This window comes from Arctopsyche grandis, chromosome 10, assembly GCF_051622035.1.
Source record: "Arctopsyche grandis isolate Sample6627 chromosome 10, ASM5162203v2, whole genome shotgun sequence".
Classification (NCBI taxonomy): Eukaryota; Metazoa; Arthropoda; class Insecta; order Trichoptera; family Hydropsychidae; genus Arctopsyche; species Arctopsyche grandis.
In genome coordinates, this window is record NC_135364.1 from 8525380 (window position 1) to 8597468 (window position 72089).

Genomic DNA, 72089 nt, shown 5'->3' on the forward strand with positions numbered 1-72089 from the left:
TTGTGCAGGTTTATTCGATTTCCATTTTCTCTGTGATATTTTAGAAGCAGAAACGATATACTCTACATTTCCCCACACACCATTTGTATTTTTTTTTTTTTTGGTGTCATTGTATATTTTTCGTCGGCGATATCATAACAAATCATTTAAGGCACACCACCAGGCACTCACTATCCTGCATTTTTACGAGAATTGCTTTTCTTCTCAATCCATCATCTTCACGCGTTTTCCGCGAGAAAATTCATCATACTCACGCGCTTCATGATTTTCCTAATGGGTTTCATATTTTTCACCTCTTTGCAACGCACTCAAATCGTGTAGGTACGATTCTTCGAATTTTTTCATCATACACACCATGAGAAACACAATTATTTTTGTGACAAGAGTTTATGACACACTTTGAGTTTATGACACTATTTTAAGTTTTTTCATGAAATTTGCAAAAATCATTATATGTAAAAGGAATCATTGTAAATTATTTCAACGAAGAAATATAGGCCGAAGATATTTGCCAGTGTCCTGTGTATTACATTCGAAATGAACATTTCTCTTTGATTCCCCAAAGGACCATACGATTTTTGCTATTACAGATCATTTTAAAAATTATTTAAAAAGAATAGTATTTGAAAAAAAAAATTTAATTTCCAGTCACATTTAAACGTTTTCATTACAATTTAAATGAATGTTTAAATGACTTCCAAAATCAATTTCATAAAACTTAATTATACAGCGCGCTTTCGAATTTATCTACCTCTTATCGAGCAGTAATGCTAGCTTTCCAATGTAATCCTTGCAATTTTATTCATCACACGCGATTTGGAACGTTAATAAGACATTACGAACCTGGGCACGCCCTACGACCGTTCGTTTTCTAGGGAAACTTTCTTGTGTTCAATGGTAAAGTATTAACTTAAAGGCCTTGATAAAACGTTTTATCGGATACCCATTTTAAATTTGTACAAAGTACCCTCAGGGAAAGGTCAATAACAATCAACCGAAAAGAATAAAATGCTTTAATTTTTTAACGAAAAGTAATTCGCGATGTCTTAATAGTGATTTTAAAACAGGAATCTTAAATATATAAGTAATTTTAAACAAAATTATCCCATTTATCGACTGACATTTGAATTAATTTGTCAGAGCAAATTCGTTTCATATAAAACAGCTTGCAATCGTAAAATATACATATGTATGAGAAAACAACTTATATAATAGATAACAGATATTTAAAAATAACGTTTTTATAACCATAGCTACCAGAAACAATAGCCGAGTGGAATAATTGAAAAGAAAATTAATGCTTTGTTCTTTTGAGACGGCGTGAGAGGAGTGAATTGGACCAGACTTTTGTTTAGCACTCGAAATTTCACGTATTATTATCACTAATGTTTTGCGATAAATAACTCAAGAGCGTTATTAAAATTTCCATTTATCTTTCGAGTGGTTGAAGTGCCATAATTACTGAATAACAAAATGGCGCACAGAGAGAGGGAACGAAAATCGGCAAGAATATCGATGCGTGCTAATTATTATAAAATCATTGAACTCATTGAATTATTGACTTATTCTTTATTATACTAAAATCATTGAATTATTATAAAATCATTGAATAATTTGGCTGGAATTTTTAAATTCCTTGCAATCTCAGTGGAAATTCATTTAAGCTGAAGTGTTTTACATTGTCAGATTTTCCAGGAAAATACGTTTATTTTCGATTCGCACAGCGTTTGATTCTTGTGTTCGTTGTTTGTATGTTTCAATAATTCAGGGGTCGATTTGATCCACATTTGAATGAAGCGTTCACAAATGTTCTAATTTACGCGTACACATTGAGATATTTACCTGCTACCGAAAATTATGAATCGTTACATAAATTATAGCTGGATAACAACGCACAAATGAACGCCCCAGTGTGCACTAATGAACATTGCACCAAACGGATTTGCATTTCAAATCATCCATTGTTCTATGTATTATATGTAGGCTTTAAAAATATGTTTCAACATCTTTCATTTTCATGACTTTTTGCGGCAAAAGTAAATTGGTCCTTGAGAAGGGGCTAAGTTTTGCATTTTCGAAGCTCAATAATCGAAGAATGGGTTCTCACAGATTATTATTACAAGTAGGAAAGTTTTGGGTTTGGGGATGGGACGCCATTCAAACAGTTACCGTGGTCAAGATATTGTACCATTTGTGGGCTGATCCCTATTCTAGAACCGAATCTATACTTAACGATTATAACAAATTATTTAAAATGCAATAATGTTTTAGATAGTGCACTGAGCAACAAAAAAATCATTTTTTTAATAAAGCAATTAAATCAATATTTAACGGCGACTAATCAAGTGTGCCTCGTTTAATTCCAATATGACAATGATTTTTGTTGCTTCTATTCATTTATAAGATATGAGCGATTAAAAAAAAGCACAATTTTTTACGGATGTTTGGCTTTTGCCGTAAAAAATCTAGAATTTCTGTGCCAATAGTGAGTATTGGAATCAATAGTCAGGTGTTTTTTTGCTATTGATTGATATTTTTTATTCCGATATAATTATTTATTTAGCGAATTTTATAAGTCAAATATATGTATATATATTTTACAATATATAACACTTTTTTTCCAGACTTATTTTGGTTTTATAAGTATATTAAAGTAATAAAAAATCACAATAAATAGAAAAAAATCCGATTATTGATAAAAATTCTCAAAATTTGCTACAGAAACACTAGGTTTTGAATTAAAGACTGCGAATGTCAAAAATCTGTAAAAATTGCGCATCTTTTAAACGCTAACATCGCAAAAACGACAAAAATCATTGTCTTATTCGAATTCAAAATGTCAAATTTAGTAAAGATTGAGTAGTCTCCGCCCCGTTAGGTTTTTTTTGTTACAATTATTGAATGTAACTTTAAAAGCTTAACTTCTTTAAATTACACTTTTGTCTGCATTCTTTTTGGAGAATGCTTAAGATGTGTCATCTTTGTGTTACAAAGCTTTGAGAGCTACATATATAAGAATTATATCATATACTTTGATTGAAACTGAGCCCAATTTTTTTTTTTAAATAATTCTATTTTATATTCATATATACATTGTTTTAAGAAAGAACTTGATCTTAAATTTATTCATAGAAATTTTAACGTAATGACACGTCTGAAAGGTTGTCTGCATGCGAATTTTGATAAACACGACGAGGCCAACTTGAGCACTTCGTCTGATTTGTTTAGGGTACTTTTTTTCGTCTGCAAATTTATCATCAGAAATGTAATATATGTAGAGTCGAAACGCACCGAAGATTGGGTGCCAATGGTCAAATCTTTCGGGTCTCGGCAGTTATTATGGGAGCCCATTGCAAATAATGTGGGTCTATATTGCGCGAAGTGCTGAAAGGAGATAGGGGCATTACGACATGCGAAGGGAATGTGGGCTATCATCCTCGGGTGAGCTTAGAAAATATGAAGAACTTGGACATAATCTAGACAACCATATCAGACTGTACTATATTTCGAACATAAAACCCCAAAATATTGAGTCCGCATCAAGAATCGATACTTTACTTACACGGTGTTGTGCATACATACACACGAGCACGTGTAAAATACATCGCATGACTACGAAAAAAAAAGCAAATACTCGTAAGCTCCGATAAAGTTAAAATTACACACATTCGTCGAGCTAAATACGTATTTACGATCGGTTAAAGTAGAATTAACTTAAAGCGTAATTCGTGATTTCAGCTGCGATTAAAGCATGTTCAATAAATTAGTATGAACTACTACAGACACACAACAATAAAAACATGTATATTATTCGAGCTTTAGAATGTTTACTTTTAAATAAAAAATTCAAGTCAGTGTTATTTTAAAAATAAATCAATTAATTTGGTTTGCTACAAATCGCTGCAAACTACGCGTCTTTTGTATATGCAAACTAAGCATATACAAAAGACGAGATATTCATTGGGTCGCGCAGATGACATTTCGATGTGCATTGATGATTGGCAATTATTAAAATTGAGTGAGATATTTCTGGCAAGTTTAAAAAGGCAAAAGTCGAGACAAAAGTATCAGAATCACAATAGATTGGGAATCTGACATAGAGTTCGCATAAGTGCGAGCAGTAATCGCGGCAAAATATATGCTTGCGAAAGAGACATCCATACGGTCGACATCGATACAAGTTTGAGTGAACATGCGGTCAAAAACTAGTGAATTTCGTCGAGACGAAAAATACCGAAATCGAAATGAGCATGCAGCCGCGTGTTTTGCAGCGATTTGTAGCGGAGCACAATTAATTGTATGACGTCGTGCGCTAGTTTCGTTTAGACGAAGTTGGGTGCTTGAAACAATTTAAATATGAGATTATTCAACATACAAAATCTGCATATGAAACATGATGTTTAGGGGCGAAATTACGATTTACGTGTTTAAAATTCATAATTTTATAATCTAAAGACGGTGTGCTGTTTTTAGGTACAAGCCGAGCTATCTCATCAAATGTTATAAACAAAAGGTGAAAGATGTGAGGTGAATCACAAAAAGTGACGACGAGAATGTACGCCGAATTTAGATTAGTTTATCGTGAGTTTTAATTCAAAGTGTAAATGTGTCACGGAGGAGTTGATATGCCGACAGTTATTATAAATTGCAACGAAATTATGTGAAGGAGTATAAAATTAATGCGAAACGTGAATGAAAATAAGTCTCAAGTTAATTAAAAAATATATAAAAAAAAGTTAAAGTTAATCGGCAGTGCGTGACCCGAAGTCAAGAATGAAATACAGTTTTTGGTGAAACTATGGGAAATGCGGAAAAAGGCTACGTGCTTTTGCTGAGTATTGTTTTTTCGATGATACAGCACATGGAGATGTTGGCAAGCACCGAAGCTCCGATATTAGGTATGAAATTTATTATATTACGATTTATTTGCATTCATTGTATCGTTGATATGCACGAATGAATGAACGAATGAATTTTTCCGCGCTCAAATGTTCGCTCTCGAAATTTTCACGTGATTTCCTCCGAGTCGGACCGAAAATTCAGACTGTAATTAAATTCAGCTCGTCGTCGTGCAAATATCGTCGAATTTATATTTTAATTCGAAAATTGTTTATTAAAGCCTAGGCATGCGCATTTAGAAAATGTAATACGATTTGAATTAAATTTCAATTCTCAACGCTTAGATTTTCGCCTATTGGAAATTGTCTTCTTGAGAGTAGTGAAGAGTGATTAACTTAAGGTGTGTTTGATATTTCACGTTAAATAAATATTCTTTGTTCGGCAGTTTGAAATTTCCCAGCAAATATTCAAAATTGTATTTAATCATTGACATTTTCTCGATTTAAAGAGAAGTTTCATAATATCCTTCCTTTTTAACAAAGTTTCCCCAGTGGGCACAGTTCAACTTTCAAATTAATTCATTTCAAACATTTTCATCGAATTTCAAGTATAAATTATTGTAGCAAAGTTGACACAATGAATAAATTAGAAATTTTGAAGTGCCTTAATTTTAATTCTAGTAAATAATATTCGCATTGAAATTCGATCGGTTTAATTAATAAAGATATATTTTCGTTTTCGAAAAGAAATCTTTATTTTAAAACGAAAATTTTTATTCATAATTAAAAGTATGTATGTCTTATGAAACACGGACCTGCTTTGAAAGATCCACTTTTATAAGTAGGACATGCGCAATTTTGAGCATTCTCAAAGGAATGTATGTATGTGAGTAAAGAGAGCATACAGAGACAGGATCCCTTGGGATGTAAATATTTTATTTGAAGTTGAATAACTCGATGCTTGCGAGTTGAAAAGTCGTTGCTGATTATATCCGTGCAACATTTGCTTATAAAATTTTAATGATTCAAAGTTTGTGTCATCTTATTTCAATCCCAATACATTTTTTTTTTTCAATACAATATCTAATGGATGATTTGTGAATGTGTTTCCGATTGGATATTCAGATCGTGATTATTGGTACGCGGAAGCACAAAGGGATCTGACAAAAAGATTGCAACACTATACGGGGAGGAAGCCGAAAGCGAGGTTCGTACGCGTTTTATTTAACTATATTATATGTTTTTGGGGCAGTTTGAGGATCACCGATGCGTATTTGTTGTTTATTGTTAATTGGGTTTTGCCACAACGTCAGTGTGTATATGTAATGAATTAATTTCAGGAACGTGATAATGTTTATCGGGGACGGCATGAGTCTGGCTACGGTAACGGCCGCCCGAGAACTTTGGATACAAAGGACCAAATTGGATTCTGGGTTTGGATCGACAATCGCATCAAGAACAAGAAGTGGTGAAGCCGCTGGACTAATATGGGACCATTTTCCGGCGGTCGCACTAGCCCAGGTAATAATTTCAATTTTGATAACTCTGTTTTCAAGTATTTCTTATCTATGTAACTATACTATGTCTATATTCATATAGTATGCATAATCTGTTTATGGAAGTTAGCGTTACGGAAGTAATAAACAAACTATGTGTCTTTAGTCTGTTAGTTTTCATTACGAAAGGGTTCACAGATGTTTATTTATTTGGAGAATATACTAAATTGCCAATGAAAATCATTAATTATAGTAAATTTTTTCAAAATACCTTAGCAATGATGTCTGCGTTCAAAAAAAATGAAACACAACTAAAAACATATTTGTCGTTTGTTTAATTGTTTAATTCAATTTTGAAAAAAAATATGTACGTGAAATATTATTTTTCATATAATTTTAATTAAAGAAAGCCATTGACATGAAATCTAATCAAAAATAAAAATGTAATTTAACCAAATAATTGAAATGTAATATAGTGTTTTTTTTAGGTAAAAACCCACTCATTCTATTGCATAGTAAACGTGTTCTATCTTTCTGTACTTTCCTACGTTCACTTTAATGTATGTACATAATAGTTTTTCATCTTTACTATCATGCGTCATCATTGGCAAATTTAATCATTCGTTTAAACATTTCCCATGCCAATTCAACTACATATACATATATAAGTTTTCCTTACAATACAATTAATACGATTCGTAATAATTTTTGTTTTAAATATAATTCAATACGGCCTGTATTTAAATACAGAACTTGGACAGTATTTTCATTTGATAGTGTCAGTAAATATATGATCAGTAAGTTGCGTATATTATGTAACTAGTTGTTTTACCCAGCTTCGCTCAGTATTTGTAATCTAATAGTAAATATTCATTTGTTTTTTTATTAAATTTATTTGAATCGAAAAAAATATAATATTCAACCAATTGAATTGTCGTAATAGAAACTTCGTTTTGTTTACGAAGTTCCCAACCAAAGATACTTACATACATACATACAAAGTCCCTTTCGAAATTATATATTAGATATACTGGCTACTGATTGCTTGACTATTGTGTTTGTCTAAAAATACTTACAAAATAAACAATAATAAATTTACTGACCGTTCATTTTAATTGACGTACATATGTATGTATATAGAACATTATTATCTCAAAATTTTCATAAGAATTACTGACCGTTTGAATTGTTACGATAAACTGTTCGACCAATAAAAACTATTATAATAATGTCCACTACATATGATAAGCTTTCAACATTTCGATGCTTTTTAAACTTTTATCATGGGAGATATTATTTATTTAAATCTAAATATTAGATAAAATTCTAGAATGGAATCTTAAATTAAAAATCAATTCCATTGCATTTTCAGACAAAGCTATTTTATTAATGCAGTCATTTGGCAAACAAAATTCACTTTTAAGTTTAATTTTATTTGAATTTATTTTTAAATTTAACCTAATTTGTTTTATTCAGTCGACGTTTTATTAGTCAGCGTTTTATATAGTAGTTTTATTAGTCGATTTGTTTTATTAGTCAGCAACAAGCGACGACAACATCAAATTAGTACGTGCCCTAGGAGAAGGGAACAAACTGCGGCATCTAATGTATTTGAGTTGGCTGGGAGCATTGAAGCTCAATTCTGCCAGAATTTAATGATTGCTCACCAAACCAACCAGTAATTTATAAAATTGTTTCACCGAATACATATACTCGAGGGAATTACATATAACCTAGTGCTCCAAGTATGTACGCACTTTGCTAAAGCCAAGGATATCGAACGTAAACCACCATGTCGGTATATCTGAGAAACCTTCTTTGTACTCTCTCGATTCCCAAACAATGGACCCTATCACCAGGGCTCCATATCATAGAAAAAAACTCAAGAATGCTTCGTACTAGCGAATTATATACCAAGGCACTCTGGAATGGTTTATAAAAAAAGATATAAAAACATATATAACTAAATGCAATATTTATTTTTATATGCTTTTATAATCCCTTAAAATAATTTATAGCACACCCATGTAAGTATACTAACCTGAAAAAACTACATGCCATAAATAATATTCCTTTAGTCACAGACATTACCATCAAACTAATCAGTAGATTCTATGACAGAATCACTAATAAACATATGTACTAACACACCTGTAAAGAGTCTCGGTGATTACAACAAAATGTATATACCCTTCAGGTATTTTTTTGATTTTTAAATGCTTTTTATTATTACGAAATTATGTTCACAATACATCTTATATCTATTTTAATAGCTACTGTTCTACTGATCATTTTCTATTTTACAATTTTAATTTAATTTGGTTAGTAATTACAGTATTATATTATTCTAATGTTAATCTAAAGCATAATAGGAAAAAGAGCTCAAAAACCTATTTACAATCCTTATAAATGTTCATAATACATCTAATACATAATATTAATTAAAGACTATCTAAAGTCGATGACCTAAAGCAGATTGTGTTTAGGTAATCTGTGTTTATACCTGAAGGGTATAGACATTTTGTTGTAATCACCGAGACTCTTCACAAGTGTGTTAGTATGGTTATTAGTGATTCTTTCATAGAATCTACTGGTTAGTTTGTTAGTAATGTCTGTAACAAACGGAATATTATATATAGCATGCAGTTTTTTCAGGTTAGTATATATGGGTGTATTATAAATTATTTTAAGGGATTTATTTTGTATTACTTGGAGCTTGGAAAGGTTAGTATTCGAGGCGTTATTCCATACAGGTGAAGCATAGGTTAATAATGGTAATATGAGCGCGCGATATAATTTTATTTTATTTAGCGTTGATAAAGAACTATGGCGATTAAATATTGGATATATTGAGGATATACCCCGCATCGCCTTGCATTTCGCTGCCTCAATGTGAGGTGCCCATTTCATTCTTTTATCAAACGTTACTCCTAAATATTTTATTACTGACTGCCATTTCAGACTTTCTCCAGAGGGGATTTTCAGATCTGAACTTGGCTTATGTTTTCTAACACTAAAGAATATGGCGTCTGTTTTGGTTTGATTAATTTGAATTTTCCACTTAGTGAAGTGTTCAGTCATTGTTTTAATTGCAAATTCAAGATTTTTAAGAATAGTGTCTGGTTTTTTGCTACTTGTGAAGCAAGCTGTATCATCTGCATATAGGGCTATGTGACAGTTTTTTGGAATAGGTATGTCATTTATATATATGGAGAACAAGAGTGGGCCAAGCAAGCTCCCCTGCGGAACGCCAGCTGCGATTATTTTTGGAGACGATAATTCATTATTTACGCTAACCACTAGCTTTCTACGAGTTAAGTACGATTTGATGATGAGAATTAGGTAGTTTGGTATTTTGTTAATAAGGAGCTTATGAATGAGTCCATCGTGCCAAACCGTGTCGAAGGCCTTTTCTATGTCGAGACATACCATTCCGGTACTTCTCTTCATATTAAAGTTCTTCGTCACGTGTTCAGTTAGTCTTGTTAGTTGTTGGGTCGTGGAATGTCCAGTGCGAAATCCAAATTGTTCATTTATTAATTTCTTATTTACGACTTTAAGTAAACGTGTGTAGATTATTTTTTCCAGAATTTTTGAAAGCGTGCAAAGTAAGCTAATGGGTCGATAATTGGCCGGGTTTTTTGAGCTTTTATCGGGCTTAAGTATGGGAATTACGTTGGCTGTTTTCCAGTATTCTGGGAAATACCCGGTGAGTAAACATGCGTTGAATATTTTAGATAGTGAGACTAAAGCTTTAAATGGAAGTTGTTTGATTGTGATGTTATCTATTGAATCTCGCCCAGGTGCCTTTTTATTTTTTAAATTACGTATTATATTTTGGATTTCACACGGATGCACCAATTTTATATTTTTAGTACTGTTAGTGGGAGTTTTTGTGATGATTTTAATGGACCGGTTGACTTTATTATGCGTTGGTATGTGATTGTAATGTTGTGTGAGTGTGTGATGTTTTTGGAAGGATTTTGATAATAGTTCTGCTTTGTCGCAATCACGCGTCACTGAGATTCCTGCATCATCTAATGGAGGAATCGAGTTTTTTGTCCTGCGAATCGCTTTAGCTAATTTCCATAGAGAGCCATCAACTGAGCTCAATTTTTCTAATTTTTTAGACCAAGCTTCATTTTTGATTTCTTTGATTCTAATTTTAATTTGATATGTGAGCTTATTAATTAATGTTTTCAATGCTGGATTTTTTGATGTTTGCCAAATTTTACGGAGTTTATTTTTACTTTTAATTAGATTTGCAACAAAGTCAGTTATCTCTAATTTGTGTTCAATGTATTGTGTCTTAGGTATGTGAAGGTGTTTGGATCGAGTTATTGATTCCGTTAGGTGTATTATGGAGCTGTCGATTTCGGTTTTGTTTGTGAGTGTGGTAGAAGTTAGAATGGTTTGGTCATTTATGTATGACTTGAACTCTCGCCAGTTAGCTCTCCCGTAATCCCAACTATGCTTGATGATTTCCTCGGGTTTCCCGTCGATTGAGAAGATTATCGGGAGATGATCAGACGACAGGGTTTGAAGGGCATTTGGTGTCGATATTTTTGGGCAGTTCTTGACGAGGACAAGATCTAGTGTGGATGGTTGTGAGTTATTTGTGGGATAGTGTGTGTATGTATCCGGATGAAGTAAGATTGTATCTGTTAGTTGAATGTATTTATAAAGAGTTGTGCCTTGTAGGTCAGTGTTTACGCAACTCCATAACGGATGTTTGGCATTAAAGTCACCAGCTACCACTACCGAACTACCAATGTTAAATATTTTGTTAAGATCGGATGCCAATAATCGTTTTTGGGGAGGATTGTAAGCGGATGCTACTATGTGATGGGTGTTGTTAATTGTTAGTTCGATGGCGGTTAGTTCTAAATTTTTTAGTGGCGGAGTTATTACGCGACAATGTTTAATTGACGATTTTATAAAAATGGCAACTCCCCCTCCATGCTGTTCTCGGTCTTCGCGATAGCAGTTAAAGTTAGGTAGGTTAATACGGATATGAGGTTTTAAGAAGGTCTCGGAGATTAAAACTATGTCAACACAGTACTCACCGATCGCCGACTCTAGTTCGTCAATCTTATTCTTAAGTCCACGAGCATTCCAAGCTAGAATGTTCAGGCGCCTCCCGTTAATCAAAGACATCGAGATATTCGACAAGCATGAGTGCCAGCTCTAGTTTGTCGGTGCAACCGCTGGCCTTGGCACGAATCTCCTGGAGGATCTTCAACATCTTCGTCATAGACGCCATGGAAGTTAGGTCTGTTGTTGGTTGAATGTTGGGATTGGTTGGTTGGTGGGGTTTTTTAGGGATATTTGGGATATTTGGTGAAGGAGTTTTAATGGTCGGTAGCTTTGGGAAGTTATGATCGTTAACGACCGGGATATTTTGTGGCTGCGCCACTGGGAGTTTCCAAGGGTTGGCTTTGACAATTGATGCTCGATTCTTCCTCGATTCCAGCATTTTCAGATAGCTCTGTCTTTTTGGACAGTCTTTGAAGTTAGCGGGGTGAGATCCTGAACAGCCTGAGCAGACAGCAGGGGTAACTATTCCTTGATTGCATTGTGCGGTGAGGTGAGTGCCGGCACATTTGACGCACTTGGCCTGCCGATTGCAGTTTTTCGCAGCGTGTCCATATTCTTGGCATCTGAAACATTGAGTAATATTTTGTGATTTACTAGTATATTTAACGACACTGACCTTTGTGTAACAGATGTACCGGATTTCTTTAATCTTCTTTGCCGATACCGATGGCTCGAAGAACACCAAGTATAGCTCGGTGGCGTTGCTCCTAGGCTCCTTCGTCTTCATCTGTATGACTTTGGTTACAGGGAATCCCTGTCTGATGATGTCATCTTTAATATCAGCTTCCGGCAATTTCGGCAAGCCACGTACGACACTTTTTATTTCCTTTTCCTCCTTCCTGGAAAAGGTATGGAATTGTCGGTCTGGTGTCAATCCATCCCGAAGTTTTTTAAAGTCTTCAAGACTTTTACATTGTATCTTGACATTATTTTGACCAATGTAAGTCATTGTGAAGTCTTTTATAAACTTCTTGATCGACTCGATCATGCTGCCGTGAGTGCCAGTAGCTGTCATGATGATGGGCGGGATTCTTCCACCGCTTCTGGGGACATCGGAAACTTCCAAGAGCCCTTCAAATTTGTTTTTCTCCTGAATTTTAAATTCAGGAGCAACATCTTTCACGTTCTTTGCCGTATGTTTTGGAAACTGCCACTCGGTCTCCATCTGAGCGGTCTGAGAGCAGCCTGGTTGAGGAGCTTCGGTTGTAGTTATCAGTGTGTTCTTAATTCGCTTTTTCAGGTTGGATCCTCGCATGGTGCCAACATGTGTTCGTTTGGTGTTCGTTTTGTGGGGGGTGTTTGTTTTGTATGTTAAAAGGTGTGGGTTTTTTGACGGTATGGCGTATCGCTGTAATATGAGCGCTCGCACAGAGAGTACGTCTTCGGCACGTCCGTTCTCACGGAGCGTCGAGTGACGAGTGATACCCTTCAGGTATAAAAACGGATTACCTAAACACAATCTGCTTTAGATCATCGACTTTGGAGAGTCTTTCGTTAATATTATGTACATATAAGATGTATTATGAGCATTCATAAGAATTGAAAATAGGTTTTTGAGCTCTTTTTCCTATTATGTTGTACATTAACATTAGAATAATATAATACTTTAATTACAAAAATAAAATAAAATTGTAAAATAGAAATGATCGATAGATCAGTAGCTATTAAAATGATCAGTAGATCAGTAGCTATAAAATGAGATGCATTGTGAACATAATTTAGTATTTAAAATTATAATAGTAGTAGCATTTAAAATCAAAAAATATATATATAAATTTCATTGTTTATAAATTATGTTTAAAATAAATCTTAGGTATATTCTAATAGCAACTGATCTATGTAGTTATCCATATCTATTTCACACATTATTTTTCATGTTTTTATTTGGATGCGGTGCATCCGCTCTAAAATCGCCAGACAAATTGAACGACAGATTAACGGACGGCTGCTTTAAATGCAATTCTCATCTTCTCGAATGATAGATTGCACATCAGATGACGGGCAAACTTTCGATGTGCACAGATGCAATTATTAAAATGGTAATTATTAAAATTAAGTTGGATCTTTCAGGCGAGTTTAATAAGGCAAGATTCGATAAGTTCCGAATCTTGCCTTATTAAACTCGCCAGAAAGATCCAACTCAATTTCAATAATTGCATCTGTGCACATCGAAAGGTTACTCGTCATCTGATGTGCAATCTATCATTCGAGAAAACGAGAATTACGTTTAAAGCTGCCGTTCTGTTAATCTGGCGATTTTAGAGCGGATGCACCAAACCCTGTTATTTATATATAGTATGTATTATCTCATTTTAATGTTTGTGCAAAATATAATAAAATGGTCAAAAATCTATTTACAATTCTTATAAAATTTCAAAATACATTTAATACTTATTTTTAACTCAATACTCTTTAAATCGTGTTACTGTTACTTGTATTTATACCTTGTTGTATGTAAATCACAGAGATTTTTCACAATTTTATTTAGTTTGGATATTACTGATTATGTCATAGAATTTCCTGGTTTGTTATATAAAAAAGATTTTTAGATAGTATACAATGAAAATGTGTCCAAGTTAGGATTAGTTTACGAAAAAGAGTTTTTTTTTTAATTTGAATTTTTTACGGGAAAGGGATTCAAGGGTGAATGACATGGCGAAAATGTTCAGTAGTAGAGCTGTCGAACAACGTGTCCTACATTTGATCGGGTATCTGGGGCTTTATCGCCCCCATCTCATCGGCTCGACATTGAAAAGTGCTACGTCATCAGCTCAAGGATTACTTTTTTGTTCAGACGTACAATCTGAATGCCCAGACTGGAGAGTCATCGGCTTGCGCGACCGCCCTTTTGTGCGGCGTTAAGACCAACTATGAGACTTTGGGCCTCGACGGAAGGGCTCGCTTCGACAACTGCTCCTCGTCCTTCAACGCGAGAGTGTCCTCGATCCTAGAGTGGGCCCAGCAAGCCGGTAATAATAACCCTCTACCCGCTCAATAAAGAATACTCGTTATCAGCAAGATTTTCCGTCCCTTGTTTAATTTAATTTTTTTTTTGCTTCGACAGGGAAATCGACAGGATTCGTGACGACGACCAGAGTGACGCACGCTACCCCTGCAGCCCTCTTTGCCCATTCCCCATCCCGATATTGGGAGGACGACAGCAAAGTCCCTCCTGCCAGTCGGAAATCTTGTAAAGACATTGCGCTTCAACTTGTCGACAACGAGCCTGGGAAAAATATCAATGTCAGTAACTTTTTAAATCGTTTAGAGTTTAATTAAATTTTATAATAGGTACCTTTCGATACATCTCAAAATTATATATCTTTACACAGTAGCCTGAAATGTTTGGTTATACCACCACAGCTCAAGTCGGCAACTGCACGTAAGTAGCAGTTTGAAAAATATTCATAAGTATCTACATTATACATATAGCTATATGGACACGTTCATATTTTCCGTAATATGTACGTGGTGTATCCGTTAAAGCAGTAACCGCCACGATCTATTCAACCAGCAGAATTGACTAGTACTTCGCATATAATCCTTTGAACAAAGTATTAGTTAGCATATAATGCTTTCAACAAAATAGTAGTTAGCATATAATGCTTTGAAAAGTCACGAGTTCAAATCCTACGGGTTTCCGTTGGCCAGACCTTGGACTTGTGACTCCAAGTCGATCGTTTCCTATCAAAATTTGTCAATTTATCTGATTTTCATTGAAACGGTTCCAACAAATTGGCAACCTTACCCATTTTCTCGCAAAATCTCGAGTTTTCAGCAGTCTCGAATTTCGTTGAATTGTACAAAAGCCTGCAAATTTACAAAAAAATTACCATAAATGTCTCTGTGGATGTTAATTGATATGTATTTATTGAATTTCGCTGAATTGTTTAAAAATGCTGCAAATTTACAAATTTGACCGTAGATTTCTCTGTTTATATTAATTGATATACATATATTTACCTTGTATAATACTGATAATATGTACTTGTATCAAATGTACAATGTTTTTGACCAGGAAGACGCATTGAGGTTAGCTGTTAGACCTTTCTGGTATAAATTAAAAATTAATAAATGATAAAAATATTATTATACAGCAGTACATGTCACATATCAAGCAGAATTTTTGGCCTCTTTGGAAATATGTATCCATGCATTGTATCGTCATAAAAGCAAGTGGACCCGTACTAATGAAATTGCTGTCATGTGCATGTGAATATTTTCGGAATCGACACTTATAGTCAAACATTGTACATATTATTCAAGGCGAATACGAAAACAATTACCACTCAAAGATACATCTATGGACAGATTTGCATCATTTATACAAATCAGTGAAAATCGAGATGCTGAATAACTCCAATTTTTGCGAGAGGGTTAGGACAGGGTTGCCAATTTGTTCAATGAAATCAGTCAAATTGGCACACTCTGATAGGGAACATATCCAGCAGCACACACCAGGGATAAAACACGTGACCACACAATTGAAAGCATCACATTGATCTATGCTGCTGGTTATATAATATATGTATATAGAAAGAAAATGGTTATTTGCAAAATACTTGATTGAATAAACATATTTCAATATAATGTGTTACATGTATTTAACAGTTCAAATTTAATTGGAAAACAAAGCACTTGAATATAAATATAAAATGTATGGATAATTTATAAATTGCATATAAAAAAATACTTTAAATGTATTGTATTATTTTCATGCTGTAAATGGAGTGAAAATTCGTTTAAAATAACTGTCATGAACAATATGCATATTCGTGTACCTTGGTATACGTAAGTGACAGGTAGCTAATGAGTTTTGCTTGTTACTATTGCCAATAAATACCCATAATATAATACGCTTTGGCATAATTCAAGGTCGGTATCAAAATTTTGTGTATTTACATTTGTTACAACACGTGTATCCGATACGTTATGGTCGAAATTATTTATGATTATATGAAATTATATTATGCGATATAATAAAAAGGCCACGCACAGATAGCGATGAAAAAAATGTCCTATGGGCTAATTACGTCAACACACAAAAAAGGTTATTACCTCGACGAAAAATATGATTATTACAGGTGGGAGCTTTCGTGTCGTAAAAAAAGCTCATACGTCAAAAATACGTAATTTTATATTACTGACAGTTATAAAACCGTAATAAATTTATGGTGAATTCCATTTACGATTGATATTTGTTTGTATTACATAAAATATAACCAAATCTGTGTGAAAGTTTATTGTTTTTATTTGATACAATGTATGGTCCCTTATACCAACTAAACGTTAACGACAGTGCGAAAAATATTTTTCAGTACATACATACATATATATTCATAGACAAGTTCCTTAATGGGCCAGTGACATGCTGTAATGCAGTAAGCGACAGTATCTATTCATATCATACAGCAGTACATGTAACGGAAAGATAAATAGCAGAATTGTTTTTTTTGGCCATTGTGGAAATATTCACGTATGCCATACTACAAAATATACGTTTTGAAGCTATCATTTTCTAGCAAAAGATATGAAAATTCAATTACATAGATATGAATGTTATATAAAGCACACAATTGAGACATTTTACTATACATCTATAACGTAACAAAATTTGTTTTCAGGTGGAATTTGATTTAAAAGGAACTGTTCTATTCAATTTCCCGCTTTTTTCACTTATGCATCAAGGGACCGATGTAATGAATCACTTTTTATAGGTCATTTTGGGTGGCGGTAGAAGACACTGGCTGCCCACAGTGGCTCGAGATCCAGAACAACCCTCTCTCGAGGGGAGGAGATTGGACGGAAGAAATTTGATAGACGATTGGTTGAGAGACAAGAAGCGTCGAAAGCTCAGAGGAGAATACGTATGGAACAAAGAGCAATTCGACGCCGTCGATCCGGACAAAGTCGACTATTTACTCGGTGAGTTACTTGTTTTCTCAAACGTGCATTCTTTGTTATTACCGGCGAGCATTTTTTTTTATCTAACTCGATAGGATTATAGAGGACATAAAGAGGGGGAGGGAAAAAAAAACAAAAATACATAGAGAAGACGTTCAATCTTTTGCGGATGAAATGTACGACACGGATGAATGGCGAACATTGTGTGACAGTGATAAATTAAAACTGTGCCCACACATGACGAAACGATGTAAGGGGGTGGTGGAAAAGAAGTTGTGTTGGTGGATAAATTACTCGTAATTTATCACAGGACATATCAATTCAATAATAATATTATAAGAAGTCATGGGATCCCTCTCGTTTTTCTGAGGACACCTCAAAGAAAGCGTGATAAATTGTTAAAACAGACTGTAAAGAAATTCACTATCATTTTTCATACATCGATATTATTATAGATGGCAGTGAAGGAAAAAACCTATATTTCATAGACGTTTTCATTACAATAACATATTAAGTGTATTAATCAACCGAACATATAATCAAATTCATATAATTACTGTCTGGGAACTACATATGTATGTATCAATATTCCCAAGGTATTTATTATTCAGTGAAGCTGAACTGTCCGAATTAAAATATAAACGTTTATATTTTAATGCGCAGTTTCAATATTGCTTCATCATTGTAAATATCTTTGACAATATCATTTTTGATCGATATTATAGATTGTTAAAATGAAGTTTGTATTTAGTTTTATATTAAGAACTGGAAGCAAAGTTTACAAGTTTTAGAAGGAATGAAATTCTAGCACACTATATAACCAAATTAAGCTCAAATACACTTTAAAAATACCTATAATAGCTAGATGTGCTGTCGGTTTTTGCAAATGAGCAATAGCTATCTATTTTCAAGGCGAACTTCAGATGAAGTAAAAATCTTCACAAAAATTTGACATTTTCTCTCAACCCTAATATGTATATTTTAGATAACAAACTTTAATAAAAATGATGTAAATTTGACTTTTATTCCCGAGCCCTGTGCTTGCTTATCTATTGCAGCTTAAACTAAAAATTAATTGACAGACCCAGACCCCATATTCAAATTCAATGGGTCGAATTTAGTAAAGATCGATTAGTTTTCGCTACGGGAAATAAAAAACTTTACGCTCAGTGTTATCGTATAAAAACATGTTTCAAAAAAGTTTCAAATTTTATTCCATGACTATTATACGACTATCCACGAAAACTCGAGATTTTCACAAACTTTAATACAAATACTGAATGTTCATTTATTGATATGGTAACCAAGTAAACAAATACCATTTATCCAACATAAAGTGGGTTAAAAATTGATTGTAAGAATCCTGTTCCACTAGTGCCTTTGTCTTAGGAGCTACGGAATTCAACTCCTTGGAAAAGCGGAGATATTTTTCTTGGAAAGCACTTTATTAAAATATTAAATTAAATGGCGAAATGTATAATCCCTCATCTCAAAGGAATTAATTATTTTGGGTCGTGAGCTTTTTCTGTTTTTTAAGCTTAGAGCAAACAAATACCCGTAAGCTCACCTCTTCTAAGAACTGACTTCACAGTAAACTGCCTCTATATTTACTCTGATGCAAATATTGATGAAACAAATCTTAAAACATTCATAATATGTATGCATATACGAGTACATACATATTTTAATATGTCTTATGATTTCTTTAAAACGATTTTTTACTAAATAAATATCGATGTTACGTAATTTTTTTAAGTTGACAGAAAGTGGCACCTCCCCTAATACGAAGGTGTCCTCTTTTTTTGGATTTAATTATCTCCTAAGCGATTCATAGGATAAGACTAAAACTTTGTTAGATGTATTAGGTATGATATTACAAAAGCTCATACAAAATATTTTTACCTCAAATGGAAGTAGTACTTTAACTCTAAAGTCTAGACCAGTGGTTCTCAGGCGAAATTTTACCGTGGCCGCACAGGTGATAATAGTGGTCCCATGGAAATGTCTGGTGGCCGCATCAAATTTAATAAAATAAATTAAAGTTACAAAAAAAGTGGACCAATTTATTCATAAAATAAAATAAATTTTAACATTTTGGTATCTATTTATTTAATAATAATGCAAATGGAAATTGCTCAATACTCCTTTCTTCCAATGCAAGCCACATTGCTGCTTCTAAGTTTGCGTCTGTCAGCTGGTTTCTAAATTTGCTTTTAATAAAGTGCATTACACTGAATGATCTTTCGCAATATACGGTAGTGGGAAAAATAGACAATATTAATAAAGCAATTATTGCCAAATCTTTATATTGGTTTGTTTCATTGTCAACGTATATTTCCGACCAACATTTTTGAACCGAAATATTATTAAAATGGTTATTAAGTACTTGATAATGACTTATTTCTAATAATTCATATTTTACATTAGCCCAGTGAATTAATCTCAATACTGAAAATGATTTTAATCTATTTTGTAGTACTATGAAATTTTCATTTGTCATCATAATAAAAGGCTTCCCCTTTTATTATGATGACAAAAGAAACAGGTTTAAAAAAATTCAATTCTTTGAACCTTTTATCAAGTTCCAGATTCAGAGATTTAAGACATTCTATTATTTTAAGTTTTAATTTTAATTTTGAAGCTGTGTCTGTCATCTTATCTATCAAATAACTAACAGAAGATAAAATTGAAAAATTGTCATTTTCAACTTCTGTCACAAGGCTTTTCGCTATATTATTTAGTTTGTCAATGATGAGCATGGTTTCTATTATTGTTAAGTTACTTTTTTGTAGTTTTTAAAATATATTTAATTTGTTTTAAATATTAGTATTATTTACTTTTAAGTCGCTGGTGGCCGCAGTAAAATCCACTAGTGGCCGCACTTGAGAACCACTGGTCTAGACAGTCAAGGTTTTTCTCCGAAATATTTTATTTTATTGAACTGAAATTTAATATTTAGAGGTTTTAGCATAATATCAAGTAACAGAAAATTATTGAAGATCGTTGATAGTAGCAGTTTACTCTTTTTCGATTTTTACTTTATCTACATTGTGCGTAGTAGTTTTGTTTTACATGTTAATATGTATTTAATCACAGTAAGGTTTTTTTTAAATATATAATATAGTTAAAGAGTCAAATATAAATTCATTTATGACTGTGTGTTTCGCATTGCTAATAAAACACATCGCTAAAAAACATCGAAAAAAATAACGACAGTCGCTCGCATGGCAGCATCGTGCACCGAGCGCGAGCTCCTTTTGTTTTTATTTAGAACATAAATAATTTTTATGGAGTTAATCAGTGAAGAGAAAAACCCTGAGCTGGAGTTGATAGCATAATCAAATATGTATGCCATCCATTTTAATCAAGAAGGCAATGCGAACGAGACAGACATCCGCTCAGAGGGAAAAAGACGGACTTCTAGGGGAGGGTTAGGACTTGGGAACGAAAACAAAAATAGGTCCACGGGAGCAAGATTGGCCCGCGGTATTTACTGCCGACGATGGGGTGGCACCAACGTAATCCCACAGGCCCAGTAATGGAATAAAGAAAGGACCCCTTCGCGTAAGAAAACGCGATTTTTTATTCCGAGTGTTTCCCCGTTCAAATCCCGCACCGGGATCTCACGGATTGGAGGTCGCATACCCAACGAGATCGCGATCGCTCTCAAAATCCGAATTAACCATTCTCCACGGTTGTTTAAGGCCTTTTGTGCCATCTTAAACATTTGACGCACAGGTACGTGTGCTAAAAATCGGCCTTGGCATTTGACTGATATTCGCGTGCTGTGTGTCCCGAACACGTGTCTAAAGACATATAGTTCTTTACGAGTGCCAGAACTATTCCGAGCACGCTTGAATTGCGATGATATATATACGTAGTTACGTCTCTTACGCGTATGGAATAATAATATATTTTTTCGAATTTTTTTCCGCGTTTGGAAAATACAACGCCAATTATTGCACGAAAATTGTTGTGTAATAAAAGGAGTCGTAATATTATTTATACTGAAATAAAAATGCAAGCGCTCCTAGTACAAAAAACCGTAAGCTGTCTTCAATATATGTACATATGTATGTCATTCAATAAAATAAAATATAAGAGCCGTTACATTTAAAAGTGGCGGAAGTCCAATTTTCAGTAACAAAAACACTATTTCTGTTTGAATTAATTTAAAAATCCCTTCATTTAATTCGATATGTCCAGAATCTCGGAAAAGGAGAATATATTATATGTATTTCAGGCCACTAATATTTTTAAATATTGTTAAACGCAAATCATGTTTAGTGAGATTATTATTACTTTTTTTTATTGTTTTACGCAAAGATAGATTTGAAAAAGTTTTAAGAAAAATTTACGTATTTTTTTTTTGACCAAAAGCAAAGTTTGCTGAGAGCAATGATAATTATTTATATGATATACACACTATCCTCGAATTTTTGTCATTTAGTATACACATGTACATATACATGTAATATAATGTACAGAAACAAACGACGTAAGAAAATAAAAGTATCTCCATTGAAACTAGAGAACTGTATAAAGAATATCAATTTGTATTATTTTTCAAAACTTTCAACTTCCATAATGAATTCACAATTGGTTTTTTTTATGAATTCTATTTTATTTATTAGTTTTCGAGACAATGTTAAAAGATTTATATGTATCTCTGTGAGTGACCTAGTTTAAGACTGTATATTTTCAATTTCAAATATCGAAGCATCAATTCCTGAGCTTAATTTCTAAGCCAACTAAGCTCTGTACCATAAATTATGTGGGTTTGGTGCATCCGCTCTAAAATCGCCAGACAAACGAACGACAGATTAACAGAACCGCAGCTTTAAACGTAATTCTCGTTTTCTCGAATGATAGATTGCACATCAGATGACGAGTAACCTTTCGATGTGCACAGATGCAATTATTAAAATTGAGTTGGATCTTTCAGGCGAGTTTAATAAGGCAAGATTCGGAACTTATCGAAATATACACGTTGAACTGAAATGATCCCAAAATACTGAAATATACATACATACATACATATGTATGTATGTACCAATTTCAGTAAATCTTTTTTCAGAACAATTTTAACGTTACAAACATCCAGAAGCATTTTCATATCTTTGCCATCCAATTTTTTTAAAAGGTCGGCTTGAATTCCGTCTTTTCCATGTGAACTGTAACACTGTTCGACAAATGACGACTTTTTTTTGGTTCAGAGACGAGATATGGCTTTTCTTGTAAATATATGCCCAGTGAACACGAGATTTGAATGCTGAAAAGTACTACAAATGAAAGATAAAATACCCGACTATAGATTCCAATATTCATTTTGAACAGGAAATTCACAGATTTTGAGATATCGACCGAACAACACCAAGATATAGAAAAATCACGCGATTTAAAAACACATATCTCCGAATCTCGAGCCAATTCACATTTTTTATTACCAGATTCGTGTTTACTGAGTATAGATCTATAAGAAAAGTCATATCTCGTCTCTGAACCATGTTTCGTGTCGAACAGTGTAATCTTTCATCTTTCTGATGGAATTCTGTACTTCTTGAAAGACTATTCATCTGGGTTCAGAACTCTGTATTTTCTGTGAGCCTTCATGCTGTCATCTTTGAGCATAATGCACGGTATAATCTGTTAATTTCCATCTGTTAATTACCTTATCAAACTCATTTACCGTACCCCTGTCATCATCGATGGTCAATGTTTTAGGGTGATTTTTGGGTCTTTTTTGAGAGAATTTTTACTTTATTGAATAAATCTCGAGTATGATTGGTGTAAGCATGAAACTGCAATAGATTACTATTTACTGTTTATTTTTTTAAACAAATATTATACTTTAAAAATCAAAACTATTCTAGAAAAATATATACATATGTATGTATGTAGAGGTTAATGAAAAAAACCCATTTTTTCAAAATTCTCGTCGAGAATGAGAGATAATGAGAGCCTATAATGCAAATTTTATAAAATATAGAGTGAAAAAAGAAAATGTTATAGGCGTTTAAACAATTAAAATCTGACATAGCGAGATGGTGGCGAAAAGGGAAAAAACGATCGAACAGTGTGGATAAATTCGGCAAATAGACGTCACCGAGAATGATAATGGAGTATTTTCAAACGTGTCTATTACGATTATTTTTCACCATCGTAATGGCAGATTTGATTTCCACATATATTAATAACCAAACCGAGCAAAATGGCAAAGTTTGAAAACGATCGGAAAAGTATCGGAAAAGTACGGTAAGAAGAGGCTCGTAATTATAAAATATATAGTGAAAAAAGAAAAAATTTTAAACAATTGAAATCTGACATGGCGAAAAGTGAGAATAGTATAAACAAACGCTGGATAAACGACAAGCACTTTTTCGTGGGAGCGTTTTCAAACGCGTCTTACACGATATTTTTGCACCATCGTAATGGCGGAGGATCCATTTACTTATATTGATGACCAAAATGAGCAATATGGCAAAGCATGAAAACGATCGGATAAGAGGCAATTTTTTTCCTGAATTGTAATCGTAAGTGAAACGTAAAAGAGGTTTGTAATAAAAATCAATTGGTTTAAGTCACAGAACATTGTTTAAAATCGACAATAGTTTTCCATTAGGTTAATTGATGAAAATCCAAAATTCGCGTTTTTCACATGTATGTACATATGTAACATAGATTACATTACAGTGATTAAAAAAAAACTCCAGTTAACCGTCAATTCCACGAATCTCATGATTTTTTATGAACTGATCCAGACAGTCAATTTTTTTCGATGTGAAAAGAAAATACGGCAAAACACGACACACATTCGACGAAACAGACACAGCTTTTGGCGTATGTTTCAGGTTTTGTTCGTAGAGGTGTGTCTCGACATGTCACCGAGCTGGAAAGGAACCAATTTCCCTCACAGGCACAATGGCTTCTTTTGTAGTGTGCCACTGTCGACAATAAAAGTCACCGCCCCGCGATATATTCATTTACACTGGGTGTTTGTCTACCTCGTATCTTTGTTGTTTTCCGGACAGCGCTTTTACCTCCATTTGTTCCCGTCCGAAGCTGTGTGGTTTTTATCTCAACCGATGCCTGTATGATAAATCTTTTTGTTGAAATTTCATTCGCATTTTCCGCCTCTACATATATCCACGATGTCCAGGTCTCTTCATGACACGAGCTGCTAAACGGCGTTCCATGAGCCCCGGGATCCATAGATGGCTTCCATGGAACCCATGATAACCGAATTCGTGCCAATTCTCGAAAATTTTAAATTTTTCTAGTAAAGGAAAGTCGTAATTTCGATTTAACAATTCTCAAGAACAAATTAAATTAAGAATCATCAACTCGTGTAATTTCAATCGGCTTGTTTCAGTTGTATTATTGATCAGAATTTGTGTGTGCTCTTCGTAAGATTTTAGACTGTGCATTTTGAATTGGTATTTATTATAATGTAGTAATAAGTGTATAATTATAATGTATTATAATATAAAGTTTCGATAGATATGGAGTTAAAATTTCATTTTGGAATGTAATTAGTTATCCAACATTTACTACATAGTACTTAACATCGAAAAGTTTTGAATACGCAACCTTCCACAAATTTCATTCGGTAAGATATGTTCTATATAAATATAACTTATAATTTCTTGTACGTACGAGTTTATACAAAGCCTCTTCAACTCTTTCTGCCTCTCCAATTCTCTTCCACTCGTCTCTGTTTTTTTCCCACACATTTTTCTAATTTCGTCTACCCATTTTCTCTGCGGTCTTCCTTTGATCCTTTTGCATTCTATCGGGTACCATTCTAGCACTTATTTTTTTCACCTCTCGTCCATTATTCTAGCCACGCGAACCACCCATTGTCATTTCAATCTCTTCACTTTATCCACTATATCCACTAAGGGCCGGGCCGCACCGCTCAACTCGCGAACAACTTGGTTGAGGGCGACCAGACCAATGCATGCAAGTAGATGGGACATGCCACACTCGTCAACTTGTTTGTCGCACACATTTCCATACATTTTTTCGTGTCACGCAACAAGTCGGCCGACAAAGTTGCACGGTGCGGCCTGGCCCTAACTAAACTTGTCATACTTCTCATCCACGTTTCGTGATCCTACTTTGCTCGTAATGCCAAGCATACAACGTTCCATACCTCTTTGAGTACATTGGACTATGTCTCGCAACTTGGTTTTCAATGTCCAAGTTTCACATCCATACGTCATCACTGGTAAAACTAAATTTAAAATTTAAAATAAAATTTCTCAAAATTGTAAAAGAGTTTTTTTTATATACATGTGTATGTAATACAGAAACATTTGAATTTTTTAAGTCAACACGAATTTAATGCTCTGCACGGTTTTTAATCGGTCTCAATTTCTAATCATCGAAAAAATCAAAGCATTGTTTTAAATGTGTGTATATTTATGTATATCACATTTTTACATATGCGAAAAAAATAAGGTAAATATTGAGAAGCTTCTTTGAAATACTTATCATAAAAAATGCTTATATTATACAGAGAAACTCAAAGCGGAACTCGAAGGGACCGTGGAAACTTTCCGGTACTTAGGAGTTTCCGTTTTTGGGAATAAATTAAAAAAAATGATGCAGAACGAAAATAAAATTTTTTAAGTAAATTTTCGACTTACTTTAATTTCAACGTTTTGATGAATTTCGCCGTACTTAGAAATGATTCTCTTACATATTCACGACCCTACATACCAATATATAATTTTCTGTAAAATCGTTTTAAATTATTAAGTGTGTATGAATAAATATGAGTAAGATTGACTCGTAAATTTGTTAATTTCAATAATGTTCAAAATATTACTAGTAATAATGAAATACGTTGCATGCTACAGACATACATAGATCTACATTTTCAGTCACGGGTCGTAATTTTCTATTTCACAAAGTGGGATTTGGTCGAAAATAGGTCTAGAACTTCAGCTCGATATATTTGTTTGCTTTATTTATTATTTCTGTCTTGCAGGTCTGTTCGACTATTCCCACATGAGCTTTGCGGCGGATCAGCCTCCCGGCATGGCCGGTGACCCTTCACTCCTCGATATGACAATGACAGCTCTTTCCATTCTGGAAAAGAATCCCAAGGGGTTCTTTCTGATGGTCGAAGGTATTTATAGATCTCACATATATTTTTAGATCTGTGTACGTACATATATTTAGTCTTAATATTGTTTCTATATTTGTATTTGTATTCAGGTGGTCGTATTGATCACGCTCATCATTACAATAACCCTTATCGGGCCCTGGACGAGACTCTTCAATTAGAAGCCGCCGTTAGAGCCACAATTTCGAGAGCAGACTTGCTACTGGTGACCGCAGACCATGGACATGTTATGACTGTTGGTGGTAATGGGGCACCACGAGATCATCCCATACTTGGTAGTTATTAGTTTCGAACTATTGCTCATTATGCATGCATTCACGCTTCAATTGTGATTACAAAGGACTTGGCTTACAATATATGTACTATACGTAAATGCATACATATGTGTATACTTCTTGATATTGATATTCATTGCTTGAACTTAGTTTTATAAGTATACATACATATATTTACATAAAACATTATAGTTTAAGATACATTTTTACTATTTTGATATATTTTAATTTAAATGTTTCATAATTTAACATTAAATATGTACCACAGTCAAAAAGTTACTGATCAAATTTGGCACCACCAAAAATACAACCTGCAGAACAATTTTTCATTCGCATTTCCATTCTTTACGCTTCAGAAGTCAAATGTAGCTATTGGAGATAAAAGTACAAACTTTTAGCATAATGAAGTCCGCAGTATTTGAAATCGACTAGGTAGTTCTTTTCAAATTGGGTCACAGTTACATAATAGGTATTCGTCACTTTGTTCAAAAAAATTAAAAATATTTTTATAATAAAAACCATCACTATTTTGAGAAGATTAAAAGCAATAGTTAGAATAAATTATATCACTCTATATGTACATATATACATATGTATAGTATGTGTATGTTCCTGACTCTTACGGACAGGAAAAGTTTTCTCGAACGAGATTCCCTACTAAGCTCGATGACCCAAAATTTAAATTCTGTTAAAGTAGATGGATTTTGAATCACAACCCTCAAGATCTTTACGGAGTGTTTTAAGAGAAAAGTACTCATAGAAGACAGACAGTTGAAAAGGAAAAATTTAGAGAAATGTTTAACCTCAATCTGAATTTTTCACTCGTGTTGAGATTTCAGATTCTTTTCTTGAGTTATTAGAAAGTGTATGTACTTTTCTGTTATAAGAAAGTGGTATTGATTTCATATAACATACCCAGTCCTAATTGACTCATAAAGCTACACAAATACCACTTTGTTTCGACTTCAAACTTTGACTTCAATGATCGAACGGTATTATTTTTTTCAACATGATAATAAAATAATGTTCAATATTATTTTATTATCATATTATGAAATTTTTTATTTAAAATTTCCATATAAGTTTTCAAAAAAGTTTACAAAACACAAATAAATCATTTATATCATATAATTTTGACGTATCAAGAGAATGTAAAATAAAAATAAATATGATTGATTTTAAACAATGTTCTGTGCCTCCAAACAATCGATTTATCTCGATAAAATTTTTGAAAAAGTAGGTTTTTCATATATCTATTTTTCGAGAAGTATTTTACTATTAAAAAAATAAGTACTTAATATTCACCTATTGAAGTTTTTATTTGGCTCGATTATGAGAAGCTTTGACTGATAAACGAGAATTCACAGTTAACGTTTCGCCCGAATATCCCCATACATAGCACGCCGCGCTCGCAATGCGTGTTTGTATGGGAAAGTAATATTTTCGGAAAATCATCATTTTTTTCGCGTTCCCGTAGATATTTTGAAAATAAAAATCATCAAGAGCTTTGTTTTGTAATATACCTTTAAAAGAATACAAAAAAAATGTAAAACATTACGAATTTTAAGAAATGTAAAAAGGTCAAAATGACCTGTTTTGAAGTAAAACATGACGATGCAATTTCAATTTTATGGATGCGGTGCATCCGCTCTAAAATCGCCAGACAAATTGAACGACAGATTAACGGACGGCTGCTTTAAATGCAATTCTCATCTTCTCGAATGATAGATTGCACATCAGATGACGGGTAACCTTTCGATGTGCACAGATGCAATTATTAAAATGGTAATTATTAAAATTAAGTTGGATTTTTCAGGCGAGTTTAATAAGGCAAGATTCGATAAGTTCCGAATCTTGCCTTATTAAACTCGCCAGAAAGATCCAACTCAATTTTAATAATTGCATCTGTGCACATCGAAAGGTTACTCGTCATCTGATGTGCAATCTATTATTCGAGAAAACGATAATAACGTTTAAAGCTGCCGTTCTGTTAATCTGGCGATTTTAGAGCGGATGCACCAAAACCAAACACTCATTTCGAGTGCGGCGCGCTTTGTATAGGGACTCTCAAGCGAAAAGGTGACTTAGAATTCTGATTTATCGATCAAAACTTATCATAATCGACCTAAATAAAAACTTCAATGCGCGGATATTGAGTGTTTATATATTTTTTTAAAAATCAAAACTATTCTCAAAAAACAGAAACTTACCTTTTCCAAATTTTTTTCGAGATAAATCGATTGGATGGAGGCACAGAACATTGTTTAAAATAAATTATTGTTTTATTTAAAGTTCTATTGATACGTCGAAATTTTTCCACCACGTCCATCGATGAAAATTCAAAATTCACGTTTTTCCCTCCGGTCTAATGTACAGATGTATATATATAGGTATATGTACATACATGTTTCATTTATCTGGGTATAAATTATTTATATAAAATTTACACAAACAGGCAACGATTTGAAAATGTCAGACGTAGACGGCCTACCATACAGCACTATTTTGTACGGAAGTGGCCCTGGACATGGAACTAGAAACGTAGACGGTGAAAATTCGGAAGAAGTTGAACCACCCCCATTATCCATGGTACCGGATATGAATACAGTACACGCAGCTGCCGCACCGAGACAATGGGCAACACACGGAGCCGAAGACGTGCCTGTCTACGCCATGGGTGAGTGAAAATCCTACTAAAGAAACACTTTCTTTGCCCATATTTTTTTTATTACGTCCAAGCAATATTGCTGCCTCCTTTTTACATGCCGCTTTTACAGTCAATTCTGAGATTTCAGCGGCTTCTGTGGATTCCAGTATAAGCCTAGCATTCCGTTTGATTAATTATTGTTTATAATTATATAATATACGTCGGTATTTTAATCAAAGTCTCAGCTAACAAACAGTATTTGCGGTTATCGCGGCCTGTACGAATGACGACGTTAATTGGCTTGTGCAAACTGGAGCGCATTGATACAAAGTTGTGTCGCGAAGTGGCTCCAGAACTCTAAGTCACGTACATAGCAAGATATCGTAGAAAATTACTTAACAATCAAAGTTATAATACGAATTTGAGTGGTTCCTTTGAATAAACATTACGTGTGATTCGAGGCGAATGTGTCTCATGTTTTTTATTCGAAAAGAAAAAAAAAAGTATTCTCACGGTTCGAATTTCCACTAAAGCTTTGTGCCGAATAAAAGATTTTTTGCCGTGAATGACGGGTAATAAAGATTTTTTTTGTGTGTGTGTTAAAAAGGTCCTTTGGCAAACGTGCTTTTTTCCGGCACTTTCGAGCAAAGCTACATCCCACACGCCATTGCATACATATCGTGTCTCGGAGAGCAGGCTTCGAGATGTGAAGAATCTGAAAACTACACTCAGCCTCAGGTAATATTTTCACGTTATTTAAATCGAAAATTATAGTACGGTCAAAGTGTGCACTTAATTCAATTAGTGTCTCGAAGTAGATGCTGGGGGGATTTCTGTTATGTAAATGGCACTAATAATAGGCTGGGTAGGTAATTAATTAGCAGAGATTATATATTGAGATATTCTAGATTTCAGATCATTTCAAAGTTGACATCTTCATAGTCTCTATCTGTAGCATAATATGTATTTGAGTTTCATTTATTTTTTTATACACAAGTTATCTATATTTTTTGTTAATTTATGGGTATGTATAATTTATATGGATCTGAATTATATTTAATTTAAAACTAAATTGAGAGGGGTAATAAAATGGCCTACTTACCTAAATACTGTTGGTCAATTCGTTTTATATCATAAGTGGGTTGACAGTTAAATAAACAGTCAGCAACCATTATAAATGTTTAGTTATATGTATATAAATCGATTGGTCGACATTTTTAACGGTTAGTAATTTGATTAAATAAATTATTTGCCGAACTAATAAATATAACCAACTGAATTTGTATGTGTTTATTCGCCATTTTATTTAAATGTTTCTGATCAACTGTAATTAAAATGCAATTATAAATTGTTAATTGATCAATCGATGAAATGGCATCAACCCAGAAATTCGCAAATATAACTTTGAAATGTTCAAACGACGAATTAAAGTGGGGAAAATCCTTTGTAAGTTTTCAACCGCTCAACTCGCAAGATAATGGGAGTTATATTTGCGAGTTGGGAGTTTTAAGAGGCCTATGATTTTCTTATAAAATACTCGGTAGCGGAAAGTTTGCAAACAGACTTTTCCCATTTATAATCTCAGATTAAAAGAAGCACCGATGTCGAATCTATTCGCAACAACAAAAATAAATGAGATAAAAGTACACGCAACACAATAAGAGGCCAACGATTAATCTTCTTTCGGCGTTTTGAAAATTTTCAAACGTTAAAACGCGTTCAAACGGCGGCCGGGCCGCTTTATTATTTGGATAAAAAGTATGTAAACTGGAATTGACGGAAAATTAATGATGGAGAATATTATATTATGCTACCTTTTTAAATTTCGCCATGGTAAATAAATGCTCGAATAAATTGCGAAAAAACTTGTTGTTTTTTGTGCGCGTGAAAATTTGATACATGTTTATTTAATATAGATAAAAAAGTATTTTTAGCATGCAATACAAAATGTTTTAAAAGCCTGTTAAATTCATTTCATTGAACATGAAGCGTACACCTTTTAAAAAACAAACTTGATGAATTCCAAAAAGTCAATGGTTTTTTATTCATCTATTATTATCATTATTATATTTTATATTATATTACTTTTTTTATTTGATTTTTACATACCTCCTTTGCATTTCACATGGTTTTCGTGTTAGTGGTAATTTTTATATCTCTTATTCTTTAGTTGTTTTAACTGTTAATTGACATGTTTCTTAAGCCGATAATAGACTTGTAACTTACGAGAAAATAAATACTCATGAAAATGAAATTACAAATAGTACAAATTATTAAGTACTGAGTTTAAATCAGGCGGTAGTTTAGTTATTTTAAAGGTTAATAAACATGAAAACCTTCAGAATAAATCCACCTTCTTACCAAATAAAATTCAACATGGCAGCCCAACCTTTTCGTAATTGCGATCTACACATTTCTATGAAAACTATTTGAAGAGGGAAACAATAATATTTTACGTAGAATGTAGAATGTTTTTTTATAAATTTCAGTAGAAAAAAACTAAAATATAAAATTTAATCATATTAAAAATAATAAACCTATGTATATAATTCAAAAAACAGTAATATAGTAAATACTATATTATAGGTAGATTAAATTGGATAAATGAAATCGTTGACACGATAACTTACTATTTTTTGATTTTTAAATGCTTTTTATTATTACTAAATTATGTTCACAATACATCTTATATCTTTTTAATAGCTACTGATCTACTGATCATTTTCTATTTTACAATTTTAATTTAATTTTTTTAGTAATCATAGTATTATATTATTCTAATGTTAATGTACAGCATAATAGGAAAAAAGCTCAAAAACCTATTTACAATTCTTATAAATGCTCATAATACATCTAATACATAATATTAATTAAAAACTCTCTAAAGTCGATAACCTAAAGCAGATTATATTTTACTATGCAAAGTTTTAAAGTGGGAAATATACGACAAACGAAAAAATCGTAAACAAAAATCAAAAATTTTATTTTATTTTATTTAAAAAAAAAAATTTCACCTGATTTCATTATCGGTTTTAGCCCTGGGCGATTTTTAAAAGGGTAGAGAATTCTGAATTTATTTACCCCACCGTCCCCTTTTTAGATAAGGAAACGCTCAGCATCCCCCTTGAAATCTACCTTCAAAGCAGATACATTGTCATTTATTTACATTTATAAATGTGTATACTAATAATATAATATTATATTAAAATATAATTAATATTTTCCCATGCTGCCATTACTGGTTGCCCCTGAGCTACACCTATGGTATTAAGCTTGTACATTCTAGGGCATGCATACATTCGTATTCGGTAAACTGGTATACCGGTAATTAGGTCCAATTTCCATTATCAAATTACCAGTAAATAATTTTGGAGTTCCCTGTAATTTCATTAGAGAAAAAAAATCTTTCTAATTAAATAATATTTTTTAACTATGGTTTTATATGATGATATGTATTTGCAATGAACAGGTTTGATTCGTTTTTCGTAAGTTCATTCGTCAAATAAATTTCTATAAATACATATATTATATATAGATTTTACCAGCAGTATGGCTCGAAGATTGCGTTTTTATTTACCGGGTTCAATTCCGTGCTAATCGTATATGCTGCTGGGTAGACTTGGATATTTGTCACAACAAGTCGATCGTTTATTATCAGTTTGTCAATTTATCTGATATTAATTGTTGAAACGTTTCTCGGATAACCTCGATTGGAAAGAATTTGTTCCGAGTAGTATTTGTAGTTGTCAATCGTTTCCTACCAGAGTTTGCTCATTTATCTGATTTTCATTGTTGAAACGTTTCCTCCATCAAATTGGCAAAAATAATCTTACCCGCTGTCACAAACAATAGAATTTGATTTATGTAAAATATGTAAAAATTTATGTACAAGTCTAAATCCATAGACGTCTCTATGGATTAATTAATTAATTAATTGTTAATTTCGTGTTCTTCAGCCTCTCGAAATACAGCAATGTATGTAAAAAAATGCTGAAATGTTTGTAATTAATTGTCTAGGAAGGCATCTATGTACCTGTTAGGCCTTCCTAGTATATATCTATGTAAAATAAAAATAAAAATAAAATTGAATTGAATATATAAATTAAAAATCATATTCAAATAGTGATGACATACTGGTTAGGATGGTTTTTACCAATTTTGATCAGGAACCAATGAAATAAGATAAATCGGCAAACTCTGATAGGAAACAATTAACTGGGAGTCATAAATATTATATAATAGTTGTTTTACCCGGTTTTTTCAGTATGGCGAATCTAATAAACAGCTTAAACATCTAATAGTAAATATTGATTTGTTTTTTATTAAATTTATTTGAATCGAAAAAAATATATATCGAATCGAAACCATATTAAATCGTCGTCATAGTAACTTTGATTTGTTTTCGATGTTGCCAACCAACATTACATACTTACAAAGTCTCTTTCGAAATTATATATTAGATAAGCTTGACCAGCGGCACTACCGTAATACTTGCGAATAGATTCTTTTCAATGGAGATCAACCCAGAAGATCAAACCCGGAAGCCTCTCGATGGTTAGTATTAAAGCTATGCTGTTGGCTATAATATTCATTTCAGAAAATGAATACTTCACTTGTGTTTCATATATCTTAAGGTTATATATATATAAATATGTCAAGCACGTGTTAAGATTGGAGTGTACATCGACTTAAAATCACGCCACGATTGACTGATTGGGCAGCCCTGAAATTTAGCTGATAGATCATCATACATTTTATGTAAAATATTATATTATGTATGTAAGGTTAAACCGAGTATTTGCTCGCGAGTATGTTACAAGTTTATCACCGGCTTAATGTAAGCTAAATCTGTTGAGTATATTTCTCACGCGCCCAATTATATAAAATAAATAAATAATCAAGTATTAAATATGTAAAATAACGCAAACGAAAAGCTGAACCTATGAGAAATTTACATTCCGAAACACTTAAAAATTTAACACAAAGTTTTCAAGTGGCAAAATTTAATTATACTTGCCTAATTAGATCTTGTTAAAAAGGAATTGTAATATAATTATTGTTGACTTGCAATTACGGATAACGTTTTTCAAGAATGAGATAATGAAATTAATTTTAATTGTTCGACCCGAAGAAGATCGTTGGCGCTGTGCTCTTAGTCCGTAATCGATTGCACTGGTGTTGGTGCCAAGTACCCAATAAAAGGATAACGGATAGTTATTCCGTTAAAGAGTCTATTTAACTTTGAAGTGGAGTCGTTGAGTCGCCGAAACGAGCGAATATCGTTTCTGAACGAAGGACGAGAGGGCCTATAGAAAATCCTCGCCGGTGAATATATTTATTTAGGTGACGGACAGTTTACTCTGCCGGCGGTGGCTCGATTACACGGGATTATCTCGCGTTATATCCCAAGGCTTACCAAAATAAAGAACCTGCTGCGAGGGACAATGCCCAGGGACGGGTACTAGAGGCTAAGGAGAGAGGGGCAGTTTCCGCTCCTTCAGGAAAAATCTTCAAAATAGCTCGCGAAAAAAAGCGTTCAGTCGAAATCTCCACCCCATCCGCATGCCGCAAAAGGACCGAAAAAACGTCCCTTTGTAATGGTGTATCTATACGACGGTGATTTTTAGTGTGGGTTCAGTGCAAAAAGGAGACCATCATGGGGTTTACGTATTAATTTCAAATCGTCCCCTCTTTATCCCCGGAGCGAACGTTGAAGATTACGCGCGAAGCTTTACAATGATTGAAATTTTTGCAATTGTCGTTCTTTTTGGTTCAGGTGAACATTGAATTTTTATAGGGCGATCGACAAATTGAAAAGGTTTCTCGCACAAAGGGTTTTTTTCGCATGGGTTACGTCCCGTATAGATAAATTGTCGCGCGGTAGTCTAAAGCACCCGCAATTTTCAGGGATAAATTTTCGTAATGAGTATCTGAATCGAAATGAGAAAATCTAAAAAAGGCGGGCGAAGTAAAACTTACACCGCAACTAAAAGATCCGACAGCAAAAAGGTTGCACGACACTTTGCGCGAGATGGTCGCAGTTTCCTTGGAAAATGGGTCGAATTTAAAGACACATTATCTCGCTTTAATGGAGTAAAAGTTCAATGGTTCTAGATTTAAATTTCTATTCCATGTTACGTAATATTCCAAACGTGTATATTCGATGTTGAAATATTGAATTTATTTGCATGAATATGTAAGTATGAGGGATTCCATAATTATCGTCATTTTTCAGCACTGGTACGGTACTACCGAAAATAAATCAGATTTGACCAATCCACGTCTTATAAGAAGGAAAAACACTATTCGATAATTAAATATACATATGTATGGACATACACGTTCACACGTACCGGATATGAGAGCATTTTCGATACAAATTGAGCGCAAATGTAGGGAAACTTATACAAGACAAAAGTTCTACTTCCAGTTGTCAGATTTTGTAAAAAAAAATATTACTTAAAATTACTCTAAATATTTATTATACACATTAAATATCATGAAAATAAAAATAATTTAAAAGGTCAAAATAAAATAATAAAATATTCTTTTTAAAAAAATTACTACTTCCGGTTTATGAATTGTAACCAAAACATTAGCAACTCAAAAGTTAGTACATAAATAATAAAAATATAAATTTTCATCTTAAAACGTTCAGGAGTGTGGAAAAAATCTCACTTCCGGTCGATTAAATTTAGTGATTTGTTTTATTTTCATCATAAGGATAATACTTAATTACTTTATTTTTTTTTTGAAGAGCACACATAATTAAGGTGTTGAAAAAAATGGTTGAAGAAAAATTGAAAAAGAGTAAACTGCCACTTTCGGTAAACGAATGCTCACCAAATTTTAAATATAACTCGGTATTTAGCTTAAACTTCTGGATATGAAATTTCAATTCAATAAACCATCGTTGAAAGTGTATTTGCACTTGTAGAAATATAATTTACTAGTTGATTTGTGTTTGAATATTTATTTATTTATTTAAAGTTTGGACCGTTGTAGCATTACAGGAATTCCTAATGCGCCACAATGGTCAAAAATATAACAGAAAAGACAAGAAACAAAATAATAAATTAGACATAACAAAAACAAAACATATATATACACAAACAACTAAAAATAATAATTATTATTATTTTATATCGTTTATCGTCTTGAATGACCAATAACGCAATGAATATGAATGACCAATAACGCAAGTTGGAATAAAATTACAACTGAAAATACCCTTCGACTGTAACATAAACATGTATAAAATAAGATAAAATAAAATTTTAATAAAATATTAATTAATCAATTATTTTTTATTTACGTACATTATCAATTACATAATATAATGTTGAGTCTCTTTATACTATGCGAATTATACAGTGAGTCTCTATATACAGTGAGCGACAAAAATAGGTACGCACAAAGATTTCGGACAAACAGCGCGAAACAAACCTCTCTACCTGCCGTAAACAATGAGACCCCAACCTTTTTTTTTTTTTACACAACTCTATGTACCGTTGGTACAAAGATTTACAAAGCTGATGGTCAATTCCCTATTTAGTTTCGCGTTAACTTTGGTTGCAATAACATCGCATCAGAAAAATGTCGTCCGCGCGCCAAATGTCGACCGATGAAAAAGCGGTAATTTTGGCTCTTACGAAAGAGCGAATCGCGTATCGAGAGATTGCTCGTCGGGTGGGGTCCAGTGAAGGTTCTGTGAGAAAATTCATCAAAAAATACAGTGATACAGGATTATTACCAAGGGCTCCAGGATCTGGAAGGATGTCAAAATTGATGGAACGTGAAAATCGTGTCATAAAACGTGCTGCTCTTCAATATCAATTTATTACTGCTTCTAAAATCAGGAATGAGGTTTACACTTCAACATCCACAGCAGTACATACCCGTATGATCCAAAGGAAGCTGAATAAATTAGGGTTTAGAGCGATAAAATTCGCGAAAAAGCCACTTCTGGCGGTTTCAATGAAGAAAAAGCACTTGAAATGGGCCAAGGACAAGAAGAATTGGATATCAGAGGACTGGTACAGGGTGGTGTTCTCAGATGAATCTAATTGGAATCTTATTGGATCTGATGGGAAGACCACAGTTCGCCGTAGAAGTGGAGGATGTTTTCACGCAAGTTGTGTTTCGCGACCGCGAAGCATTCCCCGTATGTCATGATATGGGGGTGCATTACAGGATATGGAATGGGGGTGCTAGAGTTCGTCCGAGGGTCCATGAATGCCATCCAATACGAAAACACGATACGGGAACGTGTTTTACCCACCATCGAAGCACTCACAGAATCCGTCGCTGAACCAATATTTCAGGACGAATCTTTACCTTGTCATCGAGCTCGTTCTGTAAGTTATCTAACCGTTTTTCTATCTTTAATTTGTTTTTTTATGTGGTAAATATCATCGACTTGTTTTAGATAACCAATTATAATGAAAGTTTGGGAATTAAATCCCTTACCTGGCCCGGGAACAGTCCAGACCTGAACATTATCGAAAATTTATGGGCGATTTTGAAGAGGAAAGTAAGAGCCCGCAATCCAAAAACACTTCAGGAGCTCGTAAACATAATAACGGAGACATGGGAAAAGGATATTTCCACAGATGTTATAAAAAAATTGTTTTATTCTATGCCCAGAAGAATTGAGGCAGTAATGAAAAACAAAGGGGGAATTACTAAATATTAAGCTTTATTTTATTTATATATTATTGTTTTATGTATATATTATTAATAGGAAACATTTAAAAAATTTATACCGTGAAAACCGCTTTAAATTAAATTAAAAACGCCCGAAGAACTGCCAATACTTTTTTCCCAACTTTGTCCATTTCGTAAATAATTCCAATATCTCAATAAATACATCAATATAATTAATTATTTGTCTTGTTTTATTATCTTAATGATCCTAGTCATGATTTCAGAAACTTTTAAATCAAAAATATTGCGTTATAAACGAATAAAATGAAATTTTGCTACTGCGTACCTATTTTTGTCGCTCACTGTACTATCTCAAAAAGAAAGTAAATAAATTTTAACGAGTTCCTAGCTTTGAAGAAATGTGTAAAAGGGAAGTTTTTAGCTTTTAAATATTATATGTATATGTATTAAAATAATTGCTGAGCTGAAAAAATATATTTCCAAAAAAATCAGAAAGTGACGAGGTTACTTATTGCTAACAGTCGATATTTTCGGCATCCTTTATCTTTAATTTTAAATAAATGATACACAGCTGCTTTGAATAGCGGGATTTCATGGCTGTTGGGTGAGGACTCATTCTTCAACCATTGCATATAAACTAGCCCATACAACATTTTCTTCCAAATTCAAAACAATTTAACTTACACAAACTTGAAATGTTTATATATCGGTATTACCGGACGTATATTTTGTACAACCGGTAGTAACGAAGGTCAAATTTTGATTAAAAGCCGGTAAAATCGGTTTCGATAGCACCGGTATTGTAATTTGTAGAGACACGTATTTTGGCCATTTTTCCATAAATGCTCAATATATGCTAAAATTCGGAATACATATATGTATATGCGAATAGATGCTAAAATAACAAACAAAAGTGAAATTTGCATAAAATGTATAAAATTAATATGCAATTTAGAAGGGTCTTCCTATTCCTTTGCCTATTTATTATATGAAGAAATTGAAAGGATAAAACAGAGCTTGCAGTTTACCATAGACTGTGTTTTTCCTGTCGAAACCAAGCAACTGCTTTTGTCTACTACTGTAAACAAAAGAAGACAGTTGGAGCTATGTATCAAAAAGGCTGCTCAAAAAAGCGTGAAAAAATTTATTATTTAAAGTTAAACTCTTCATAAAAATAGATGCTAAATAGAGGCTAAAATTTAACATTTTTGATGTCCTAAAACACTAAAATGCAATATGAAAATGCTAAAATTGACAAAAATAGATGCCCAAAATACGTGTCTCTAGTAATTTGTAATCCCTGTGTATGTTTGTATGGAAGGTATCGGTCTCAATATCAATCAACTTAAAGCAAAACTCGCTGGACAATATCTACAGTTTTTACATTGTTCTCTAGCAATCTGATTTTGATAATATCCGATATCCGAAAAAAAATCTATTTGACATATAATATTATTTAATTGATTTTAAATCGATTTAAAGTATTTATTAAGATTTTTTGCCAAATGTACTGATCCTAATCACCCGTGAGACTTATGTAATATACACATTGAACTTAAATCATTCCATAGATCTGAAATACGCAGCTTAAATATAGATTACCTGTTCATTATTGCAATATAGTCAGTCTGGAAATGAAGAACTGGAGTTGAAGAATAATATTGAGAACAAATGTTTTTCTTACTAAGGGAGATACGTACCATTACTTTGATATAATATGTATATACAAGATTTATGCGTCAAATAACAATGAAAATATCATGATAATGAGATACATTTTCTACCGAATTCAGTAACAATATCATATATACATACATACGTATTTCAAATTAAATTCAGTTGAATCAATTGATGTTTTAGAAAAATATTATTTCGGCTTAGACATTGTATATTATGTATATTTTCATTTAACTCTGCGTAGTCATCCATAACACAAGAGGAGCATGATATTATTATATTTTGTACCTACTCACATACCTTCACTTTGTATATGTAATCTATGTTGCACTCTATATAACGAGAAAGTCACTTTGTATAACACAAACGGTTAATCTTGAAGGTTTTCATTCTCATACATAAGATTAAGTTGTGTAAATACCCTTAAGGCCTGTGCCCTACAAAACAGATGTTCCACATCAGTAAATATACGCGTAATTAGGGATGGATTTTTTTTTTTTGAGAAAACCCTTTTCAGAAAAAAGATTCAACTATAAGAAGAGGGTAGTGAGGAGAAAAAAAAGTCGGTATCATGCTTTTAATTTTGACGCAATTTAAATGACGTTAAATAGTATTTACATATTTTGTATGTATGTATGTTGAAGCATATTCTACAATATTAAAGAATCCTAATTCAGTGTTTTACGCGTCACTGTGTCCGGTTGATATTAGTTAATTTATCATTCACTCAAACCATTCTAAGTCCGAAATGGCACTGACGAAGGATGACAACGGAACAGTTGACCCAAAAAACAACACTGGAGTTGAGAGATGGATAGTCTACAGTTATATCCGGTCCAATCACACCGCGCGTCACAATCAAAATGGAGCATATCGATCATGCGTGTTGAATGCGAATATGTATGCTTATTGCGAAACATATTATTTATTTTAACGTAGAACTTTGACTAATTCATTTATGAGAGTGCATGTTAGTATAAAAAAGTTTATACATATTTATTTATTTATCCATTTATATATTTACCCCGACCATACAGTCCTACGAGAGGAAATTACAGCACCCTGTTGTCACATTGTACTTTCAACTCATGTTTTGTGTATAATCATTATGTGTAATGATACTATTTGGTACTTATGTACAAAAGTTTGATCATAGGTGAGACCTTAGGCAGCCTGTAGTAGCTCATACAGTCCCACGACAAGAAATTAGATCACCCGATTAAACAACGTGTACGTCCATTTGTGACGGTCATAAATAACTCACTATGGGACCTTTTGGGCTCATTTTTAATGTAAGCTCATCCTTACAGGCAACTCTATTCACTGATAAAAAATAGCGGTACATTGTCCTTTAAAATGTCTTCAAAAATAAAATAAAGATTTTAAAAGTCATTTTGCCTCTTGAAAAGGTTTGACTCAACATATTATTGATTTTTCATATTGTGCGATGGAGGGGGGGGGGGGGGAGGGTGTTGACTATTTTTGTATCTAAATAAGGTTGTTTTCAATTTGAGATTTTGAACTTTGGCCCCGCAGGTGTCCGGAAGTTGTCAAGAGTCGGAAGTTGGGGTCGTGCCCAGGGGGGCCCCTGTTTCGAAGAAAGCACCCCCACCAGGGGTTGTGGTGGTGGCCTCCAGCGTCATGTCAGACAATGTGGCCTCTTCCACCCCGTTAGGATCTTCGTCCTGGAAACTTTACGCTTCGGCCACGTGTACAATTTCCGCATCCATCTTGAACCTTTGCCTACAATTATGCAGAACCGTCACGTGGCTGGCGTAAAACGTCAACGGCACGGCGAAACGTTTCATCCAATTTAAATAAGAAACTCAGAGTAAGTAATCATATTTAATTATAAATTGTATACACGTTTCATTTCAATGTCAATAAATATATTTCAAATATTTAAATGTTGTTTAAATTTTGATCAAAGATAATTTATGTACAGATATGTTTGCCGAAAACGTTCAATCACTAATTGGAGCTTTTCTGCTTATTCGAAAACGACTTTGGATTGTTTATTTTGTGAGGTTATTCAAAGTAGCTCTTCCTTAAAATGACTACCTTTGTTCATATTAAATAATTGTAATTGGAATATTGTGAAACCTTTTGAATATTAATATTAATAAACAAAGGTTTTTCTCAAATATGATAAAATCTCCATTTTTTTTTTTATATTTCTAATAAGAATGAATGTGCATACAAAAAAAAAACAAAAAAAGATAATGAAAATATTAAATATTGAAAAGATTAAAAAGATGATCATGATATGTTGAAAGAATAATGAACAATTTTTACAAAGGCAATATTTAAATACAATTAATATTTAAAAATGAAAGTCTACATTTTAGATTTTTCATTACTACATTAAACTAAGTACAAACTCTTCCACACTCATTTTGCAATATTTATTTTGAGCATTAGTTTAATGATTAAAATCAATTTTCTTCAACTTAATCTAACATTAGTACATTCATAAGTCAGTTGAAGCAAAGAATGTATTGATTTCAGCTAAATATTTGATAACAATCAATAACCATTATCTACCTACTGAACCATACAATTTCTCACTCTCCCACCAGAGAGTAATGAGAGGGAGAAAATATATTATATTTCCAGGTAAAACGGAAAGATCACATTACAATAAACAGAACAAATAAACAACATTCAACGTGCATATTTCGTACACGAAGAATCATATAAATGATATAAATATTTCAAAAGAATTCGAATTCATTACTTATTAAACAATTTTTTAACAATGGAGAAAAATTGAGCTTAAAATTAAGATGCTAATTAAATTTTCTTGATATATACAAATATTTATAAAATATACCGTAGTGGTATCACACTACTGCAAGACTAACAAAAAATACACATTGGTGAGAAAAAACATTAATAAACACAAATTGAAAATAATCAAATGTTAGGAATATAAAAAAATGTCAAGACTACAACACAATTCTCACACGAGAGGACACATTTTTAAAATAAGAAAAGGCTGTTGAAAAGTCTTAATGCACAGACACACTAAATCGTACGGTGCGGCCTAGATAGACTCCAGCTGTGAAGGACGTATCTCCATGTCATTATTAATTCGTACGATCTTATTTTTTCGAAGTGTATTCTACATTTCTTCATATATGGAAATCACCGTTATCGATCACTGTCAATACAAGGATAAAATATAACCGAAAACATTCCAGGGGGTGAATTTTGGCCTGGATTACAATTGTATACATCAATCGTGTTACCTTTTTTTTACATGTGCAAGACTTTATAACAAAAACACGTGCCGCATACCACTCTGTCTGCGCAGTTACAATTTAGATATGCTTTAAGGAAAATTTTGAATTTTGGGTGAAATTATAGCATTTTGGCCTGCTTATATTAAATAATATTCGTATATTTTTCCAAACATTTTTCTGCTTAAAATAAAGATAAATATCCAAAGAAGCTTTCTACAATTTAAATATTTAAAATACGCTGGCGACTGAATAAAAAAATGACTTTCTGAAAAGATCGTTTCCGTTATACAAATGACCGTTGTGAGCATAAAACGCTTGGTATGGGAGTTTCTAACGAAACGGCAACCTTGAATTTTCGTTAATCAGTCAAAAACTATCATATTCGATCCAACGTATGTAAGTACAATAGATTGTTAAGCGTTATTTTTTTCTTAATTGTAAAATAATACAGATTGATAATATACACCTGGGTCTGGAGATAAACAAAATCCTATAAATTCGTTGAAAGATTTGATACTCATAATGTCCTACGCTCTAAAGGACTATGAGGAAGTCGACGACTTTATCTACCTAGGTACTTTGATCTCAAGGGAAGGAGGATGCCAACCGGAAATCCGCAGATGTGTAGGAATGGCGAAAACGGCGATGATCAGTCTGGTAAAAATTTGGAAGCAAACTAAAATCTGTCTGGTGCGATCTCTGGTGTTCCTCATTGCATTATATGTAGTCGAGACACGGACCCTGAAAAAGAGAGAAAGGGAAATTCTAGGTTGGAGACCGATGTTGCGCATACCATAGACCGCAAGACGCACGAACATCTCCATCACCAAAGAGCTGGCTGTCTTAGAGAGACTCAGAGAGAATAATTTATTGAAAAAGTTTAATTTGAAATTTGAGGTAATGAGTTGCTGCCGGAAATATGTATACTCATTTATGCCGGGAACCTTACAGTTTAGAATAGTTTATTAATACTAAGATTGCTTTAATGATATCAAGAATAGTTTATCAATGTATGATTGTCCGTAAATGAGTTTATGTATTTACAGAAATGAACTTTTCAATCATCTGATAAATTAAATCAGGTGATAACTAAAAATAAAACTATCACTGTTTGATCTGGGTACATATATTAAGCTTGTATTGGTTAGAAAGTTTGTTTTGGAGGAATAAACAATGAAATTTGAGGTTATGAGTTATGTATACTAATCACTGCTGGAACCACACTATAAAAAATGTGGCCTTGCTTTTTAGTTGGTGGAAAATTTATTGTAAATCATATTAACAATTAGATACAACATAACTTCTTATTGAATACTTATCTCGCAGATTACGCTTAGTGAAGAGATGTACTTTTAGCAGTGAAATGTCAGATCTGACATATTTGGCCAAAAATCAATATATATCGTGTATTACCTTACAAGAAGCTACACGCCAAATTTTAAATTTATATATACATATGAGAGTTAAAACTATAAATATTTATATATTAGAGATAACGAGAACCAATAGAGCAAATTTTATAAAATATAGAGTGAATTATAGGCGTTTAAACAATTAAAATCTGATATGGCCATTTCACGGTGAACAGGTTAGAAGACAGTATAACGCGGTTGACGTTGGCGTTGTAGACGTCAGGCAACTCGACGAGCTCGAAATTTGAAACGCGTTGTATACGATATTTTATCTCCAACGTAATGGCGGACGATACATTAACGCAGCGGTTTCCAAACTTTATGCTACTGCGCCTCCCTAAAAAAAAAATTTTTTTTCCGCGCCTCCCTACCTTTTATTTTTTAATAGATATAATAATATAGACACGTTTTAAATAAAAAACCTTTATTTAAAAAAAATACTGAACACTACAATAGACAGAATAATAAAAAGGTTTTGCTAGGTTTTAACTAGGGTTGCCATACGTCCCGTATATACGGGACATGTCCCGTATTTCACTACTCGGTCCCGTATTACAATTTGCCCCGTTTTCTCCCTGAACTTTTCTTCAAAAACAGACTGTCGATTTCTTTAACACTGCATTGATAAGTGGTCCCAATCATTCAAAAAATTTAATGCTTTCGATTGGATGACTCTCAAGCAAGTTCCTGAATGGGGGGAAATAGAAAGAACCGTTGAATATTTGCAAGTAAGGAACATCGATGTTGGAAACAGTGAGCTTCTTTTCAACCAGTTCGTATATTTAAAAGATTATTTAAATAAAAATAATACCAACGAAAATTGGGAGACAACGCTGAAATTGAGTATGGAAGAGAAATGGCTGAAGTTTTTTAGAGATACCAAGCATATTGAACAGAAGTCATGTTTAATAAAACTATGTGAGTATATATTTGCCATTCCAGCCCACAATGCCAATGTGGAGAGGATATTTTCCCTGATGTCAACACAATGGTCGGACGAAAGAAATAAGCTGGCAGTTGAGACAGTTGAGGCAATTTTGGTTTGCCAGTATAATTTTAAAATGACTTGCGCCCAATTTTATCATCATGTAAAAGAGGAAAACGATTTAATTAAAAAAGTTAAATCATCGTTGAAATACGATTGGTCTAAAAAAGACTAATTTTTTAAAATAAACTATTACCTACCTACTTTTCCATATTTTGTTTATGTAGCACTTAAATGTCCCGTATCAATGCTTGACAGTTATGGCAACCCTAGCTATAACATAAATTTATACGAACGCGTATATTTATTATTTTTATATTAAATTACTAATTAAACTACATCTAACACATCAAAATTTAATGCGACTGATTTTGTTGTTTATCAAATCTTGGGGGCAATATGGAGAGTGCCACTCGTAACTCCTTTTCAACTATTAAACTGGTTTGATATTTGGTTTTCATTGCAGCTAGTGCCGAAAAGCCCGTTTCGCATAAATAAGACGTTACAAACGGTAGAAGTACTTACATTTCTTTGCAATACAATGATTCATACTTTCCACTAAGATTCATCCAAAATTTTATTATGGTTTCATTTTGAAACTTTTGTTTTAGTGAGCTATCGCATGATAGCTCACTAAAACAAAAGACAAACAAACAAAAACAATTTTTCTTTTTCGGTGATTGTCAGCTCGAATTCGTCTTCTTCATTGTAGTTAAATGGATTCTGTATCCACAAAAACTTTGAGAAATCAAGGTCTTTGAAATAATTGGAAAAATGCAGCACTAAACCATCCAAGTGGTCGATAAAAAGATTTTTACTTGCGTCAATATTGGCTGTGGCCCAGAAATCTTTGGAAAGTGAAAACATATCCAACTCATTCTTTTGTAAATTTGATTTCCATAACTTCAACTTTTTAATGAAAGCTTTTACTTTGTCTTTTTGAACAAGTGGATGTATTTGTGATCCCTGCATTGATTTATTTAAACCGCACAATTTTCCAAAAATTTCAACCAAATAGGCAAGTTTAACAAAAAAATTATCGTTCGTCCACAAATGTGCCTCTTCGTGTTGGTTTTCTTTGAGAAAGGTTGCTATTTCTTCTTTGAGTTCAAACACCCTTTGAATCAATTTTGCACGGGGTAGCCAGTGAATTTCACAATAATACAAAAGTGAGGTATAATTAGCTTCCATAGGACATTGCTCTCAAAGGACTATTCTTAATGTAGTTTATAATTTTTATAACTTTTGTAAAAATGCTGTTCAGTTCCTCGCTCATATTTTTTGACACTAGAGCTGCTCTGTGAAGCTTACAGCTTCACAGAGCAGCAGTCCAGATAGCATGTGGTGCATTATTTTTGACCAATGCTTGAAGACCTGCTTTGTGGACATTGAGTGAGCTCCGTCGGTACACAGCCCAACGCAATTATTCCACTTTATGTCGTTTTCTTCAAAAAACACTGTCTATTATATTAAAAATTTCAATAGATGTGCTCTTCCCAAGAATGGGTTTGCAAAATAATATATCTTTTAATATATTATTATCCGCGACATATCGAACAAATGCAATTAAATGGGCATCTTTAGATAAAACAGAGCGTTTGCAAAGGCGCAATTTTTTTAATCTTCCTCTCCGGATAATTTTTTATAGGAATTAAATGTATGTATATACATATATAAAAATGAAAGAAAAATAAAAATAAACATTCATACATTGAATTTTTACTGTTAAGCTACGATATGAAGTTTTATTTATTTGTTGATATTATGATATGAAAATTATTTTTTATTAAAAAGTTTTGGCGCCTCCCCTGGCAATAGTCCGCGCCTCCCCAGGGAGGCGCGCCTCCCAGTTTGGAAACCGCTGCATTAACGTATATTGATGACCAAAATGAGCAATATGGCAAAGTATGAAAACGATCCGATAAGAGATATAAAAAATTACTTCTTAAACGAAAACCATGTGGACTGTATGAGATGTATGTAAAATTAATTGTAAAAAATTGAAACTATTAAAAAAAGATATATGATAAAAGTAATTTTTACCACTGATCAAGTTTTTAGCCCGTGAGTACAATTGGGCGGTAGAAAGCCGCCTCTGGATAGCGTTTCGGTCTGACACAAGATTCCGATGTAATTTTGATGAGTTCGTCAATGATTAAACTCCTCTAGCTTCATGACAGAGATATACGTTATCTTCAATCTTAGTTAGCTTCCGTGTGTTGGTAAAATATCAAAGCAATCTAAAGAGTGAAAGTGGTTCAACATCAGTAGATAAATTTTTGACGGGCAGAAGTTTCATGGAACTAACTCACTTTTTTCGAAATGATTGTAGATGTTGTGGATGGAGGAATATGAATCATGTCACATTACATTGTTCAAAACCGATGATGTTTAGAAGCTTTTATTTTTTTTACATACTTCCTTTACGTTTCACATGGCTTTCGTGTCAGTGGTCATTTTTATCTCTTATCCGATCGTTTTCATACTTTGCCATATTGCTCATTTTGGTCATCAATACACGTTAATGTATCGTCTGCCATTACGTTGGAGATAAAATATCGTATACAACGCGTTTTCAACACGCGGAAAGTAAATCTCCCTGACGTTTAATAAGCGTTCGTCCCGTAACTTCCAACCTGTTCGCCTTGATATGGCGATATAAGATTTTAATTGTTTAAACGCCTATAATTCACTCTATATTTTATGAAATTTGCTCTATTGGTTCTAGTTATCTCTAATATATAAATATTTATAGTTTTAACTCTCATATGTATATATAAATTTCAAATTTGGCGTGTAGCTTCTTGTAAGGTAATACACGATATATATTGATTTTTGGCCAAATATGTCAGATCTGACATTTCACTGTATATCTCTTCAGTGAGTTTTATCTGCGAGATAAGTAGATAAAAAGTTAGATAAGAAGTTATGTTGTATCTAATTGTTAATATGATTTACAATAAGCTTACATACATTTAGTTTTTTACAATAAGCTTATTTACTTAACGTTCCTTTACTTCGGCGCAATTTCTTCACCGGATCAAACGTGGGAAATCCGAAATTCGTACTTTTTTTTGCTCCGGTCTACTATACATATATTACTCACTCTTGCAAATCACATTTTCAATAAGTCAACCGAGTGTGAAAAAATATTTCAGCGATAAAAGCTAAAAGAGTTTTCGGATAATGACGTCATTTGCGTATCTGTTGTTGAGGGAAGTGAGGTGGTCCTACATGGGGGGTTGAGGATCGACCGCAAGAAAGATGGATGACCCGCTGCCAAAGGGACTGTACCCGCGTCCTAAAAATGCGTGAGTCCTTATTCGCATATGGTGGCTAATAGAAAAGCAAACATGTCCTTTGTGAGGAGAGAACCAGCAGGACGTGCGGCCGGCAAGTGTCAATCGGGGTGGCACAAGGACGCCTCTATTTGCGGTCGGCACTTCACAGAAACCGTGATTTATTCGCGTTGGGACACCCCGTACTACTACTACTACTACCCCTTCTATAGTATTACGTACCCGATGGCCCAGTGTGCTCGATCGTTATCCCGGGCTACCGGGTATTTGCCATAAGATTTAATATTGCTGATATTGCACACTCTACACCCTGGCGATAACTCAATTTTCACGAAACCGAGGAACTGGTGATATACATACATATGTGAGTATGCTCATATATATTTACTCTAAAACTGCATGCTTCTGATTTTGATATATTAACTACACTTTTCGACAAATGACGACTTTTTTTTTGGTTCAGAGACGAGATATAATTTTCCTTATAGATCTATGCCCAGTAAATACGAATCTGGTAATAAAATAATTGATTGGCTTGAGATTCGGAGATATGTGTTTTTTAAATCGCACGATTTTTGTATATCTTGGTGTTGTTCGGTCGATGTCTCAAAACCTGTCAATTTCCTGTTCAAAATGAATATTGGAATCTATAGTCAGGTATTTTATCTTTCATTTGTAGTACTTTTTAGCTTTTATATCTCTCTAAGTAGTCGTCCAGTTTAAATCAAATGTCAAATGTACGTATTTTCACTTGGGATATTTTCCTACTGTTAATACTATTTTATATTGAGTATTTTCTATTGAAACATGTTTATTGGGATAGTGTTCTGGCTACATAATTTTTTGTTTTTGTTTAAAAGGGTTAATTGGAAGTGTGCTGAATTTTAAATTGGTAAAATTGCGAGCTAAAATCTCGTACTATTATTTACTCGTATTTACACGAATCTGAATTGAATTAATAGGGATAATATATTAAATTGTCTTTATATGAGAATTAAATAAAATTCCACTTAGAAAAAACATTTCTTGACTATTCTTCAAAAATTCTATTGATAACTGGCTTAACTCGATAAAATAAACGAATTTTTGTTATTAATCCACAAAAAGAACCATTTTTCGTATCAAACAGTGCTATTAGCATCAAAGAAATTTGATCGAAATATACTATACCAAATACATTTTAGCGATTTGAATAACTGAGTTTGTTCTTGTTCTCATATTTTATCAGAGCACATTGTTATCTTTCCGAAATCACGTCCCATTATTTTGGCTATATAAAGTAAAAAAGTTATGTATTTATTTTAAATTTAGTTAAAAATCAATTCCTTCCCAGAACCACACATTGATTATAGAATATATTGTGAATGATTGTCATTTTTAAATTAAATCAACTTGATTTATGTAAAACATTGTTGTAAGGCTTAGAGCAATGTTCTAAAGCTGTGTCTAAGCAATTAGGTAAGGTGAAGTTTATATCACATTTTCAAGGATGCAATATGTAGTCACAACTTTGCTAACTTTTTAAGTGATCTTACAACTTGAGAGGGTTGTCAAATTATTGAAATTTTCTCAATAATTATGCGTGTGCTTATTGCTTATGTTAAGATTTAGATGATTATAAAATTCAAATTGAACATCACCTGTCAAACTTTAATTTCATGGTAGTTAATGCGACGTTCCATACAAATTGGCACCAGCAAAAGTCCAATTTAAAGTCACCATTAAAATTACTACCTATTAAAATCATTTTCCGTTTGCATTCCCCATTGTTACTATTCCCGAAATTTGCAAACCACTGAAAACAACAAAAAACAACCCAAAATGAAAATCGTTCCCCAAGCTTGAAATCTTGAAACTTATAAATATTTAAAATTTTATTATTTTACTCTAAATTCAACTGAATGTTTTTATACTGTACAATATGTATATATTTTATAAAAATTTGGTCCCAAAACAACATATTTTTATACTAATTTGCATACTTTATAATTTTGTTGAGAGAGTAAGCAAACTTTTACTTTGCCTCACATTTTAATTTAAAATGTACTTATCGTCATCTCAGTGCGGAAAATATCACAAATCTATCAACATTTAAGAATAAACAATAATTTCATGACAAATCTCAGCAAAAAATTGGCTGCGAAAGTTTAAAATTTTCGTTTTACATTTTATATATTTCAAAAGTAAATTTTAAGCGAACGTTGATGTAATTCTCGAATTAACATACGTACGTACATAAAAATATAATGCTTAATTTAGCAGTCAAAACAGAATTTCATACACGTAAATACACTTATATTCGTCGGACGGATTATATGCGATTTACATATATTTTTTGTTGAAATAAAACAAAATAAACCTCTTTCCACCCGCGGCAACATTGGAGATTTTTGTAAAAGAATGATATGGGACATAAATTACATTTTTTTTTATTCGCTTTAACGATTTTTTGTCGAGTACCTAAAACACGGATCGAGAGCCAGAGAGAAAGAAAATCCTATTTTTTTTTCAACGAGCAAAAAATGTGTTCATTTATAAATGCGAAATAATAATATGACATCAATATTGATATTGTAACAGTCGATACACGTTTATGCTTAAAAGGCATTGTTGTCGAGAATTCGCACACCGGTGACGGAAAGCACCGGATATGAAAGGCACCTTATCTAAGAAACCGGATATGTTTTCTACATACATATATGTCCATACATAAAAACATTAATTTATCCTACCGTGTCTACACGAAATTCTAAGAAAATATTGAAATTTTGGCAAATATTATACAAACATACAGGTAGCCTAATGCCATAATTTATATAAGAATATAACGAAACTGTATGGATAAACGTATCATATTATAATTTATTGAACGTTGGTGTCATATGCAATCGTTCATTGGCAAAACAGTTCGCGTGGTGACAATTTGTATCTATGAATTTCACATGTATACATATGTTTTATGTACATACATACATTACATTTAAATTGATGATCGGAACGATATCATGTCACAGACAAAATTGCAAAATAATTTGATATTGCGATTTAAATGTACACAGAATGTAACAATAGAATTAACATAACATACTTTATAATATAGGTAGAATGTCACTACTCATTTGTATACAGGTATGTATGTAAATTTCAGGCTTTGATTCAAATTTGGCGATTTTATATTGAAAATTGTTGAATTGCATAACGAAAAGCGAAGCTTTGCGGAATTTTTCTAAGTTAGAATGTCTTGAGATATTCTACCAAATTTAGTGATTTTGGTAGAATATCTCAATAATTTTTATATTCAATTTTATGATACATATAGAATATAGATATCTTTATGTATACATGATATCATCATCATCATCACTTACAGCAACTCACCATCCACTGCTGGATGAAGGCTTCCACACGTGTCTGTTTTACGCAACTTTCGTCCATCTCACCCCACACATTTTCCTAATTAAGTCTACCCATCTTTCCTGCGATCTTCCTTTTACCCTTTTGCATTCTCTCGAGTATCATTCTAGCATTTATTTTGTCTACCTTTCATCCATTCTTCTAGCCACATGGCCCGACCATTGCCGTTTCAATTTCTTTACTCTATCTACTATCTCTACTACCCTCGTCATACTTCTCACTCGTATATTCCGTTTCCTTTCTTTCGTCGTTATGCCAAGCTTACAGTGTTCCGTACTTATTTGAGGGCATTGGACTCATGATATATAAAATATAAAGTAGTATAAATGATATATAAAATATAAAGGTAAGTCAGTTTCATATTGAATGAAAAACTCTGCTCAATTAGTAATTGAATCGTAATTTGATAAAAATTATCGGAATGAATATAGAATTAAAAATTGACATTTTAAGTGGGCTAAACAGAATTTGAATGTCATCTCTGGTGACACAACTGAAATTGATACCGTCTACGAATAATTAAATTGAATATCTGTTAAATTCAAAGCACAAAACAAAAAAATGTCAGTCCAAGGTTTTAGAACGAGATGGCAAATATTCTCAAAAGAATGTTCGTCATAGAATGAAACGCTCCGATTTCACCAGCCTGCTTACACAACGTCGAAATGCGAACACGCCGAAAATAAATATTTAAATGATCGCACGAAATTGCGATATTCAACATTTATTAAAAGTTTGAATGCCAGCTTTCATGCTTTGTGGAAAAGCCTGTAGAAATTGCGAAAATATCACCTCCATTAAAAATCTTTTCCAACCCACCCCCTCCATCGACCTTCATCCTTCTGAAACGACACTTCTTTATCTTATCGTTTTTCCACGTACCCCCACGTAAGTGGGTTTTGGCAGTCAGTAGTGGTGTATTTCGTTTTTTTTTCGCATCGCCACCAACCCCCGTTACCTTTCAGCACGTTGTATAAAATTTCGCAAATTTCCCTATAATTCACGAAGGCGCAGATGTTGGCGGGGAATAATTGCGTATTTACAATCCAACGTTTATATATGTATGTATATATTTTTCTCCTTTATCTCCGGCTACTATGGGGGGCTTGAACCCTTTTCATGGTGGCCGAGAGGTGAAATTTGTGTCTTTCAGGTAAAAGCAGATGCGTCTCCTTAGCTTAGCTGAAAATTATGACCGTCGTACTCTAACCAGAGACCGTCTATGTCCTGGGGTCAAATTAAATTTTCACAGCCTTATTTTTGTATACCTAACGTATACATTATTTCATAAACATGCGTATATACATATGTATGCATGCACAGTGAAATAGAACACCAAAGGCCTCATTAGCCGTTTCAAACTAACAAAGTAGTACGTATAATTAAATGAACAATAAATTTTGCACATATTATTAAATAGCTTCTATTTATTAGAAAATAACCATAAATTTCAGATAAATACTTGCCTTGCTGTGGTAAAAAATCCGCTGGCAACTGTGCTGGACGCCAAGCGTCCAGTTAAAAATTTATTTTATTTTACATAGATATACATATACCAGAAAGGCTTGACAGGAAGACCCCAATGCGCCTTCCTGGACAATAAACTACAAACAATGCAGAATTTTTATTACATAAATCACTACATATTTCGAGAAGCTGAAGAACACGAAATTAAAGATTAATTAAATTAATTAAATAATTAATCCATTGAGACATCTATGGATTTTAGACTTGTACAAATTGTACATACATAATACAGAAGATTTGTGACAACAGGTAGGATTAGATTGTTTTGCCAATTTTAAGAAACCGTTTCAACAATGATCAGATAAAATTGGCAAATTCTAAGAAACGATCGACTTGGACTCACAAACACCCAAGTCTGACCAGCAGTATAGCGGGCTTGAACCCAATAATCACAATAAACATACACGCTACCATTGAGCCGTACTGCTGGCTTAAATGTGGTTTAAATGCAAAATTTGGGAGGTTGATCTTTGTAACTAGTTATAAAAATCATTTTATCGTGTAAATTTAAAATAGTTGCAACAAATTAAAATAATACAGGCTAAATTTTAGCGCGGCGTGAACTTAATATCCCCTCTCGCATCTGTGAGACGTGTACAACGGGCATCCCGAGAAAATAATTATTACTGTTTTTATTGATCAATGTTTTTATTTCATAATGACATCATTCGAATTGTAGAGGTTTTGATGAAGAATACATAAAATATGAAGAGCCTGCATTCAGTATATTTGGAGAAATAAAATTAAATACAAGTTCTGGTCACTCGTTATCCATCACAGTGCGGCAAGTGTTAATAATAACACATCGTTGAACATAGAAGGAATAACGTTCAAATCAAGAAACATATAGTGCTATAGTTTTTTTTATCGAATTATTAACATTTATATTAGCAGAATAATTTTCAATGTGTACAAATAATATAATATTTTAAATTGAACCAAATATAATATATATGTACATAGGTAAATAAACATCAATGCATATAAGAAGTACTGATCCAAACGATTCTTCGGAATCATTATTTGATGATACTATATATATATATATATATATATATATATATATATATATATATATATATATATATATATATATATATATATATATATATATATATATATATATATATATATATATATATATATATATATATATATATATATATATATATATATATATATATATATATATATATATATATATATATATATATATATATATATACATATAATGCAACAGAACAGACACGAAAAGTAATTTAATATGACAAAAAAAAGTGTGATTACTTTTAGGTTTATCGAAATAGGTAATTTTTAAAGCAAAAACCTTCAATTTCTATATTTCATTAGTCTTTTTGTGCTTCTTCTAAGCTCAAAATTTTATTCCGTCGCACACATAATAAGCATAGAAAAAATTGGTGTCTAGCCAAGAAAGTCTTATGATTCGCGCCTAATGTTATTATACATTTAAGGCTCTTAAATACCATAATAATTTTATGTTCGAATTAAGTCCCTTTATCGAGCCATCTATTATATTTTAATGGTTTTGGAAAAGCCACACTAAATTACGCCTTGCCCTATAGTAGTATTACATAATACGTAGTAAGATAAATTTTTGAAGCAAATTCATATTGATTTTCAGTTTCCAAAAAAAATTTGTAATTATTTATTCTCACATAAAAATGCTTTAATTTTATTATAATTTCATTAAATACAATTTATCCAGATATCCATAGATGTCTCAATGGATTAATTATTTAATTAATTGTTAACTTCGAGTTCTTCAGCCTCTCGAAATACAATGATTTATGTAATAAAAATGCTGCAATGTTTGTAATTAATTGTCTAGGAAGCCGCATTGGGGTCTACCTGTCAAGCCTTCCCAGTATATATCTATGTAGAAAATAATAAAATAATATGTATAGGCATTGTCACGTTCCACTTAAAGATTAAATAATTTTTCTTTTTTTTTTAAATACTTGGTTAACTACCCAATATTTCTTTATTATTATTAAAACGTTACATTTATATACTTGGTAGAGTTTAATTATGAAACGGAGAATTTAAATGAGATACGTAGAACTGTTTCACTTTAACTTTGCTTCACTATTTAAGTTTGTTCTGCTGCTATGTGTTGACTGCTACTCTCGGAGTCTCGATAGTGATGACACTCTCTCAGAGTCTTGATGGTGATGAATAACTTAAATTCTAACAGTAATGAGTTTATATACTCTTCTTTAAAACAATGAACTGTTGAAGACAGGTGTCGTACAATTTTGGTCAGTCAGTGTTTAAGGTGTGCTATAAATCAATGGTGTTACTAATTAAATTAGGTATGCCACAAATCAATGTAGCTACTCATTAAATTAGGTGTGCCACAAATCAATGGTGTGTCTTATCCCCACTGGTTAGTTGAATACATTGACAGGCGAAGTACACAACAGTACATATGTACATACATAAACACAGAAGGACGAGAATTATAAAAAAAAACTCTTAAAAGAGTCTATTTACAGTATAAATGAAAATACCATGATATATTATAGTATACCAAATTTGGTAGATGTTCATTATTAATTTTGCATAGTGGACATATGTATGTATATACATATGTATTTTAAAGGACAATAAAGTCGAACAATAAAGCCCTCTACATGAGGCCACCAACCCCCCCCCCCCATAACGAATAAAATTACGATAAGACAACAATGCCAAATATCGGTCATAGCCAGTCGATAAAATCCATTGTATAAACCATACCCGTAGTAAAAGAGTCGATCAATTCAGTCAGTTCATTCGAGCACTGAGCATCAAAAAATCACGTTTTTTAGTTGCCGAGCAGAGACTTATCAATCTTGGTTAAGTTTGACTCGCTGAACTCAAATATGACAATGATTTTTTTGGTTTCTTCTTATTTATGAAATATATCTGTTCAAATAAATGCCAAAAGTGGGTATTGGTGTGTCTTATCCGTACTGGCTAGTCGACTACGTTGATAAGCGAGGTACATCTATATATATAAAAATGAATGTTTGTTTGTCTGTCTATCTGTCTGTCTGTCTGTCTTGAATAGGCTCCTAAACCAAAGAACCGATTGCGATGGAACTTTCAGGATTTGTTGTATGCATGTCCGGAAAGATTACTGTGAAAAAACCTCATTATAATAATATTCGTAATTACCTTTTTATCGACGCGAAATTATGAAGCGCCAGTGTGTAGTTAAGGAATAATGTCAACCTGACATTACGTACCACTCATAACAATCCTACATATGTATGTAAATAAATCAATGTTTTTCTGTCTGTCACGTATGCGTTCCTATACTTAACTATAATTTAATTTGATTAAATTAAATTATTAAAACTGAAACATTCACTTATCGAAACGCATCGAGAAACGAGAACGGGAACGGGAACTGCATGCGTTATTGTACGATGGAACGATGGAACGTTCAGGATTTATTGTATGCATGTCCGGGAAGCTTACTGTGAAAAAAAATCGGCCAAAAACAGGAACGGAAACGGAATAACGTGTATTGATGACCAAAATGAGCAATATGGCAAAGTATGAAAACGATCGGATATGAGATAAAAATGACCACTGAAACGAAAGCCATGTGAAACGTAAAGGAGGTATGTAAAAAACGGGAATGAGTGGCATTGCAACGCAATAATTTCAAATGTTTTAGCGTCGCGACATGCGTTATTAGGGTAAAATAAACAAATAATTGAATAATTTCAAATGTGTAGCTCGCTGCCTGAGTTTTTCCGACAAATGGGAACGGGAACGAGAACGGGAATGGCAACGGGAACGGGAATTGCATGCGTTATTGTGTCATTGCAACGCATACTGGGTTCAGCTAGTAACAGTATTAAAATATGCATATGCCAAATTAGTTAATTTGATAAGTTCACGTTTATAAATGCTCTATTTTAAATTTCACTAGAAATAAGTCAATTATTACCAATCACTATCAATTAAATCATTCAATCCTTAACACGTCGTCTTCTATTAACGATCTTGGTGTAATACTCAATAGTAAACTAGATTTCTCTGAAAATATTTCTTTTATTACCAACAAAGCATTTAAATCTCTTGGATTCCTAATCCGCTCAACAAAACCCTTTAATGATCCTTATGTACTAAAATTACTTTATTTTTCCTTTGTAAGGTCTCACCTTGAATTTGCCTCAATTATCTGGTCACCTTTTTATTTATCCCATATTAATTGTATTGAGAAAGTTCAACTTAAATTTATTAAATCCTTACGCTACCTTTTTCCTACCTTTACCCATTCTACTGTTTCCGACATTTTAAAAATCATTTCTTTTAACAATCTTTCTGACAGGCGACGATATACTGATGCTTTATTCTTCTTTAAGCTCATAAATGGTTTCCTTGATTGTTCTGATTTACTGAATAAGGTTAATTTCAGAATTCCAGTTCGGTACTCTAGACGCGTTGCACTCTTTTCACTTGATCCTTTCAATACTAATTCCCAAAAATATTCTTATCTGCAGCGCGTTTATCGTATGTTTAACGGAGAGCTGAACGAGGTTGATCTATTTGGTATTTCCCTACATCAATTCAGGTCTAACATCAAGAGAATCTTGACCGATTGATTCATTTCTTCTCCTATTCTATTTTATAACCTTTTTCCAATATTTTTATACTTTAGTTTAGTTATTTATTTTATTTATTTATTTATTTAAGTTTGGACCGTTGTAGCATTACAGGAATTCCTAATGCGCCACAATGGTCAAAAATATAACAGAAAAGACAGAAAAATATAACAGTTATGTAATGTGCTATTTAATCATATTATAGCTTTCATTCTTTTCCTTTTCATTTGTTTATTTTGTATTTACCTTTTTCATTTGTTTTATATTTGTAAATTTCAATTTCTTCTTATATTCTATTTTATAACCTTTTTCCAATATTTAAATACTATAGTTTAATTATGCAATGTTCTACATATTTTGTTATGTATATGCCTTTATTCTTTTCTTTTTCATTTGTTTTCCTTATATTTATCTTTTTCATTTTTTTTTTATAATTTTTGTAAAAATCTGTTATTGGACTCGGATGTTACATATATTATATATTTACTATTTGTTTTTTTATACATATCTATGTACATCCTGTTGTCTGTTGATTTTTCAATAAATAAAATAAAATAAAAAATAAAATAAAATAAAATCCACTTCTCCAAACACTAAAGGTTTCTCCGCATCGTCTTATACAGCACACATGGCACGGTTATGGCGATATGTTTTATGTAATTTCCCCAACTCAGGTTGGCGTCAGCGAAACTCGTTAGTGGGAGATTTATCCGGGTAGATGGATGAATTGGAGCACTCGATTTCACTGGCCCAAATGCGTCACTTAGATTTAATGGTTCGCGGGTTCGAGGCGTCGATCGGTCCTGATAAAGGGGGCCGTCATCAATACCGCAACGTCCATAAATAAGGACCTGCCACTTTCGAATGTCTTGCATCGGATACGATTCACTTCAAAATCCACTAGAAATCTCCCAACATATACATATATGTACGTCAAAGTTCTCCGGAGGCATGTCGGAATACATTAATGAATAAAAGTCGAATGAACAATAGCGGTCGGTTGTTGTGAGAGCTTTCCGTATTTAGCTACATAGTTTTCCTTCAGAATAAAATGAGCATGTTTCCGAACGAAGCGAACCGCAAGAACCACTTGATTGTTGTGTTTGAACAATGATAATACCTCGCGTATAGCTTTCATTATGTGATTCGTACTGTAAGTGTAGCTTCGCATGGTGAATGGTTCGATATTGATTCGGCTTGAACGTTTTGTTCGCACTTCCATTCCAAGTTTCCATTCCATTCGATTCACTTCAAATAATGACATTTTGAACATTCTAAAAGGCTATTTCTAACTCCTATACGTAGGACATATATTGATATGCTAATTTCAGTAGGGTCACCACATTCAGATCATTAGAAAAGCGGGCAATGTCCATTTATGTACAATGAGGGTGAAAGAGAAAATTTTGACACTTGGCCGACGGATATTTGACGGAATGGCATTAGGCACTTGGCACTAGATTTGACAGATATTTGGTACAAATATTGATATGCTCATTTAATTTCCGAATAATATATCTGTTTTGAGCTAGTTTTGAATAAAATCGATTCTAATTAATCATTTGTATTGATATATCTACATATATACATCTATAAAAATTAATGTTTGTCTGTCATGTATGTGTTTCTATAACATTCAACCAATTTAGATGAAACTTACATGAGTTATTGTATGCATGTCCGCGATGGTTTCTGTAAAAAAATCGCTCAAAAACGGGAACAAGAACAGGAATTGTATGCGTTATTGTGGCAATCATTCAACCGATTGCTATGAAACTTACATGAGTTATTATGTGTATGCCCGCGATAGTTTTTGTAAAAAATCGCCCAAAAACGGGAACGGGAACGGGAGGTGCATGCGTTATAGTGACATTGCAACACATACCGGGTTCGGCTACTATAAAAAATAAAAGTTTGCATTTTTTTTTGAAAATCAATCAAAGTACAAATTTTTTTGAACATAATATTTGTATATAATAAATAGTAGATGATAAAAACGATGTTTAATGCAATTCATGGGCTGGTGGCGCCTTATAAAAGTATGTATGCGTCATTATTGAATTTTGTTTTATTTTTATTTTCATACCATTTTCAACAAAGCAATTACATTATAATTAAAATAACAATCTGCAACGATATTTTCTTTTTAATTTATCATTCATAGCAATTCGCCGTCCACTGCTGATTAGAAATAAATTATAAATTTCAATACACAAAAAGTCTATTCAGCCAAATGTCCGTCGGCCTAATGTCTGTTCCACGCAAATCGGAAATTAAGCCAACGGATGTTTGACTATACGGACATTAGACCGATGGATTTTTGGCAGAATAGACATTTGTCCGAATTGGGCCGATAAGCGTTTGGCCGAACGGATATTTGGTCGCCAATGTACCAGAATTAAAACAGATACATTATTCAATTCGAGCTTATTTAAATTTGATATTTTTGATAAATTTAAACAATGTCCAATTAAAAATGCCCGTCGGCACAATTTACGTTCGACCAAGCGTCCGTCGGTCTAGTGTTCATCGGCCAAGTGTACATTTGGCCAATAGTCCGTCAACTGTTTGTTCGGCCAAAATTCCGTCGGTCTAATGTCCGTCAGCCAAGTGTCCATTTGGCTGTTACTTTTCTACTGCATCTAAATACATGTATACAAAGTATTGATGGATGGCATTTTATACCAGGAAGGCCTTACAGGTAAACCCCAATGCATATTCCTGGCCAATTACAAACAATGCATCATTTTTATTACACAAGTCGCTGAATTTCGAGACACCGAAAACTCGCAAATCAACGAGACATCTATGAATTGTACATAAATTCTATTGTACATTAATCATACTCAAACAGTGGTGACATAGTAGGTAGGAAGGTTATTAGCCAATTTTAATCGGGAACAATGAAATCAGAGAATATGGGCAAACTCCGATAGGAAACGATCGATCACAAATATCTGAATAGATTAGACCTATTAGACTAAATAGGTCTGACTAGCAGCTCTACAGATTTTCAATCGAGAGCAGCTCATGGGATCGAACCCGGCGCCTCTCGGTGTTAGGCAGAACCTTAACGACCGAGCTATGCTGCTGGCTATTTGTACTCAGTATTGATTTTATCATCAAAATGTGTGAACGCAATTAATACTATTTTAAACTTCGTATTGTAAAATGCTAGTCCTTACATTTTATTTTATTACAAGCTTTTTATTTTAATGTACATATGATTTTATTTGAAGCATATCGTATTTAACTTCGTTAAATTATCACCAATCAAATTGTTCAGCCGTGAAATCTTTCGAATGTCTAATTAAATTTTTAAGTCGATTGTGCATCCTTTTACAGTGAGCGAAATTCATTGAAATTTAGTTGAAAATCGGAGTTGGTACTAAGACCGAAGATTTACTGAAAAATTTTGCGCAGTTAGTTCGAATAAATGACTTCGAACTTCCCTAATTGGTGAGCACCCAAAGGAACTGTAACGTAGCGCTGGAATATAAATTTCATTTACTCGTCGTTACGTTAAAAGATATATAATATTTTAAGATACGAAATATTTCCGCATAATTATAGTCATCAAAGGTTACTTTGTCGTAAGAGAAAATGTTCATACGTCGAGGGGATGAAACTCTAAGTAAATTCCAAAGTTATTATTATCAAAATTGAAACAGAATACTGTCGTTGACGAGTCACACACATGTCGCCCATTTCACTGTAAGTAATATGTTGAATTTAATTTCAAAATTTAAATTGACGGATAGAGACAAGCGTGGGATTGCATTGGGAAATGTTCGATAGAGAGAATATGTTCGAACAACGACATTTACGGCATACAATATCTGACTACGTGACCCGTGTTTGTTGTTTTTTTTTTTATATGTTTATATATTTTTATTTTTTTTCGTCTGCGAACAAATCCAATTTCAGTTTATTGGCTGAGGTAATGGAAAGGTCTGGTAACCAGTGACTTCAGTTCTGAGGGTGAAAATGCGATACCCACACTTACCCCACACGTATGTGTGGACCTGCTTTATTTCATCAGTCCAGCTTTTATGAGAACATAGCCCATTTCCTGCTTTGGAGCGTCGTGCATTCTGCAGAAGTGATTCGCTATAGAACTATCGTGTACATATACATATATCTATCATACACGTGTATAGCCTTATAGTTGCGTTTATGTTTAGCACTGAGAGGTTACCGGGTTCGATCCCGTGCTAATCTTTAATACTGCGGGTCAGACTTGGATATTTGTGACTCCAAGTCGATCGTTTCTTATCAGAGTTTGCCAATTTATCCGACGTCATTGTTGAAACGGTTCCTCCATCAAATTGGCAAAAATCATCCTACCCGCTATGTCACAAATATCTGAATTTGTGTAAAAATTTAGGTACAAGTCTAAATCCATAGATGTCTCTATCGATTAATTCATTTATTAGTTAATTGTTAATTTCGTGTTCTTCTCTGCCTCTCAAAATACAGCAATTTATGTAATAAAAATGCTGCAATGTTTTAAATTCATTATCGAGGAAGACACGTTAGGGTCGACCTGTTAGGCCTTCTTTGTATATATCTATGTAAAATAAAATATATATGATACAGGAGATAAATTAATAATGGAAGATTGGAATTTATATTTAATAATAGTTTAATACCAAATTGGTTACGGTTAAGTACGATAAACAATCAGATTAATCTTTTTTCTATATACATTATCTAATAACGTGTTTGCCAATAATATATTTATGTGTGTACGTTATGAGATTTAAATGGTTATGAGCAGTCATCTCATTAGAATAGTATATTTTTTTATTTTTAAATGCTTTTTATTATTACGAAATTATGTTCACAATACATATTATATCTACTTTAATAGCTACTGATCTACTACTCATTTTCTATTTTACAATTTTAATTTAATTTTGATAGTAATCATAGTATTATATTATTCTTATGTTAATGTACAGCATAATAGGAAAAAAAGCTCAAAAGTCTATTTACAATTCTGCTCGTAATACATATAATACATAATATTATAAATAAATAATAATATAATATAATATTATAAATAAATATTATAATAATATCATAAATTTATTCAAATCCCTTAGATTATCAAAGTTTTTCACTATTAAGAGCTCGAATTAAAAAATATTCTTTAATCTGCTTTAGAAATTATATTTCTCTTATTCAAAATAATATTAAAACTAATCCCAAATCATTTTGGTCATATATAAATTCAAAAAAAAATACCTCCTCTTCATATCCTTCCGTAATGTATTATGGAAATAAGTCGGCTTCACATGGTTCTGAAATCTGTACCATTTTTGCTGACTATTTTGACTCCACTTTCAATAGTGATTCTACCATTAACCTTTCTATCTCTAATACAGATACTTCTTCTTGTAACTTATCTACTTTTCATTTTGATTTATCTACTGTACTCAGTCACATCAACTCTCTCAATGTTAATCTTGGTGCGGGTTGTGATGGTTTGCCTTCTTTTTTCCTTGTTAAATGTGCTGTCCCATTATCTCTTCCCATAACAATCCTTTTCAATCTTTCTATGTCGAACGGTAAATTTCCTGACTATTGGAAATTATCTTACATCACCCCTATTTTTAAAAAAGGTGATAAGAATCTTATTGAGAATTACCGTCCTATATCTAAACTATCTGTCATTAGTAAAATCTTTGAAAAAATTATCTATAATTTCCTTTTCTCCAATTTCAAAAACTACATTATACCTGAACAACATGGTTTTTTTAAGGGGAGATCGGTAGAGACTAACCTGCTTAATTTCACTAGTACTCTCACATCTTATATGGACAAACGAATCCAAATAGACGTCGTTTATACGGATTTCTCTAAAGCTTTTGATAAAATCAATCACAACCTTTTACTCAATAAACTTTGGTCCCTTGGAATCCGAGGAAATTTATTTCGTTGGATCTCTTCGTATATACTAAATCGTCACCAAATCATAATTCTCAATGGTTTTAGATCATCACTTAGACATATTCCTTCCGGTGTCCCACAAGGGTCGCATTTAGGTCCCTTATTCTTTTTACTCTATATTAATGATATCTCATACATCTTCAAACATTCCTTTATACTTCTTTACGCTGATGATTTAAAAATTTACAAACCTATATACACCATAGACGATTGTCATAAGATACAAGAAGATCTAGATAGATTCTCTATATATTGTTTAAATAATGATCTTTTTATTAATCTAGAAAAATGCTCTATTTTAAATTTCACTAGAAATAAGTCAATTATTACTAATCAATATCAATTAAATCATTCAATCCTTAACACGTCATCTTCTATTAAGGATCTTGGTGTAATACTCAATAATAAACTAGATTTCTCTGAACATATTTCTTTTATTACCAACAAAGCATTTAAATCTCTTGGATTCCTACTCCGCTCAACAAAACCCTTTAATGATCCTTATGTACTAAAATTACTTTATTTTTCCTTTGTAAGGTCTCACCTTGAATTTGCCTCAATTATCTGGTCACCTTTTTATTTATCCCATATTAATTGTATTGAGAAAGTTCAACTTAAATTTATTAAATCCTTACGCTACCTTTTTCCTACCTATACCCATTCTACTGTTTCCGACATTTTAAAAATCCTTTCTTTTAACAATCTTTCTGTCAGGCGACGACATTCTGATGCTATATTCTTCTTTAAGCTCATAAATGGTTTCCTTGATTGTTCTGATTTACTGAATAAGGTTAATTTCAGAATCCCAGTTCGATACTCTAGACGCGTTGCACTCTTTTCACTTGATCCTTTCAATACTAATTCCCAAAAATATTTTTATCTGCAGCGCGTTTATCGTATGTTTAACGGAGAGCTGAATGAGGTTGATCTGTTTGGTATTTCCCTACATCAATTCAGGTCTAACATCAAGAGAATCTTGACCGATTGATTCATTTTTTCTTCTATTCTATTTTTCCAATATTTCCATTATTTTTATACTTTAGTTTAGTTATGTAATGTGCTATTTAATCATATTATAGCTTTCATTCCTTTCCATTTCATTTGTTTATTTTGTATTTACCTTTTTCATTTGTTTTTTATATTTGTAAATTTCAATTTCTTCTTATATTCTATCTTATAACCTTTTCCAAATATTTTAATACTATAGTTTAATTATGCAATGTACTACATATTTTGTCATGCCTTTATTCTTTACTTTTTAATTTGTTTTCCTTATATTTATCTTTTTCATTTTTGTAAAAATCTATTATTGGACTCGGGTGTTACATATATTATTTATTTACTTTTTGTGTTTTTTATACCTATCTCTGTACATCCTGTCTGTTGATTTTTCAATTAATAAAATAAATAAATAAATAAATAATATTAATTAAAGACTCTAAGTCGAAGTCGATGACCTAAAGCATTAGATTAGTATATGAAAAGTATGTAGGTAAGAGAAGTGCTTGAATGGTACTCAATAGGGTGCAAGGAAGACCATCTGTGCTCCAAAGAAGGCTTGGTGCACAGATATTGTATGTCCATTTTTGAATCTGTATCGAATTTTAAGTTTGCAGATAAATATTTGTAGACATACAATATCTGTGCACCAAGCCATCGATATGGGTGATGGATAGACAAATTAAAAAATAAATATGGGACTAAATTTATCTATGAGATTTGCTCAGAGCAGAAATGAGTTGAAAAGTATTGGAGAGTTTTTCATACAGCAGTGTATATACATATGTTGAGTGGCTGCAAATGATGATGATGTAGAATGATACTCATATCTGATTGTAAAAGGGCATCGCTAGGTATTATTTAAACATAATACATTTCGATCGTGTACGATATGTTTAATTTAACGATTTGGTGCGTTTCAACAGCGCACTTATCTTATCGGATTGTACATATTTTATTCGCGAACGCGTCAATGCGTGTCGTGCGCGAAATCGATTTTGCAAAAACGACCATTTTCACGGCTTTCATTCAGATTATACTGTGTGAATTTGACATATCATTGAATGGGTTGATTTAATGAGGTTCCTGATTTGATTCAAATTAAGTTCAAAATAACAAATGTACCATTAACGAATTAACAACAGTTTTAATTGGCCCACATCTGCAGAACAACCGTTGATTTATGTCATTTGAAATGAACGCTTATAAAGACTGATACAATGGTTAGGTTGGAACATTAGTTATACTTGTATTTTAAGTTTGATTAATTCTATTACATATAATCATCGAGAGGTCAAAATTTTACGTGACTTTTGGCCGAATGAACACTTTGCCAAACGGACATTATACTGACGGACGTTTGGTTGAACGGACATTAGACCGACGGATCTTTGGCCCAACGGAAATTAAGCCAATGGACATTTAGCCGAACGGACATTGGCCGATTGTGTAACAAAATTATTCAAAACTCACTGTAAATAAATACGCTATTCAGAAATCACCCATAATTCATTCAAATTTGATATTTTTGATAAATTTAAACAATTAAAAATTTCATTTGGCCTAATTTCCATGGCCAATAGTCCGTCAACTAAATTTTCGATAAGTTTTTGCAATATAAGAGGATCAATAATACTTCTGGCAGTTTAAATTTTGTATTTATTGGATTATGCTTTACTTTTCAAACGACACAAAATAAATTAATCCAAAGAGTGAGAAAATGCATGATTTTACGATCATTCAACTTCAAGCACAATTAAATCATTGTTTTCCCCATTTAATTACATTTAAAGTCACAAAGATATTAAAAAAATCACATTTAAGTTAATTTAAATGCAAATAAAGCGATGATTGTAACTTTTATTATTTTTATTGTTCATAAAAATTTCACAATAAATTTTAGGTCTATACTAATAACTACTGACTGGATACAGTGATAATTTTATATTTTACATTTTTTTTTGTTAGTGAATATTTACGGTGTTATCTTATTTTTATGTTGGTGTACATATATAACATAAAAAAAAGCTTACAAACCTATTTTCAATTCTTATAAATATTCATTATACATTTTTACATAATATTAAATCTAAAGAAGTTATTTATATTTATACCCGAAGATTATACCTATAAATAACATCGTGTTGTAATCACCGAGACTTTTTTTATTATTAAGGTTATTAATGTTTTTGTCCTGTTAGTTTTTTAGTATTAACTAAGACACTATAGTCATATAGTCCTTTGTCTTGGGATCTTTGGGTTTCAACTCCCTGGCAAAGAGAAGCGATTTATTTCTTGGGAAACATTTCGTAAAATTACTTAGAGGAGATATTCACAATCCCGCTATCCTGGAGAAACTAAAATTCTGGGCCCCGGAAAATCATAGAGTTTTAAGAAAACATGATATATTTTTGCCAATTAGGGCTAAATCAAACGTGCTCATGAACTCCCCCCTCTCGAGAGCTGTTCGACTCCTTAGCTTACTAGCACATTACTTGGACATATTCGATGCCAGTTATGTTGAGTTGGTGGAACACATCCTAAATAGCACGATATAAATTTTTCAATCTTATTTCTTTGTTTTTATTTTGTGTACATATTTTTTACTTGATTTTTATTAATTTTTGATGATGTTTTTTTTATTTATGATTTTTATTATTTTTTATGATGTTTTTTTTAATAATTTTTATGATTTTTATTATTTGTATTATAATCACATTGACGCTTTGGGGCAACCTGTCAAGTCTCTGTGGTATTGATTTTTCTAAAATAAAATAAAAATATATACGATATTTTTCCCTTGTATAATTATTGCCATAGATCAATAAGTATTGCCGATATAAAATACGTGTTTCATTTGAGAAACACTTTGGACCCAACCGTTTGATCACCTTTTACATTATAGAGGTATATTATAGGCTTATAGATTAGATGGTTTTTAATTAAAAAAGCTCGACTCTGTGTGCCGAGGGGTTCAGGGATATACGCAAGCTTTTCCCCGGGGGTATGAGCGCAAGGATCTCAAGGTGCGCGGGAAGCGGGAAATGGGAAAACAAGGCAATTACACGCCCGTAGGGAGCGTTCAGAAGTTCTGAAGACCGGTTTCGCAGCCAGCTCCGAGTAGCCGGACAAAAAGAAGACGTTTTTAGTGCTCTCGCCGCGAAAAAATGCCTCCCGCTAGCAGTTTGACGTCTACTTCATTTGCTGGGTAAATAAAGGGAGCTCGCTAAAAACGCATGACTTCTCGCCGAATCGCCCTACCACCATCCGACTCACTTTTTATGTTCCTCTCTTCCTCGACGTGCCATTCTCGGGATGGAAATTCTTCGTCGTGTTTGCATTCGCACAAGGGAAAGAAATGCGTTGTTCGCCGAAAATTCTCTCGTGTTCTCCCCGAGGAATCTTGTCGATAAAGTTCTCGGAAATCATCCCTCGCAGTGAAAATTAATTATGTTTTTCAGGGAATGTCAGTAAAAATAAAGTAAAACGAATTATTTCGGTTGCATTTGATAGTCCTTACAATATACATACATATAATTAAACATAAATCGAATTTTTTGGTCCAAAAAACAATAGACGTCAATTCATCAATATAAACAATTTTGCTATCTATATATACATTGTCACGTTCCAGGAAAATATTTATTTAATTTTTATTTACTACTTCGCTAACCAACCAAGTTTCTTTATTATTATTAAAATGTTACATTTATCTTATATTATAGATATATTCGAAAAACGATAGATTATGGAACGATGACTTTTATAATAGGAGACACGTAGAACTATTTCACTATAACTTTAACTTTCGTTCACTTTATTCTGCTGCTGTGCTGACCGTTATTTGCGGACGCGTTCTCGGAGTCCTTATGATGACGACTGTCACTCTCGGAGTCGATGATGATGACTGTCACTCTCGGAGTCGATGATGATGACTGTCACTCTCAGAGTCGATGATGATGACTGACTAATGCGATCGAATGGCGATCTATATAAATGATTTGTTATCTTATGGGCTGGGCACATTCCTGTGTTATCTGAATATCCTATTACAGGAATTTTTAAAGTTTTGTTATTCACGTATATGAGCGTGTGAAGAGTACATTTGATATTGTGGGAACTAGAGTGATAAGCGGGGTACATAACAACATATATAAAATTGAATGTCTGTCTGTCTCGTATAGGCTCCTAAGCCGATTACGATGGAACTTTTTAGGATTTTTTGTATGCATGTCCAGGAAGCTTACTGTTAAAAAAAACGGGAATAAATCTCTTAATAAGAATATTCGTAATTACGATTTTACCGACGCGAGAATTGTTTAGTCAAGGAAATGTGTTCGTTGGTAACCACGTGACCATTTGGTTTATGACGACACAGCGTTGGTCTTCAAAGCCGTGTCGTCATAAATGTCATAGACGTTAGTTGGGCTCCAACCATCACTTGAAACGGGAACGGGAACGGGAACGAGAACGGGAATTGCATTCCTTATTCTCGCATGACAGCGCATGCCGGGTTCAGCTAGTTTATTATACATACATTGATATTTAAGATATGTCTATCACCAATCATTAAAATATAGGCGTAAAAAAAATTCTATACGAAATCACTATCTAAAATCAAACAATAACACAATGTCAATAGCTAATGGTAGTAGCTAATTACGAGGCTAATCGAAGTCTATCACCAAATTGACGAAAGATCGTCTGGTCCCAACACTATTTTTACTAACCTCTTCTTATTTCAGAATTGATTTTGTCGTGTGATGAAGTTTGGTTCTTATCCGATCGTTTTCAAACTCTGCCATTTTGCTCGGTTTGGTCATCAATATAAGTGGAAATGACGTCCGCCATTACGAAGGTGAAAAATAATCGTAATAGACACAATTGAAAATACTTAATCTTCGCTCACGGTGACGTCTATCATCCACACTGTCGCATTTTTCCACATTGTTCTGGTCGTTATTTCCAAATTATAAATATAAATTGGCAAATTCTGATAGGAAACGATGGACTTCGAGTCACAAATATCTGAGATTGACTAGTAAAACTAAAGAAATACCTCCGAATAAATTATTTTTCAATCGAAGTCAACCCAAGGTTTGAATTCAGGAGCCTCTCGGTGGCTAGCATTTGAGAGTATCATGGACAGTCAGGAGAGCTAATTAGTCCTGCAAGTATTTCAAATCACCAATATACTTTCACCAGTCTGTCTTCAAAGAATCTTTAGCTTCTTTAAGCATATACTTAGAGGAGAAATCAAATAGTTGATTAATTGATGATTGGACACCTGGAGGGAGGGTTTTTACTTTCTACTGGATCTCTTATGACAGAAACCATTAGACCTGAGGAATGTCGAGAAGAATGAAGACGAGCAACAAGACCGTTGATGGAATTGGGAGACCATCAAGACCATCATTCAATTGGATGTGAAACATTGGGATTTTTTCAAATTTGTATTAGAAGATTGATATACATATCTTATTTACATACATTTATCGGATTTTATTTTATGCGAATTATTGTAGTCCACTCAAACATGACCTAATCAACCACGTTGGTTATTACTTATAATGTAAATGTAATCCAATTGAAACGCCTCAGGTTCAATAAAATCTAAACTCTAAATCATACAAACCTTCAAAGCTTTGTTCATCTTTGTGGCCCGATTTCGTTTGATACATAATGTTTTAATTATTTTTAAATTCATCTTACATCATCATTATTTTTGGATATGTATGTATGTATGTATACTATAGATTAAGATATGATATGCTTCACTGAATTGTATAAAATGCTGCAAATTTACAAAATTAACCATCTGTGGATGTTAATTGATATGTATTTAATTTGTATAATACTAATAATACGTGTTTCAAATGTACAATATTTCTGGCCAGGAAGGCGCATTGAAGTTATCTCTTAGGCCTTCCTGGTATAAACTAAAAAAAAAATACTATAATCAATAAAACTATCGAGCATGTATATACCTACACGGAAAATAAAATTTGATCTGAATTTAATGATAAAAAGTTGTATGATAATACGGTTGCCGGACATTAGGCCAAACGAATGTTTAGCCGTACTATACTTATGCCGACGGACATTTTGGGGAATGAAATTTTTAATTGCTTAAATTTATCAAATTTTAATGAGGACGAGTTGATTTCTGAATAATATATCTGTTTTCAGTGGGTTTTGAGTAATTTCAATACACAATATAAACGTCCGTCAGCCTAATGTCCATTCGACAAAAAGTCTTAGCACGAATAATAGGTAAATAGTACTGCATCCGGCTAATACCAGTACTATCACTATCCGGCATTAGTAGTGTTCTATTTACAGTAATTAACTAGAGTTGTTTCAGCTGCATAATCAATTTTCACAATCGGTTTAAGTTGTAAATGAAACGACAATTTCACCATCTCCTCGCGCGTAATTATTTGATAACAAACAATCGCACGAGCGGACGCGCGCGGCACAGCATCTGTCATAAAGAACATTCATCAGGCTTAGTGCCGAATCGTGTAAATATAGTATTTCGGAAGAACAACAAACCAACAAACCGATGTTTCAAATTGAGGATTACGCGTGCTATAATAACGAGAGCCTAGTTTAAATTGCGAACGAGGGAGGAGGGGCCCCTCTCCCAACGTAATCTGAAATTGCGCGAAGGGAGATGGTTAATTTCGAATGGTACACGCTTTTAAAGTTTTAGAAGCACTGGCATGACCCGCGGCTGGGTTCGTGTAATGAAGAAACAACAATGCACTCGTCACACTCGGCGTTGGGTTACCCCTTGTTCCGGAGATACGAACAATTGACTTAACCGAGGCTCTTTGTCGTAACACCCCCAGCTAGACCTGTGTTCACCCACATAATCACATAAGAAATACCTCA

At 32.9% G+C, this 72089-nt stretch overlaps 1 protein-coding gene across 1 annotated transcript; it reads left to right on the forward strand.

Annotated features, from left to right (window-relative positions):
• Positions 1–4473: 4473 nt before the first annotated feature.
• LOC143917967 (alkaline phosphatase-like) lies at positions 4474–41638 on the forward strand. Its single transcript, XM_077439606.1, has 11 exons — positions 4474–4898; positions 5964–6045; positions 6179–6359; positions 14226–14400; positions 14496–14674; positions 17149–17356; positions 26331–26471; positions 26561–26743; positions 29199–29420; positions 29998–30128; positions 41271–41638. The coding sequence occupies exons 1-11, from the start codon at positions 4799–4801 to the stop codon at positions 41511–41513; spliced, it is 1845 nt and encodes a 614-aa protein (XP_077295732.1). The 5' UTR covers positions 4474–4798; the 3' UTR covers positions 41514–41638.
• Positions 41639–72089: the final 30451 nt, after the last annotated feature.

Excerpts from the sequence above, each read along its gene's own strand:
- LOC143917967 (XM_077439606.1), top strand. The coding sequence starts at position 4,799 with ATGGGAAATGCGGAAAAAGGCTACGTGCTTTTGCTGAGTATTGTTTTT. Across the intron at positions 14,675-17,148 it reads AGCCTGGGAAAAATATCAAT|GTCATTTTGGGTGGCGGTAG; the intron begins GTCAGTAACTTT and ends CACTTTTTATAG. Across the intron at positions 17,357-26,330 it reads CAAAGTCGACTATTTACTCG|GTCTGTTCGACTATTCCCAC; the intron begins GTGAGTTACTTG and ends TCTGTCTTGCAG.